Source organism: Trachypithecus francoisi, unplaced genomic scaffold (assembly GCF_009764315.1).
Source record: "Trachypithecus francoisi isolate TF-2019V2 unplaced genomic scaffold, Tfra_2.0 Lachesis_group3, whole genome shotgun sequence".
Taxonomy (NCBI): Eukaryota; Metazoa; Chordata; class Mammalia; order Primates; family Cercopithecidae; genus Trachypithecus; species Trachypithecus francoisi.
Window position 1 is genome coordinate 35093832 of NW_022681468.1, and position 71385 is coordinate 35165216.

The following is a 71385-nucleotide window of genomic DNA, read 5'->3' on the forward strand; positions in this document are numbered from 1 at the left end:
TTTCATATTGCATTCCATCAGGAGGCACACGAGTTTAGGCTGTCTTGATATCAGTAATTCCAAGTTTGATCACTTGGTTAAAGTGGGTAACTGCCAGCTTTCTCCAGTGTAAAGGTACATATCTTCCCTCTATAATTACTCCATGTGGTGATACTTTAGCACCATGAATATGCTATTCCCTAATTGCCTTTTACTCAAGCGTTTTCACATCTATTGATGATCCCTACCTAAACCAATTGCTATGTTAGGGATTGCAAAATGGTAATTTAAAAAAATCTGTAAATATATTTCTGTTTTGTGGTCTTTCTTCATAAAAGCAATTACTGCATTCACTTTTTAAAATTGAATTGCCTAATGTTTGAACAGTTTTCAGCTGCTCTATGTCAATGTTTTTCTGGTAAGTACTCTTCAGTTGTTGGAAATGTTTGCCACTCTTTTCCTCCTTCACCTTATAGTGGATTTAATTTGATGCCATGTGTCACTCATTATTGAGTGGACAAGTGATTTGCATGAAGCTCCATTGGGGGGCAGGGCAAGGTATCCTTTTAGGATAGCTGGCTTCCTTCCACCACCATCAGCCATAGACACAGACTGCTTCATACAACTACTGCTCATCCATTTGACTTTTTGTGTAGGCCCATGTGGACAGTTAATGATGGTCGTAAATTATTTGCTACTCTTCCCATTTAGAGGTGGAGTCTATTTCTCCCATCCCTCAAATCTGGGACGCTCCTAGTAAATTGCTTGACAAAATATAATGTGCTGAAAGTGACATTGTAGGGCTTCCATACTAGGTCATAAGATGCCTTGCAGCTTTGACTCAAGCCTCGTGGAACAATTGCTCTGGGGTCATCAGCTACCAGATAAGAAGTCTGACTACTCTGACATCACGATGCAGATGACTAATCCTCAGCAACCATATGAGGACCCCAAGCACAAGGCATCCGCTGAACCTGTCATATCCCAGAACTATGAAAGAGAATAACAAATAGATGTTTAAAATCACCAAGTTTGGAGGTGGTTTGTTATACAGCAATGGATAGCTAAAACATCCACTTCTACGGGCCGTGTGAACCTGAGCGGGGTATAAGATGGCTTCTGCTGTCAGCCTTACTCACCCAGTTCCCATAGCTGTTGTTTCAAAGGAAGGAGATCTCTTTTGCATTTGAGGTTGCATCCTCCACCTGCAGGAGGTGTACATATTCCTAGAGCTTCCTGACATCCACCCCCTCTGCATCCTCTCTTTCTCCCTAGTGAGTGCTGGTTAATGGTGACACCGGCAGCCTTCTCACATATTCTGGAGTCTACAAATGATATGCGTCCCCTAGTTTCTTTTTTTTTTTTTTTTTTTTGAGACGGAGTCTCGCTCTGTCACCTGGGCTGGAGTGCAGTGGCCGGATCTCAGCTCACTGCAAGCTCCACCTCCCGGGTTTACGCCATTCTCCTGCTTCAGCCTCCCGAGTAGCTGGGACTACAGGCGCCCGCCACCTCGCCCGGCTAGTTTTTTGTATTTTTTAGTAGAGACGGGGTTTCACCGTGTTAGCCAGGATGGTCTCGATCTCCTGACCTCGTGATCCGCCCGTCTCGGCCTCCCAAAGTGCTGGGATTACAGGCTTGAGCCACCGCGCCCGGCCGCTTCCCCTAGTTTCACCAAAAAATTATTGTCTGTGAAGTTTTCCCCATTTTCCTTGTTGCTTTTGAATGGTTTCCAGAAAAGGAAGGGAGAAATAGCCTCTTTCTTTCTTTCTGATTTGTTTGTTTTAGACAGGGTCTTGCTCCGTTACCCAGGCTGGATGCAGTGGTGCAATCACAGTTCACTGCAGCCTCCACCTCCTGGGCTCAAGCAATCCTCCCACCTCAGCCTGCCAAGTAGCTAGGACTACAAGCACGCACCACCACACACAGCTAATATTTAAAATTATTTTTTGTAGGGACAAGCCCTCATTATGTTGACCAGGCTGGTTTCAAACTCCTGAGCTTGTGTGATCCTCCCACCTCAGCCTCTCAAAGTGCTGGAATTATAGGCATGAGCGCCTGAGCCCAGCCATCCAGTCCTTTTTTTCTTTTTCTTTTTAGCATCAAGTTTCACTCTCACCCAGCCTAGAGTGCAGTGGCGCAATCATAGCTCAATGCAGCCTGACCTCTCAAATTCCTGGGCTCAAGCAATCCTCTTGCCTCAGCCTTTTAAGTAGCTGGGGATATAGGTGCATGACACCACTCCTGGCTAATTTTTTTATTCTGTGTAGAGACTAGGTCTTATTATGTTGCCCAGGCTGGTTTGGAACTCCTGGACTCAAGCAATTCTCCTGCCTCAGCCTCCCAAAGTGCTGGGATTACAGGCATGAGCCACCATGTCCAGCCTCTACAGCCGCATTTATACCGTAAGTCATGACCATATTTTTTTAATGGCTACATTCTTTTAAATGGGCCATAACCAATCACCTACTAACAGATACTTAGGTTATTTCCAATAGTTAACTATTACAAAGCAATGCTGCAGTGAAAATCTTTACATAGATCCTCAAGCAATTATTTCTATAGGATAATTTTCTACAAGTAGAATTCTGGTGTCAGAGCAATGGTTGATTGAAGGCTTTTTATGCCACTTCAGAATCTGGGACAATAGCTCACTTTTGCCAGAGGTGACATCAAAATGTCCCTTAAGTAAATTTACTCAGCCACCACTACCCCCATGATTGTTTGGATGTTATGTTTGTTGTGTTGCTTGGTACATCCAGCCTGTGAAAGAACGAGTCTAGGCCAGTTTGGAAAAAATATGCAATCACAGGAGCTTTTCCAGTCAAAGCTTTCAGGTCTCCAAAAGCAGGTGAACTCGGGAGACAGGATGAGGCAAAAGAAGGAGCAGGTCAGAAGAGCAGCTGGGGCTTGGAACCAGGCTGGGCGAGAATACCAATCGTACCCCTCACTAGCCACGTGAATTGGGCGGATTATTTAACCACTCTAAGCCTTTTCCTAACCTATAAAATAAAGATAGAAACAGCATCTTATCTCATAAGGCTATTATGAAGACTAAATAAGACACGTGGGCATCTAGTGCCGTAAACTTCCCTCTCAACACTGCCTTCGCCGTGTCCCACAGATTCTGGTACGTTGTATCTTTGTTCTCATTCGTTTCAAATAACTTCTTCATTTCTCCCTCAATTTAATTATTTGCCCAAAAGTCATTCAGGAGGATGTTGTTTAATTTCCATGTAAATGTATGGTTTTGAGCAATTTTCTTTGTATTCAATTCTATTTTTGTTGCATTGTTGTCCAAGAGTGTGATTGGTATAATTTTTTTTTTTTTTTTTTTTTTGCATTGGCTAAGAACTGCTTTATGTCCAATTCTTTGGTTGATTTTAGTGAATGTGCCATGTGGCGATGAGAAGAATGTATACTCTGTTGTTTTGGGGTGGAGAGTTCTATAGATGTCTACTAGGTCCGTTCAGTCAAGTGTTGAGTTCAGGTCCTGAGTATCTTTGCTTTTGATTCGTCTTGCCTTGGCGATCTGTCTAATACTGTCAGTGGGGTGTTGAAGTCTCCCTCTGTTATCGTGTGGGAGTCTAAGTCTCTTCATGGGCCTCTCAGAACTTGCTTTATGCATTCATCCCCTCTGGAGGATGCAGCAACAAGGCATTATTTGCAGAGAGCAGCCCTCATCAGTCACTGAATCTGCCAGCACCTTGATCTTACACTTTCCAGCCTCCAGAATTACAAAAAATAAATTTCTATGATTTAATTTTAAAAAAACTTGCTTTATGAATCTGGGTACTCCTGTGTTTGGTGCACCTATATTTAGGATAGTTAGGCCTTTTTGTTGATTTGAACTCTTTGCCATGATGTCATGCCCTTCTTTGTCTGTTTTCATCTTTGTTGGCTTACAGTCTGCTTTGTCTAAAATTAGGATTGCAACCCGTGCTTTTTTCTGATTTCCATTTGCTTGGTAGATTTTTCTCCATCACTTTATTTTAAGCCTGTGAGTGCCATTGCATGTTAAATGGGTCTCTTGAAGACAGCATGCTGTTCGGCCTTGCTTCTTTATCCAGCTTGCCACTCTGTGCCTTTTACTTGGGGCATTTAGCCCATTTACATTCAAGGTAAAGGGGACACTTATACACTGCTGCACTGCTGGTGGAAGTATAAATTAGTTAAACCATTGTGGAAAATAGTGTGGCAATTTCTCAAAGAACTAAAAACAGAACTACTGTTCAACTCAGCAATCTCATTACTGGGTATATATCCAAAGGAATATAAGTCATTCTACCATAAAGACACATGCACACGTGTGTTCACTGCAGCACTATTCACAATAGCAAAGACATAGATCAACCTAAATGCCCATCAACAGTATGCTGGATACAGAAAATGTGGTACCTATACAACATGGAATCTATGCAGCCATAAAAAAGAATGAGATCATGTTCTCTGCAGGAACCTAGATGGAGCTGGAGGCCAATATTCTTAGCAAGCTAATGCAGGAACAGAAAACCAAATACTGCATGTTCCCACTGATAAGTGGGAGCTAAATAATGAGAACTAATGGGCACAAAGAGGGAACAACAGACACTGGGGCCTACTTGAGGGAGGAGGGTGGAAAAAGGGAGAGAATCAGGAACAATATCTATCAGAACTATCAGGTACTATGCTTAGTACCTGGGTGACAAAGTGGTTCATGCACCAAACCCCCATAACACAAGTTGGCCTGTAACAACAAACCTGTACATGTACCCCTAAATCTAAAATAAAAGTTAAAAAGAAATGTGATTTAAATCACAGCATCCATCACACAGCATGGGCCCAACAACTCCCAGGTATCATTAACATAATACCAAAAGATCTTCCTGTCCCCAAAATTGTATGAAATTAGATTCAGAGGGGATATGGGGAAAAGAATGGAGGGTGTCAGGTTCCTAGAAGAGATTTTTCCATTCTCTGCAAAGGCACATTGCTAGGAACAGAGCGAATGGGGAGGAGTGGGAGGAGGGGTAGCCAGGGCAAGAAACTGTGTTTTCTCGAAGGGAAAAACTCACAGTAGGGTTTCTGAGAAGAGGTGAGGAGGGAGAGTTGATAGAGACTACATGATTTAGAATCCAGGTTGTGAATGTGTTCATGGGAACTCTTCTCTTTGGATGTGCACAATCGGATCAATAGACACATGCCCAGACCCTACTCTTTAACAGATATTGGTCAATTCCTCATTACCCTTTGGCATCAGGCAAATGTGTAAAAAGCTAACTTCTTCCTTTGACTTCAAGGCCTCATGTACAGTTGCACAACACATCTGTAGAGTGGCGTCCCTGGCATTGTGCAGTGCCCAACCTGAACAGGTGTACTTGGCAGCCCTGCATGGCCTCCACCCTCACGAGCTTCCATATTGCATTGTGTACCATCTGGCCACCTGTGGTCTTGTACAGACCATCAGGTCCCTGAGAACAGGAACATGAATTATATCATTTTTGGTTTTTGGTGTTTTTTTTTTTTTTTGCCTCCCATGGTGACTGGTACTCAGTGATCAATATTTCTCCCCTAGCAACTCTGTTCCCTTCTGATTAGCCCCAGAGAGAGGAAGCAGACTCCTTTGAGACTCAACCCTACCCTGTGGGAACACTCAGTCCAGACATCACATCCAGTGCCCAGTCCTCTGCCTGCCCTCCCTTTGATACCAGCCCAACTCAAGCACCTGAAAATCATTAGCAGAGACTCTCAAAGGAAAAGGGGCTTCAAGTTCATGTCACCCAGGGCCACAGTATACGGCCCTGCAAGTTGTCCACTGCACAAGCCCAGGGAGCAGCCTTTTCTTGGATACGATGCAATACGTATGGATCCTGCCATCCAACCCTTATCCAAGCAGGATTCCAGAGACCTCAAGGCCATCCTTGGAGAGCTCTCATTTTCAGGTAGTTCCTTGCACCAAGCCAAAATCTGTCCCCACATCCACCCAACAGTGGTTCACACCCTGGTCCCTATTCTGCCCTCTGGAGTCCTACATACAAAGCCTAATCACCTGTTTCAGACCCCACCCAGGCCTCCTGCGTTCCAACCAAGCCAAGAGGCAATTGTGTTTCTGAAGGAGACCCCTCCCTTGTCCCACCTCTGTAGTGGGGATAGATGGAAAGAGCAAGGCTTAGGATAACCTCACACACTAGGTGGCCCTGCCCCCGGCATGCCCACCTCTCTCTGCTGCTGCTGCACACCTCAAGCCTGTCTCCCAGCCTGAAACACACAGGCCCAGTGCATAAGTAAAGCAGTCAGGAAGTCAGGTAGAAAAGACTGCATTCCTCCTTCCTTCTCAGCAAGTTTCCCAAGCAGTGGGCCTCCTTGGGCACAAAGCAATCTCCACGGCCAGGGTTCCCTCAGGATGCTCTTTGGGGAAAGAGCCTCCAAGCTTCCTGAGAGCCCACCCACCATCCCAGCTGGTTATTCCCTCTGACGGTAAGCATTCCAGGGAGTGTGGAGCAGCCACCACTAGTATTCCTCCTTGGGACTCATACAGTCCCAGTTTGGGGATAAAAGTTTCCCCGGGAGGATGCCAGGGAGGACACTGACATCCTCTCAGCTCCCAGGAAAAGGGTCATGGACACATCCCCTCCTGGAGGCCAGTGACATTGCCTGTCCCACACCCCCTTGGGCTATGCTACCTATATCCAGGAACCAAAGGCAACACCCAGCTCCTTTCACTCTCATGGGTTCTGGGGACAAATGATAACCCACTGGACACGGGGAGGACGCCTTTCCCCAACCAAGAAATTAAGGAATCAAGGGCTGAGCTGGGAACAGGAGCTGCAGGGAAGGAGATGGACTGGACCTGGATTCAGGTGGGCCCTGGGCAGGTCCCCAGGAACCGAATGCCTATGAGGCACACTCAGTGGAGGGCAAAGGGGAGAAATAAGCCCAGAAGCAGCAAAGTGACAAGGGAGGACTACGAGTAGCATCCAGGAATTCAGCAGAGGTCAGCGAGCTTGGGAGAGCTAGGGCAGGCAGATAAGGTTCTGGGCTGTTCCTCTTTGGGGCAACAGCCAGAGAAATAGCTCAGCTAGTTGCATAACCCTTCTATTTGCCCAGAGCTTTTGTCCAGAAACTCTCTGTCCTGAGAGGTGATTAAAGAAGGCATCCAGCAAGAACTGCACAAGAAACGGAGTCAGCCGGAGAACAAAGAGTGGTCTTCCACTGCCTCACAGGAGGATGGAGGCCCACAACACATCTGTCCCTTTCAACTTCACCCTGCCACCCAACTTTGGCAAGCGCCCCACAGACCTGGCACTGAGCATCATCCTGGTGTTCATGTTGTTCTTCGTTATGCTCTCGCTGGGCTGCACCATGGAGTTCAGCAAGATCAAGGCTCACTTATGGAAGCCTAAAGGACTGGCCATCGCCCTGGTGGCACAGTATGGCATCATGCCCCTTACAGCCTTTGTGCTGGGCAAGGTCTTCCAGTTGAACAACATTGAGGCGCTGGCCATCCTGGTCTGTGGCTGCTCACCTGGAGGGAACCTGTCCAATGTCTTCAGTCTGGCCATGAAGGGGGACATGAACCTCAGGTAGGCCTGGTGGTGAGGTGGGAACAACCTGGGACAGGAGCTACATTAGAGATGTCACAAATTGAGGGGAAGAGCTGGGCTAAAGCCAGGAAGGAGTGAATGCAGCCTGGGTGGAGACTAGGGCAGGGGGAGGCTGGCATTTATTGCCAAGAGCTTATGCTGGGATGGGGACAGGAGTTGGGGTATGTCTGGTTTAAGCACCAAGCCAAAGGGACCATACTGGTCCAGGAAGCTCGTGGTGATCTCCTTGCTTCCAGAGGTGTCTCAAGGATTGTCTTAAAGAAGCATTGATTTAAGCCAAAGGAACCTCTGGAGAACTGCATCCACCTACAACAGTGGACAGGTTGCCTGCTTTGAGCCCAGAGATTTAAAAGGCAGTGTGAGGCCGGGCGCGGTGGCTCAAGCCTGTAATCCCAGCACTTTGGGAGGCCGAGACGGGCGGATCACGAGGTCGGGAGATCGAGACCATCCTGGCTAACACGGTGAAACCCCGTCTCTACTAAAAAAATACAAAAAAAACTAGCCGGGCGCGGTGGCGGGCGCCTGTAGTCCCAGGTACTGGGAGGCTGAGGCAGGAGAATGGCCTAAACCCGGGAGGCGGAGCTTGCAGTGAGCTGAGAACCGGCCACTGCACTCCAGCCCAGGCGACAGAGCGAGACTCCGTCTAAAAAAAAAAAAAAAAGAGGGAGTGTGATTCGTTCCAAACATCACCAGGAAGATCAAGGTGACTTGGAACTAAATGAGCACCTCAAATTCCTGCAAAGTAGGCAAGAATTTCCAAAAGGTCCTCCCAATTACCTAGTCATCTGAGATGTTTTCTCTTTAAAGTCCCTCATTCCCCATCAGATGCAGTGACATTTCCATGCAAAGGCACAACCAGGGAGATCGCAGCGTTTCCCAGCACCCACTCAGGATATGCCAGCCCCATCTCGGCCACCCTGGTAAGAGGAAGACAGCAGCACCCCCTAACGCCCTGCCCAAAGCATTATAAGCAGAAATCAGCAAGGGCTCGCTCCTGCAGACGCAGCACGCAGGGGCTGGTTGATGTTCATCCTTGCAAACAGGGGGGACTCTAGTCTAGAACATCTGCCAGAGGAGCTACTTCAGACCCGTTCCAGCTCCAGCTCCAGCAGCCTGTGCTGAAGCTAAAGACTCACTCGCAGAAGCTCTTGCTTTTAGCGAAACCTCAGTCTCAAGCCAGTCCCTCTAACTTTTTACCATTAAGTTTAGTGTTTAATATACTTTTCTAATAGATTTCCTTTCAAGTTAAGGAATTTTCATTCCGTTGCTAGGAATTTTCATTCCGTTCAGTCAAAATCATACTATTTATTATGTAAGAACATTAAATTTTGTTGAATGACTTTTCTGTATCTACAAAATTATACCATTTCTTTAATCTAATAATACAGTAGTATGTATTAATAGATTATCTAATGTTAAATCATTCTTACTCATCTTGTTCAATTGTATTACTTTTTTAAAGCACTGCTTGATTTATTTGCTAATATTTTATTATTTTTGCTTCTATGTTCATAAATAAGAGTGGCCCCGAATTTTCTTTTCTTATATCATTCTCCAGCGTTAGTTCCAAGATAATATCAACCTTATACAATAAATGGGGGCATGTTTCCACTTTTTATATTATCTGGATAGATTTGCATAATATTGCAGCAATCTGCACTTTGCATGTTTAGTAGAACACTACCGTAGGACAGTATAAATCATGTGGGGTACTAGAAGATAGGTTTTGAACTGCTTATTAAATGTCTTTTTTTTTTTTTTTTTTTTTTTTTGAGACGGAGTCTCGCTCTGTCACCCAGGCTGGAGTGCTGTGGCCGATCTCAGCTCACTGCAAGCTCCGCCTCCCGGGTTTACGCCATTCTCCTGCCTCAGCCTCACGAGTAGCTGGGACTACAGGCGCCGCCAACTCGCCCGGCTAGTTTTTTGTAGTTTTTTTAAGTAGAGACGGGGTTTCACCGTGTTAGCCAGGATGGTCTCGATCTCCTGACCTCGTGATCCGCCCGTCTCGGCCTCCCAAAGTGCTGGGATTACAGGCTTGAGCCACCGCACCCGGCTAAATGTCTTAAATAATTCTAAGTTGAATCAGGTTTTTGGCTTCATATTGACTTGGTTTTGTAGGTTATATTTCCCATGAAATTGTCCATTTAAGTTAAAAATGAACGTATGAAAATGTCTGTAGTTTATGACTTTTTAAAATCTTCATTGTCTCTGTAAGTACGTTCCCTTTTTCACACTAACATCATCAGTTAGTGCTCTCTCTCTTTTCCCTGGTCTGTCTTGCCAGAGGTGTCTATTTAACTGACCTTTAAGAAAAAAAAGAAAAACAAAAAAACCCTACTTTTGGTTTTACTGATCCTAACAATTTACAAAACTTAAAAAATTTCTTCCTTTTCTTTGTATTGGGTTTTTCTCTTTCTAACCTCTTGAGTAAGGTGCTTAACTCAATTAATTTTTAGTCTTTCTTCTTTTTCGATATAAATATGTAAGGCTATAAATTGCCCTTTAATAATTGCTTTATTTACTCCTGGCATGGTTTTTAAATTACTTTGCATTGAGATATAATTCACATACCATAAAATCCATTCTTTAAAAAGTACAATGCCTTGGTTTTTAGCATATTTCCAAGGCTGTGAAACTATCACCATTATCTAATTTCAGAACATTTTCAATACCCCAAAAAGGAACTCCATCCCATTTAGCAGGAGTCCCCATTTCTCTCTCCCTTTCTAACCCTTGACAACCACTAATCTACTTTCTGTCTCTATGGATTTCACATAAATGGAAGCATTCAATATGTGACCTTTTGTATCTATACTTCTTTCACTTAGCATAATATTTTCAAGGTTCATTCATGTGACAGCATGTCACAATACTTCATTTGTTTTTGTAATTGAGTAATAATATCCCATTGTATGGGCATAATACATTTTGCTCATCCATTCATTCAGCTGATGGACATATGGGTTGTTTCTACTTGTTGCCTAGTATGAATAATGTCTACGGAAGCTCATAGGCAAGTTTTTGTGTGAACATGCTTTCTGTTCCCTTGGAATATATACCTAAGAGTAGAATTACTGGGTTATACGGTGACTCCGTGTTTACATTTTTGAGAAACTGCCAAACTATTTTCCAAAGCACCATTTTACATTCCCACCAGCAGTGTATGAGAATTCCAAATTTTCCACATACCCTGCAACACTTGTTATTGTCCATCTTTTTAATTATAGCCATGCTAGTAGATATTAAGTGGTATCTCATAGTGGTTTTGATTTGCATTTTCCTAATAAGTAATGATGTTGAGCATCTTTTCATGTGCTCATTGGCCATTTGTATATCTTCTTTGGGAAAACATCTCATTCAAATCCTTCGCCCATTTTTTACTTTATTATTATTGCATTATAAGAGTTCTTCATATATTCTGAATACTAGACCCTTATCAGATATATGACTTGCAAATATTTTCTCCTATTCTCTGGTTGGCTTTTCACTTTCTTGATGGTGTCCTTTGAATCACAAGTTTTTAATATTAATAAAGTCTGATTCATCTGTTTTTTCTTTGGCTGTTTGTGCTTTAGATGTCATATATAAGAAACCATTGCCTAATCCAAAGTCCCCTCACTATGTTTTTTAAATATGTATTTTACTATTTTTATGTTCTAAATACTTTTTCCACCATGATTTCATATTTGATTGATGATATAATTAGAAAGTTCCCTTCCCCCCAACCCATGATCCTTTTATTATTGGTTGCTCAGTTTCAATGCTCCTCCCATCTCAGGTCTAAGACCTCAATTCTGGTCCCTCCCTCGGGCATGAAAGAGTGCCAAGACTAACACTCCACTCCCCTCCATAACCCCTTTATACAGTGAAGCTGTTTGTTCATTTGTTTGTATGTAGACACAGGGGTCTTACTTTGTTGCCCAGGCTGGTCTCAAACTCCTGGCTTCAAGCAATCCTCCCTCCTTGGCCCCCCAAAATGCTGGGATTATAAGCGTAAGCCACTATGCCACACTTAAAATAAATGTTAATTTCTTACAAGCTCAAGTGTGTATTTAAGTGTTCATGGGGGTTGGGGAGTTCCTATTATCTAGTTCACAATTTTCTTTGAGGGACTCTCCTCACCTCTAACAGCTTTTATCCTTATGACATGTCTACCTATTGTTCTTGATAGCTATGCTCTGGAACCTTTGATATAGGCTGCTCTTGATGCATATTTAAGTCATATTCAGTCTTTATGGAAATAATGAAAGAAGTGTAGATGGAGGGTGGGGCTGTGGGGAGGAGGAGGGACACACTGAGTGTGGTTTTCCTAGGGTCTTGCCAAGCCCTCACCTCCCAACCACCTTCCCACTGGAATAAAAATCAGAGCCATATTTTTTAATGTGAATGTCCATAAATCCAAGGAGATGCCCTATCAGCTTCCTTCTCAGTTGACCTTTCCAGAGGGCCTCTCCCTAGACAGGGTCCTGGGACTAACATATATAAGATTCCAAATGGAAAAGGGAATTGGACAAGTAGGATACATATTAGAGCTGGAAGGATATATTATTCAGGCTCTGAGTATCACACTCAATTTATTTTAAATAATATCAGGAGGAACCAGAAAGTAAAGAGCATGAGAACACCAGAGTTGGGGACTGGAATACTATCCAAGATGCAAAGCAAGTCTGACCAAGTTATCTTGTCACTTACTCAACATGGGTATCTATTACTGCCTTCTCTACTACCCCACCATTATGGCCCTTCCATTATTCTGTTTCTTACTGCTTCACTATTTCTTTTACAGTCCTTTTAATCATGATATCTGTTTACTGATTTTTCTTAGTAGGGTTTTTGGCTTCTGCCTGACCATCACTCCCATGCCACCTATCCCCAAAGACCAAGTGCCCTGTCACTGTGTCTCACACTCAGACTCCCCACAAGGTAAAATGTGCTGATATAGCTAATCGTTATTGTCTCCGTTGGACAAAGCCACTACAACCAGCCATTCCCTAGGCTCTAAACCAGACATTTAGTAACTGTGGGTCAGGTGCTATTCCCTGGTCCAGTGGGCTAATGACCAGAGTAATGGGATCACACATTTCTACAAAATGGGCTTGGCATGGGGAAGGTGCTCAATGCAAAAAGGGTTCTATTACAGAGAAGGAGATCAGAATGGCTCCTTCCACAATGAAGCACACAGGGATTGAAGCAGTTGAGCCAGCCTAAGTTCAAATCCTGCTTTGGCCACTTACTACCTTGTGTGATTTCGAGCAGGACACAACTCTTCTAGTCTCCAGCTTCCTTGTCAGCGAAAAGATAGTATGCTTACTGCCTAATGATATGGGGGAAAGGAACTGAAGTCATATATGTCAAGCACTTAGCACAGTGACTGCCACTTAGCAGGCGCTCAACAAAATAGTCTGTATTTATGGGCTCTCTCTCTCCCCTCTTCACATGTCTCCCACCAGCATTGTGATGACCACCTGCTCCACCTTCTGTGCCCTCGGCATGATGCCCCTCCTCCTGTACCTCTACTCCAGGGGGATCTATGATGGGGACCTGAAAGACAAGGTGCCCTATGGACGCATCATATTATCACTGGTCCCGGTTCTCATTCCTTGCACCATAGGGATCGTCCTCAAATCCAAACGGCCACAATACATGCGCTATGTCATCAAGGTAAGAACCTGGGGGCTTGACAAATTATGGCAAAAGAATAAAAACACCATATACAACTACACAGTATAATCACTATATTAATAATAAACAAATATATGCTCCTACTAGATGGTAAGTTTTATGCTATGCACTCTGAGGATTCAATGTCACCAGAGTCTGATCTTTGCACAAAGTGAAGTAACACATGAGGCCGGTGCAGTGGCTCATGCCTGTAATCCCAACACTTTAGGAAGCTGAGGCGGGTGGATCATCTGAGGTCAGAAGTTTGAGACCAGCCTGACCAACATGGGAAAACTCCATCTCTACTAAAAATACAAAAAAAAAAAATTTAAAAATTAGCCCGGCATAGTAGCAAGTGCCTGTAATCCCAGCTACTCAGGAGGCTGAGGCAGCAGAATCGCTTGAACCAGGGAGGCGGGGGTTGCAGTGAGCTGAGATCGCACCACTGCACTCCGGCCTGGGCCACAAAGCAAGACTCCATTTCTAAAAAGGAAAAAAAAAAGAGAGAGAGAGAGAAGATCCAATTCCAGTGTACACACAAGTATTTGCAGAAGGCAAGGAGATGGGAACAGTGAGGGCTGGAGTGGTAAAGGAGGCTTCTTAAAAAGGAAGGGCTTGAGGCATTTAGGTAAACCTGGGGAGAAGCCTGAATAGAGGAGTTGAGAGGGCACCAAGGGCAAATTTGGCTGATGTGGCAAGAAGCTAGAGGAGAGAGGTAGTATACCCATTCCCAGCATTTCAGGAGAGGGACAGGGTGGGAAGCAGAGTGAATTAAGGCCACAAAGGTTTTGAGGAGCACCGTGGTCATAGACAGGGCATCATGCCACTGCCTTGTGTGCAGAAAAATCCCAGACTCTTAGAGTGCAGCTATGGTCTCTCCACCAACATTTTCAACCTTGGAGTTCAGTCTCTGCTAGCCTCCCCCTTGGCTCACTGTTCATCCCACAGAGCCAGGGGGTCATCCTGGTCCTCAGGAAGGACTTGATCTTCTGACATCCTGTACTGTCTCTGCCCTTGCATCAATGCCTCTGGCCTGGTCTGTAAGGCGTGCTGCTGAGAACCCCAAAGTTTGGCAGCAGCTTTGAGCCTGGAACAAAGAAGTCAAGAGTCCAGTTTTCAGGGGGGTTTTATTTTCACACTACTATTGTCTCAAGAGTAGTTTTGCCCTTTCCCTGTCCCAGTGCCATGGCCACTTCCCGCCTGCTAGAGGGCATGGAGGAATCATCCCTCCTCCTTTCCCTGGCCGGTCACCCCACCTCAGCATCATTCTCTCCACCCTTGTACTCATAGACCTCCTTTTAGTGATTATGCCCCTGGTCCAGCAGCCTCCCCTCTCTCACTCTCATTTCTAAAACATCTCTGTATTGGTTCTTCACAGTCAGCTTGGACACAGACTCACGTATCTCTTATTTTCAAAAAACAGAACAAAAACTATCTCTCACTGGGATTTCTTGTGGAATCCACCTGCCATTCCACCTAATACCTCCCCCTTTGCTCCCCTTCCTAGGCAGGCTTCATGAAAAATCACCCTCACTCCTCTCTCTCTCTCTGTCCATCGCTGCCTCTCAGACACCCTCCATCTCCCCCATGCCACCGCCAGAGCTCTCTCACAGTGACCAGGCCCTCAGCAACTTGTTTCCATTATTTGAATCCCTCTCTTCTCTCCTCCTTGGTCTCCCATCCACCCAGCATCTTGATGACCACCTGCTCTACTTTCTCTGCTAAATCCAATGGACATTTCTCAATCCTTCCTTGACTTTCTAGCAGCATTGGACATAATTGACCACTGCCTCCTCCTCAAAAGCCTTCTCTGTCAGCTTTAGTGACTCTAGGCTCTGTTGCTTTCCTCCTGCCTCTCATGACCTCCTTCAGACTCCCTTATGAGTTCCTCTGGTCAAAGGCATTTCTCTGCATTCAGACCAAGCTTTCTGCCTTTCTCACCACACCTCTCCTAGCCCAGGATCTGATCCCTCTCAGGTCTGCAATTACCATCTGCAAGCTGAGACTTTCAGAACAGCATCATCCGACCTGAACTCTCTCCTGACTCCAGAATCCATTTATTATCTACTGATCTTTCTATCTGAATATACCTCGGGCATTTAAAACTCAATATATGTTAAATAAGTCATCTCCTCCTGCTGTGTGGTTATCTCAGTTAGTGGCACTCTGTGTGTGCCCAATTGCCTCAACCGGAAACTGGAAGTCATTCTCAATGTTCCCTTCTCCCTCACCACTCACACCTATCTAATTAATGACCGTCGATTCCACTTTCTGTTGCTGGAATCCATTCATTCCTCTCCATCCTTACCTCTCACTAGACAACTCAAATGGCCTTCTCATCCAACCTCCTCACCCAGTTTTAACCTGAGGGTGAAGATATAAAGTACAAACTCTATCATGTCTCTCCACTGCTTAAAGCCTCTCATTGGTTCCTTCCCCCAAGATAGAGTTTAAACTTCTTAATGTGGCACTTCTTGATTTGGTCTCAATTGACCTTACCAGTCTCAGCTCTTTTCTCTTTGCACATGCCCTTCCCTTCACCTGAAACACTCTTCCTCCCAATTCTCACCCCACTCACCATCTTTCACTGGGTCACTCTCACTCATCCTTTAAGTCACAACACAAATAGCGCCTCCTCCAGGAAACCTTCCTTAAACCTCTTAAGCCTGAGTAGGATGCTTGTCCTATTCATTCCCATAGCACCCAACACTCCAGCCAACCCCTGTAGAAATTATTATACTGCATTAAAAATACCTGTTCATGTTTATTCCCCACTTATTTCTCAAGAAGCAAGACCATAAGGCTATGTCTTAATTAACACTGAATCCATAGCACCTATCACAGTGCCCCCATAGCCAATGCCTGAGAATAAATAAAGGAATGAAGGGCAAGTCCTGTCTGCTGCCCTTCCACACACCAGTAGAAAAACAACATACACAGAGAAACATGTTTGTGTGCATCATTTCATTTCTTTAAGGTAGTTTGTGGGGTGCATCAGATTGCTTTAATTTTTAAAAAATCCTATAAACCCACAAACGATCTTAAAGAAATGCATATAAAATATAAAGAATATTAAAATGTGGCCGGGCGCGGTGGCTCAGCCTGTAATCCCAGCACTTTGGGAGGCCGAGACGGGCGGATCACGAGGTCAGGAGATCGAGATCATCCTGGCTAACACGGTGAAACCCCGTCTCTACTAAAAAATACAAAAAACTAGGCCGGGCGCGGTGGCTCAAGCCTGTAATCCCAGCACTTTGGGAGGCCGAGACGGGCGGATCACGAGGTCAGGAGATCGAGACCATCCTGGCTAATACGGTGAAACCCCGTCTCTACTTAAAAAAATACAAAAAACTAGCCGGGCGACGAGGCGGGCGCCTGTAGTCCCAGCTACTCGTGAGGCTGAGGCAGGAGAATGGCGTAAACCCGGGAGGCGGAGCTTGTAGTGAGCTGAGATCCGGCCACTGCACTACAGCCTGGGTGGCAGAGCAAGACTCCGTCTCAAAAAAAAAAAAAATACAAAAAACTAGCCGGGCGAGGTGGCGGGCGCCTGTAGTCCCAGCTACTCGGGAGGTTGAGGCAGGAGAATGGCGTAAACCCGGGAGGTGGAGCTTGCAGTGAGCTGAGAAACGGCCACTGCACTCCAGCCTGGGCGACAGAGCGAGACTCCATCTCAAAAAAAAAAAAAAAAAGAATATTAAAATGTGAAGTGACCACTGCTATCATTTAATGCTACTCTACCCTCCCCTGTTTTATAGGTGGGAAACTGGGGACCAGAATACCAAATCACAGTGCTAATGACAACTGATGCAACAGCATGTCTCCTTTCTACCTCAGAGTAGCTTTAGAAGCGTTTCTCTGAGGTTGCAAAAAGTAGAATCTCAAATTTTAAAGCTGGAGAAGCCTTTAAGATGAAGTTCAGTCTCCTGCCTTATTCTCAATTTGCAGATAGAGTAACTGAGGCCCGGAAAAGTTACTTGGCAGAGCCAGGATTGTCTCAACCAGTCTCTGTTCCTGTTGTGTTGCACATCCACTACTCAATGCCAAAGAGGAAATGAAGTCAAAATGAAGCCAGAGAACATTAAAAGGGCTAATACATACCTTGGCTAGAAAGACAGAGACTAGTAATAAGGGACTACATAAAAGGTGATCTAAAAAATCTTGGCATGCCCTGGACCCATTTTGTCCCTGATTAAACCTCCAGGGTTAAACAACCACAAAGTCAACAGCTACAGTGATTTTCCTATTTTCCAAAACTGGAATCACTCCTGTGAGGATGCAGAGACGAACATGTGGGTCAAGTTGCAAAGGCTGAGGTTCCCTTGTTTCTATGGCTATTTGAGGACTATGCTCATCCTTTGTCACCCTGTCCCATAAATAATACAGTGAGTGCCAAACTGGAAAATGAACAAATGATTGTCCTGGCCTCTTTGCACACTTAACCCTCCTAGGACCTTGCAAATCAAAATAACCCAACTTTCAATAACTAGCTCTGGCAGCAGGTATCTGCTCACACTGGGTTCAACCAGTTGCATTCGCTGGTAGAAGGTCACATTTAGATATACCAAGATACAATTTCAGGGATGCTCATTTTGAAAGGCAATTCAAGAAATTTTTAACTTACCCATGCAAGGGTTTATCCAAAGGCTATGTGGCTAGAAGGCTGATGAATCTGAGAATGACATGGTCCAGGAGCCACTTTCACCATAAGCCATCCACCATTCTTTAATAAGGATCCCACCATTTCATTGACTTAACACTCTACTCATGCATTTCCCACACCTGCTGCTACTGATGAACTGATCCCTAACTCTCCTTTGTCTTATAGCTTCTGCCAACTTGTGGCTTCTGTTGCTCCCAGGCCTCTGTGTGTTTTGACACTTGTCCCTTCTATTGCTTCCCTCTCTGTAATCCTGCAAACTTCCTAAGTGAGAGAAACTGATTATTTCTACCACTCACCAGCCTGTGCAGGCCACCTTTGTGGGTAGCATGTGGACATATCATCTCATGTGTCACTGGTAAGCCAATGGATTGGCTGCTCACTAATGGACACTCATCCCAGTTGTGAGCAGGGCAATGAAGTCAGGTGGTACCAAACATTGTGGCCTATGGAGAAGCAACTACCGAGGGCCACTTGTCTCAGCAGGGGTTGTAGACAGGATAAATTTCCAGAGATGGCAGCGGTGAGAGTGACGAAACTCTAGAATGTTACATTCCTCCCCTTTGAGTAATAATAGGAGTTACAGTTTAGTGAATGCTTCTTATATGCCAGGTCCTATGCTGTCAACCTCACTCAGGTTGAGTGACTCCCCAAAGCTTACACACCTGGAGACTAGCAAAGCCAGCTTTCCCACCCGGATCATATCCAAGTCTGTGCTCATAATCACAACTGTGCTGCCCCCAAGAGTCAGAGAACATGAGTGAAAGAATAAGAGTGAATGCCTATACAGAGGAATAGAGCTTTTGGATTCGTGGACAATTTCTGCAGCCCAGTGCCTCCTAAATTTTCCACTACACTCTTGATGGAGATAAAAACTATTTGACTGTTGGGTGGAGGACAAACTCGAAAGACAGAAATCCAAAAGGGGAAATCAACCAAAAATGCAAAGGTAAACTGAGAAGCTCATTAGCTAATAAGACTTTTAATAAAACTTGAAGCACATGGTTATTGAAGAGATGTGTGAAAGTCCTTCCTATGCTGGGACAGGACCACTAATTGGTATAGGTGATGTTTTATATGATCATATCAGTTGCAACAAGCATTAAAAACAGAAACATAAAGCTGTGCAGCTGAAATGTGAGCAACACAAATGTTAAAATGTCGTTAGGACATTATGAATGTACTTAATGCCACTGAACTGTGCACTCAAAAGTGATTAAAATGGCAAACTTCGCTATGCATATTTTACCACATTTTAAAAAATGTTACTAGGAAATATAAAATGCAACACATGTGAATGAACCAAAAAGTGAACCAACACATATAACTATTACAAAATAACATGGTAAGTTTGAGAAACATTTGCAAAGGAGGTAAAAGGGACAGTCTTAAATTTACACATACCTGTTTATCATTTTGGAGCATGCAATTCTCTAAAATGCACACTGGAAAGCACAAAGTTCACGGACGTGCACTTTGAAAGGTTGCATCCTATGTTGCACAATGAAAAATCCTATAATTTCATTCAGAGTAGACCCGCGTAGTTTCCAATGATGTTATCACCCAAGACATTTCTGAAAGTTATTTTGGGAACTTCCTTCATATTCAATTTGCAGGTCACTCAAGAAAGTAGGTTTGTCCCCTTATTATTAGACATCATTTTGGGTTTAAAACCGTATTTACGGGCTTGATCATCCACCTTGACCAGCTTTGTTTCAAATGACTCTTGGCAATTTCCAGAAGTCAAATTGATCCTAAAATGGATAAAATCCCTATCTGTAATAAAGGTATTTGAGACAAATATGTATGACAAGTTCTAATGAGTTTCAAAGTATGTGGAACAATGACAGTATTGTAGGAATGTGTATATAAGTTCCAAAAATACTGACTTTGAAACTTTTAATACATGCATTTTGCAGGAGGCCTGAACAGCCTCATATAACACTTCATTCAGTTTGCTATGCAGAGACGTGTCAAAAGCAGAAACTGTGCTTGGTTGAGTTTGTAATAATCAAAGTGTTAATCAGCTGTCCCCAGGCTTCCTAGCTACTGATAAGAAACCTAAAAAGATGGGCTCGGTGCAGTGGCTCACACCTCTAATCCCAGCACTTTGGGAGGCCAAGGCAGGAGGACCACCAGAGTCCGGGAGTTTAATACAAGCCTGGGCAACATAGTGAGACCCTGTCCCTAATATTAATAATTTAAAAAAAGAAAAGAAATCCAAAAAGAAAATAAAGATCTTTCATATTCCCTTCCACTTCGTGTTTTACTGCAATGTTTCCCACCTCCAATTTCTACCTGTGCTTCCCTCCTCTCTGTTCCTTTCTATCCCCAACTCTTCTAATTGCCTTTTCTTCTTGTCTTCATTTCCAGGGAGGGACGATCATCATTCTCTTGTGCAGTGTGGCTGTCACAGTTCTCTCTGCCATCAATGTGGGCAAGAGCATCATGTTTGCCATGACACCAGTCTTGATTGCCACCTCCTCCCTGATGCCTTTTATTGGCTTTCTGCTGGGTTATGTTCTCTCCGCTCTCTTCTGCCTCAACGCACGGTAGGTATTATTTTTTTTTTTAAGAAAGGGTCTGTTTCCCAGGCTGGAGGGCAGTAGCACATTCTCGGTTCGCCGTAGCCTCAACCTCCTGGACTTAAGTGATCCTCCTGCCTCAGTCCCCCAAGTAACTGGGACTACAGGCACAAGCCACCATGCCCAGCTGATTTATCTTTTCTAGCGATGGGGTTTTACCATGTTGCCCAGGCTAGTTTTGAACTAATGAGCTCAACTAATCCGACTGCCTCAGTCTTCCAAAGTGCTAGGATTACAGGCGTGAGCCACCACACACCTGGAGATAGTATTATTTTAGGTCCCACTGTCCCATGGGCTTCATTCTTGTCCTAGTCTTTCAGGAAAAGAGTAGCAAGCTAGGAACCTGAAATCTGGGCAAGGCGTTTTCCTGGCAATATGTTCAGATGCACTAACTGGACAAGAGACTTAACTGGACAAGAGACTTGAAAAAAATTGAGGAACGATATTTGAATGGATTAAAAAGCCAGACGCCAAAGGTATCCAAACACCTATAATAGCAACAGCAAAGTACCCCTGTCCAGGGTCTAGATTCCATCTGCTGACAAACTCCTTGGTAGCGGCACTGGGACAAAGTTGCTCCCTCCAGTTCCTTCTGAGTGTATGTGGAGTTTTCTTCACCGACACAGGTGCCGACGCACTGTCAGCATGGAGACCGGATGCCAAAATGTCCAACTCTGTTCCACCATCCTCAATGTGGCCTTTCCCCCTGAAGTCATCGGACCACTTTTCTTCTTTCCTCTCCTCTACATGATTTTCCAGCTTGGAGAAGGGCTTTTCCTCATTGCCATTTTTCGGTGCTATGAGAAATTCAAGACTCCCAAGGGTGAGTACTGAATGATGCCTACTTCAAGTTCTGCTCCAGTATTGGACCTGAGCCTGCCAACAAGCAAGTTTCTAGCAGGGACTTTTTGGATAGGGCTTTAGCTTTTATCAAACCACTAAGAACCAGGTAGCCCCAAGAAGCATTCGAGAAGCTTTAAAGATCCAAGGCTACTTCCATCAACTGCACTCCACTTCTTCCTTCTAGCTGGGAGAATGAAATTGTGGATGCAGTTTACCTCATAAAACTGAAGGAATTTGGGCTGCTTTGTCTCAGTAGGGAGACATCATAGGACAGAACTGCCTTGGACAACTGAGATTATTAGTTGTGTGAAAGACCTCTACTCACAAGAGTTGGGGAAGTTTCCATTTCTCAGGACTAGGTTCTCATTTCCTGGAAACAGATCAGAGCCACAGCACCACTGGCACCCCCATATGAGGAAAAACATACAAAAGCACTGCAGCCTAATATAACCCAGAATAAAGAAAAAAAAAGATTTCTCAACTCCAGTTACACAGTAAAGGAAACTTAAGCATAAGATTGTTAAAACAGTGACTACCTCCATAATAAACTTGATTAATTAATATGATTTATACTTTACTCTGATCACTATGGAGTTAACATAGCAGCTCTTCTCTAAAATGCTCAGAGCACTACCTTTCAAAATAAAATTGAACCTCAAGACAGACCAGAAACCAGAGTGTCTTCCTCAAAGTGTACTTTAACAATGAAAAAAAAAAAAAAAAAAACAGGACATTCAAACACCCAAACATACTTTATAACACATTTCATTATAACTCTAAACATTAGTATATTCTTCCTAAGTACTTTCCAAATCCTTCAACTGTCCCTTCAAATCCATGAATTGAAGTCCCCTTCAAAACCTTGTCTAGAACCTAGGGACTGTGATTTACACCCTAGGAGAAATACACAACTTTCCCTGTTGGAATTTGTTACATTATACTAGCAAATGCTGATTCTCTTTCCCTTTGCAATTAGCTAAGATGTAATTAGGCTGCCAAGCAGCCAACAGGAAACAAGTACAGGCTGACCATACTCTAGAACCATTTTTGAAGCTTTGGTTCAAAGCTACAGTGAGAATCTAGTCTGATGCTTACCTGAGAGGAACGCAAGAGATTTGCTGCCCTCTTACAAAAAGTGCACAGAAGTTTCTAGACCAAGTTCCCAGATTTGAGGTTTTAGTGCCACAAAGGCCTGGACTGACCGCAAAGGACAATACTCTATGGATCTTTTTTTTTTTTTTGAGACGGAGTCTCGCTCTGTCGCCCAGGCTGGAGTGTAGTGGCTGGATCCTGGCTCACTGCAAGCTCCGTCTCCTGGGTTCACGCCATTCTCCTGCCTCAGCCTCCCAAGTAGCTGGGACTACAGGCACCCGCCACCTCGCCCGGCTAGTTTTTTTTATGTTTTAGTAGAGACGGGGTTTCACCGTGTTAGCCAGGATGGTCTCGATCTCCTGACCTCGTGATCCGCCCGCCTCGGCCTCCCAAAGTGCTGGGATTACAGGCTTGAGCCACCGCGCCCGGCCGACTACTCTATGGATCTTTAGCTCTCAAGACTTATAAAGAACTTTCCTCACAATGTATCTCAGAAGACCCCAGTAGAAACATTAAATCAAAGCAACTTATTTCTTTGGACCTAATGGCCCCAAGAAGCTATTCTCAGGGGAAAGAATCTGTCAAGTTTTTATACTTTTGATTCCTGCACCTTTCTATACAGATGGAAGCACTCTGTATAGAGAACTCTCCCATATGTAGAGAAAGGTGCAGGAATCAAAGCTATCTTCAAATTTGCACCACCACCTACACGATGGGCATGAAAAGAGGCAGAACAATTGGGTGTTGGGGGGAAGAACTGGAAACTCTCTTGGTTAGACTTTCTCAGAAAGATCTTTCCTCCCTGCCTCCTCATTCCCTGAATGCGACACAGTCCTTGCATACATAAACTCATCTCCCCTGTTGTTTTACTGTATGTACAGAGAAGTTAGAGGTGAAGTGATGATGAAGACTCAACAGTCTAATTCATTAAGACTTTTATTACTAGTACTACCATTAGGGAGATTGAGGGGAAAGTCAGTTTAAAGAGTAAACCATGGGAGAGATAATAGAGATGGAAAATATATACAACACCCTAGGGCTGAGCTGGTATTCTTGTACTTTCCAGATTAAACAAGCTTCATTGTTCACTCCTCTTGTTCTCTCTCTACACCTATGACCCCTTAACTTTACAGATAAAACAAAAATGATCTACACAGCTGCCACAACTGAAGAAACAATTCCAGGAGCTCTGGGAAATGGCACCTACAAAGGGGAGGACTGCTCCCCTTGCACAGCCTAGCCCTTCCCCTGGTGGCCTGAATTCTGGTCCCAAAGCAATTCTGAAAGCCAGTCTGGTCAACTACAGAGAGCAGCAAAAACACCAGTCTTGTCTGAGTCTCTCTCCAGCATTTCCGGTACATCTATCAGAATCATCAAGCCTTGGCTGGGAACACAGACAGGGTGTCTGCCCAAGAAGCCTCACCCATCCCCAACTTAGAATTTGCTACTTATTTCAAAGACTTGTTCAGTGACTGGAAACTCGATGAAACCAGAAACTAAATCTGCCTCTTGCCAGGATCTCTAAAACAGTGCCTGATAAGCATCTTAAGTCACTCAATTCCTGAACTAATCAATATATATGTTTAACCCATTACTCAAATACCCAAATCCCATTCCAAGTTTTGTGACCCAAAAGAGAAATAAATGCTCAAGAATGCTGCAGAATTAGACTTCAGAAGTTCTAATCTAAAAAATTCAGATCCCATTCCTTCCCTTTTGACATGATTGGGATGATGCTCCTGAAAAGTCAAATTTGACATCAAGTATGCAAAAGTGAACACAGTAAGATGCAATTAGGCAAAACAAACTCAAAAATAGCTAATGAAATGAAACAACTGGGCAAATGCATCACGTTAGTAGAGAAAAACTTTTGACAAGGAAAAACCAGGAACACTGTAACACAATGTTACCTAAGAATCTCTTTTTTAAGTTCAAGGCCGGGCGCGGTGGCTCAAGCCTGTAATCCCAGCACTTTGGGAGGCCAAGACGGGCGGATCACGAGGTCAAGAGATCAAGACCATCCTGGCTAATACGGTGAAACCCTGTCTCTACTTAAAAATACAAAAAACTAGCCGGGCGACGAGGCGGGCGCCTGTAATCCCAGCTACTCGGGAGGCTGAGGCAGGAGAATGGCGTAAACCCGGGAGGCGGAGCTTGCAGTGAGCTGAGATCCGGCCACTGCACTCCAGCCTGGGTGGCAGAGCAAGACTCCGTCTCAAAAAAAAAAAAATAAATAAGTTCAGTAGATACCTGGTTTTAACACAAAGCACTCCCAAAACTGGGTACAACAAACTAAATGAGTGGTTTCCCAATTCAAAGAAAAATGTTCAAATACCTAGAATTCACAAATTTCAAATTGTCTCTAATAAAACTTAAACATTTTGCATATCACATGCAAATAAAGATCAAGTAAATGATTAACAACAAATATTAACACTTACAAAAAGTCAATCATGCTTAATTACTTGGGATTTTTATCATTTTGTATGGTCCGGTACAAATGAAACCAAGACAATATAGTTTTCGGCTATCAGTTTGGCAAATGTGCAGGACTAACAAATACTCCCAACACCAAAATGAGAATCACAGATTTGGGTCACTAACATCCTCTTAAAAAAGCAGATTTTTGAAAACGCTATCATTTTTACTAATTATATCCATACATACCTAACTGTTCAAATTGTTTTCTCTATTATCTAACCAACATCATCTGCTAGGAGACTTGGTTACATACAAGTTATATAAAAACATATTTGTTTAGCTTTGAAGAAGATAGGGTTGGCCTCAAACTGCCCTTAGAAATGAATAAACATGGCCGATTCAGTAGTTCACACCTGTAATCCCAGCATTTTGGGAGGCTGAGGTGGGCAGATCATGAGGTCAAGAGATGGAGACCATCCTGGCCAACATGGTGAAACCCCATCTCTACCAAAAACACAAAAATTAGCCAAGCATGGTGACACACGCCTATAGTCCCAGCTACTCAGGAGGCTGAGGCAGAAGAATCACTTGAACCCGAGACAGAGGTTGCAGTGAGCCAACATAGAGGCACTGCGCTCTATCCAGCCTAGCGACAGAGAAAGACCCCGTCTCAAAAAAAAAAAAAAGTTAAGGAATAAAGATGAAAGAAATATAAACATAGAAAACAAAGGTTAAACCATGCCCTAGAAAGGCAGGTCCTAAACCTTTCCTCAGGATTACATCCACTCTCCTCCTATCTCAAGCCTGGTTTTTTGAGAGTCCCTTTTTGAGACACAATCGATCTCCCTGCCATTTTTTCAAAAGAAGGAATTTATTATATTCCCTAACACAAGATTAAAAGTAGCTTAAGTCTTGGCTGGGCACAGTGGCTCACTCCTGTAATCCCAACACTTGGGAGGCCAAGGCAGGCAGATAGATCATTTGAAGTCAGGAGTTCGAGACCAGCTTGGCCAAAATGGTCAAACCTGCCTCTACTAAAAATACAAAAATTAGCCAGATGTGGTGGTGGGCGCCTGTAATTCCAGTTACTGGGAGGCTGAGACATGAGAATCACTTGAGACTGGGAAGTGCAGGTTGCAGTGAGTCAAGACGACACCACTGCACTGTAGCCTGCGTGACCAAGCAAGACTCTGTCTCAAGAAAAAAAAAAAAAATTAAAAAAGTAAGACTGACAGAGTGGCTCACGCCTGTAAACCTAGCACTTTGGGATGCTGAGATGGGTTTATCATTTGAGGTCAGTTTGAGACCAGCCCGGCCAACAGGGTAAAAACCCGTCTCTACTAAAAATACAAAAAAAAAAAAAAAAAAAGCTGGGCATGGGGGTGAGTGCCTGTAATCCCAGCTACCCAGGAGGCTGAGGCAAGAGAATCGCTTGAACCCAGGAGGCAGAGGCTGCAGTGAGCCAAGACCGCCCAAACTGGGCAACAGAGCAAGACTCCATCTCAAAAAAAAGTTTGTCTGATTATCTAGAGGTAGATGGGAAAAACATCAACATACCACACTGCCCTGAGAAGCATGTTTTAAAAGCCCAAGGGGGAAAAGTTGCTTTTGATAGCAACTTCAGGCTAACCAAGTACTGCCTTCAGAGACACTAAGAAAATCTAGAATTCACCATTAAAATAAACCTGGTTCCCACAACTAACTCAACAGGTATATACCAACTCCTAAACTCAGCCTCTTATTTGGATATCAAAAACCTTTCAATTCTCCCAAATGGAGATTCCCACTTCCCAATCCCCACACTTTCGGGAAGCTAAAAGCTACGTTTTTCTAGTGCTTCTAATTCTGCCATCTTCCAAATCCCTGGAAGGCTAGAGGCAAAAATCTTTGTCAACAGTGAGTGTGGTGTGGGGGTCTTGGAATCAGACTTCCTGCATTTTAATACCAATCCATCTCCATTCTTTGAATAATTCCTGAATTCCCACCAGTAAAATGGTATTAGATTCAGTCAACACAGATACGGCACTTGAAACAGTGCCTATTACCATCAGAAGCTACATAGATGTTATTCACTGTCTCCCAGTATTTATGTAGTCTAGCCCCCACAGAACTAAGAATATATCTAAGTGTCTTGAGACTCCTGTATCGATACAGCTCCTTTTCTACACATGTAAGGCAGGGCTTGAAAGCTCAAATATAGAAGTCTAAGATTAATGTGGATATAGGACCTTAGGCATTTTACACTATTGTTTTCCCTTAAACATGTACTATCCCATACATATCTCAAGACAGTAAGTAGCATGTCAAAGTCCCTTAAGCATTCATGTTACCTGACCACCAAATCTGCATCACAACTGGACACAGCAGTTCACACCTATGATCCCAACACTTTGGGAGGCCAAGTTAGAAGAATCACTTGAGTCCAGTTCAAGACCAGCAAGAGCAACATAGCAAGACCCTGTCTCTAGAAAAATATTAGCCACACGCAGTGGTGCACACCTGTAGCCCTTACTCAAGATACAAGGGCAGGACTATGCCTGAGCCCAGGAGGTCAAGGATGTAGTGACCAGTGATCACACCCCTACCTTTCTGCCTAGACAACAGAACAAGCTCCTGCCTCAAAAAAACAAAAACAAGGCTGGGCACAGTGGATCATGGCTGTAATTCCAGCACTTGGAGAGGCCAGGCAGGTGGATCACCTGAGGTAAGTAGTTCAAAACCAGCCTGGCCAACAGGGTGAAACCCCGTCTCTACTAAAAACACCAAATTAGCTGGGCATGGTGGCACATGTCTGTCATCTCTGCTACCTGGGAGCCTGAAGGAGAAGAATCACTTGAACCTGGGAGGCAGAGGTTGCAGTGAGCTGAGATTGCGCCACTGCACTCCAGCCTGGGTAGCAAGAGCAAAATTCCATCTCAAAAACAAAAAAACCTGTCATAACCTTTAAGGTAGTCAAGAAACACTGTTTCCCACACTATCCTCCTTTTTAAGTAACCTGATGCCAACAAAGTCAGGAGATAAAGGAAAAACATGGGAGGTTTGGGGGGGCCACGGACACAAAGAAAACTCAATTGTGATTTTAGCATTCGCTTACATCTTTATCTTTTTAATAGCCTGGAGACATCAAAAACACTATTTTTAAAAAGAGACCATAACGACTCCAGGATTCTGGATGTGTTCGGTGTTTTAAATGTACTGTATGTTGATAACGATGAGAAGTAAACAGCATAGGACTTCTTCAGACAAACCAACAAAAGGAGTTTTATAGTATTTTATTATGAATAACAAACAGCTGCTTTAATGTGTCTGTCCCGCAGCTGTTAAGGGTGAAGGACACCCTTGACCCTAACAAGGAAAACAAATTAAGCCTTTATGTACAAGCAAATTTAGAGCTCTTTTAAGTGTCCAAAGCTATTAATTAGTTTAATTGAGGCATTAAACTAATTCTGAATTAACGTATTTTAATAACCAGGAACTAAAATGTTCAAATTTTCTAGTACAAAAAAATTAAATTTGCTTTAGTTATAAAAGAGCTCTGTCAATATACACAAACTATATACTTCAGACATTCACAAAAATGTGAGCAGAAGGCTTATCAAAAGACATTTAATACAATTAGTTTTCAACAACCCCTTGGTGGTCCACATCTACAAAGATATCCAGCCCAACCCAACCCCCCTTCCAAATCCCACCCCCACAGAAAAGCACATACTTACCAGAATTTTTAGCAAGTATGGTTTGGGAATTTTTGTGGTTTTTGTTTTTTAAAAAAAGGCCCCCAGGGCAAGTTATTTACAGTTTAATTGCCACTGTCAACTGATCTGGACCTTGATCGGGACCGGGACCTCTGACGATCCACAGATGCTGGAGACTTAGATCTACTTGAAGAACCACGTTTCTGGCTCTTCTCAGGCACGGGAGACCTACTAACAGAACGGGACTTGCTCCGGCTCCGGCTCCTGCTCCTGCTCCTGCTTCTTGACCGGCTGTAAGATTTGCGACTACGGGAACGGGATCGGCTACGAGACCTAGAAGAACTTCTGGTCCGGGATCGAGACCTGCTTCTTGACCTACTATGAAAAATGAGAAGAAATCAGCCTAGGTAAGACTCTACAACAAACCCATTAAATACAACTTTTGACTTAAAAATTAGAAATACCTGTGCCTTTTGCTGCCTTCAATTAATTTTATTTTTCTCCCATTTATTTCCTTTCCAGAAAGTTTTTCAATAGCATTCTTTAAGTCACCATAAGAGGCAAATTCAACCACCCTAAAATGGAAAAAAGCCACTTTTAAAGTATACATATCTTGTAGTCGCACATATTGCACATAGCAGTCTAGGTTAACTCGTTTCTATGTTCATTTTTGCTATTGCTACTGAGTCTCATTTCTGGATAACGCAGTATTAAAAGAGCAAAGTTTTGGCACTGTTATACTTTGAGCCAATTAATTGTTGGGGAGGGTTCCCTATGCATTGTGGGATGCTTAGCGGGATGCCTAGCCCCTAGCGACTAGATGCCAACAGCATCCTACCTCAACCAGTTGTGACAACCAAACATGTCTCCAGACACTGCCAAAGGTGTAGGGGGGAAGGGAGGCGGCAAAATTGTCCCTGGAGAAATCTCTACATTATAACATATTCAAATTTTAAGTCCTCAACACCAAGTTCACAGTAAAATTTTCAGGGTATTTTTAAAGACTTTCACAATTTCCAGTACATACCCTTCATTTAATTTAGGTCGGTGTGCATCCGCAAACGTTACTTCCCCAGCTTGTCTCATGAAATCTTTGAGATCCTTAACACAAGATAATTGTGTTAAGCAAAGAAGAGGAAAGGGGACACACAAACAATCACATGATATAAAAAAAACAAGACTACTGAAAGAGAAGATGTTAGATAAAGTACAAACATGGCATTTACCACACTTGTATTCTATCAGAATTCAAAAATTATCTATGTCAGGGCACGGAATAAGGAAATAGCATATTGCTTTTAAGCAAAATGCTAAAGGAAATTCAGATTTTAACATTAAGGTAGTATTAGTCTATGCTGAGCTCAGTACAAAAGAAAAAAAACAAACAAAAAAACAAAAAAGGAAACAGTACATATTTTTAAAGTAAAGACTAAAGTAGAGAAGTTGTATTTAAAAAAAAAAAAAAAAGAACATTTACAAGACACCAGTTATTTTGTGCCCCATATGTCATTAAAAAAGTTTACTTTACCTTTATTATTATTTCCCTAGGCTAGTCAAGCAGCAAACCATTAATCGGTCGGAGAAACCTTCATGACATATGCCCGACTGGCTCTTCGCCACCCACTTGAAGGACACTACCCAATCGATGGAAGCCTTTAATCGCACAGCCCTCCCTATTAGCAGACTATTGGCGGATGCAGACATGTTCTACTCGAGCAGTTACCAAGGACCACTTTACTGCGATCAGGATTCCAACGACCACCTAATTTCGTATCTTTCAACTCTTTTCGACCGGACCTCTTATTCGGAAGCGTTACAGGAAGACAGGTCTCAACTTAGGGATCAGATCACGTTATCAACGCTCTGGGATCGCTGCAACCTGGCACTTCAAGGAAGTGCACCGATAACGTCTAGACCGGCAAACACAGATCTAGAGGTGGCCAACTGATCACTGTAGGAGCTGACTGGCAAAGTCAACCAGGCCCAACCAAGAGTGACCAAGACAACGATTAGGATAACCCACAGGCACTCCTCGTCATAAGGCCAACGACACAGACAGGCTGGCAAATAAAGGGTTTAATATTTGGTTAAAAATTGATTTTAAAAAACAAGAAAAATATCCTCAAAACATTTACATTTGATCACTAATATTAAAGTTCAAAATATCCCCCAAATTACATTTAATTAAATGTTTAAAGTTACAATTCCATTAAATCCATTAATTTAAGATAAAACTACTTTTAATAAAATAAAACATTAGCTACCCATTAACTTTTTTTAAAAAACCACATTAAAATAACTCAAAACTGTATTTCAACAAACCTGCCAGCTGACTCTTGAGGATAAATTCTCAACTATAAGCCGATTTTCTGTTCTTACAGGTGGAGCATTTCTGAGGAAGAAAATTCGTATTCACAATGGAAGAAATGCAATGACAGCACTTGTGTTCAACTGTGGGCAAGTTCAAGCCATCAGATATGACAAGCCATCCTAATGACTTCCGTCAACAAATTCTGTGTTCTACGACTCATATAGATTCATCAAGAACAATGGGCTAGGCTGGGCGCGGTGGCTCAAGCCTGTAATCCCAGCACTTTGGGAGGCCGAGACGGGCGGATCACGAGGTCAGGAGATCAAGACCATCCTGGCTAACACAGTGAAACCCCGTCTCTACTAAAAAAATACAAAAATCTAGCCGGGCGAGGTGGCGGGCGCCTGTAGTCCCAGCTACTCGGGAGGCTGAGACAGGAGAATGGCGTGAACCCGGGAGGCGGAGCTTGCAGTGAGCTGAGATCCGGCCACTGTACTCCAGCCTGGGCGACAGAGCAAGACTCTGTCTCAAAAAAAAAAAAAAAAAAAGAACAATGGGCTAACGTGGGAATAAAAAAACATTATATGGCAGGACCCCGAATCATCACTGCTAATGTCTCCTGAACCTTAAATGCTACCCCTACAATAATAGTTCAACGCAGCCGTCCCACCTTCACATACCGTCTATCATTTCGAGGTCTGCGACTACTAAAACGGTCAGAGTATCGTCCTCTACCTCTTCCACCTCGTGACCGAGCCCTAGCATGTTCAATAGTAACCCTACAAAAGAGCAATAAAAGTCTCCGTTACACACTTAAGTTATATAGATCTACTTAGAAAAATATGCCAGCAGCCGGGCGCGGTGGCTCAAGCCTGTAATCCCAGCACTTTGGGAGGCCGAGACGGCGGATCACGAGGTCAGGAGATCGAGACCATCCTGGCTAACACGGTGAAACCCCGTCTCTACTAAAAAAATACAAAAAATTAGCCGCGAGATGGCGGGCGCCTGTAGTCCAGCTACTCGGAGGCTGAGGCGAGAGAATGGCGTAACCCGGGAGGCGGAGCTTGCAGTGAGCTGAGATCCGGCCACTGCACTCCAGCCTGGGCGACAGAGCAAGACTCTGTCTCAAAAAAAAAAAAAAAAAAAAAAAAAAAAAAAAAAAAAAAAAAAAAAAAAAAAAAATATGCCAGCAGACCCAGTCTGCTCTATGTCCCAAGGCTAACTAGTTATACAGGAGTCTCACCTTTCACTACAGAGTTCTTTTCCATCAAGCTCATACACAGCATCATCTGCATCCCTTGGATCCTCAAATTCCTAAAATATAAGTATAAACATGGGCTTTAGAAGAGTATTCTACAACATAATAAGCATTGAAATCAGGCGACAGAATAGGAAAATAAGTATCTTAACAACATTGCCACATAGTCAAACCTAATCAAGGAGCCACTAGGAGTGGGTTCCAGTGAGCCAGCAAGTTAAAGTTGTTTTCAGCCTCAATAAAACTCACACACAAGCCTGGGTAACATTTTCTGAACGCAAATATTCTACCTGGACTCAAGATCGAAAACAACTGCTTATCAAAACTCTTACCTACTTAGCAGATAATTCACCCAGTTCTAAATACTTACCACAAAACCAAAGCCTCTTTTCAGATCAATATCTCTTATCCGTCCATATCCCTTGAAGAATCTTTCCACGTCCTTCTCCCTGGCCGCTGGATTTAGTCTCCCGATGAATACTCGACAGCCACTCATGATGTCCGGCTAGTACTTCCTATTAGAAAGTAATTCAATCGAGATAACAGCAATGACTGTCACAGAGAAACGCCTGATCAAAGAATCAAAAACATAAACAGCATAAAATGTTTACCCAGTGATGTTATGAATGGGATTTTCTAGAGTGCCTCTAATGGAGCCAGGTTAACTTGCAGACAAAATTAAAAACCAGCTCCCTCCCAACACGGTCGGTTACTGGGCCCAGACCGCAGCAACCGCAACGCCCACTGCCACCTCTCCAACTGCGCAGCCGCACACTCTCCAGGGCTCTCCAGCCCCCTCCCATCTGCCGCAGTTAGGAAAGGCCGAGAAGTGCGGGCGGAGCCGCCCTCGCCCTCCGCAAAGCCAGCCCAATGGCGGCCTCGCGGGCGCGTCACAGCGTGTGGAAGCCGGATCCTCGAGACGCCACGACCGCGCCTGCGCCAACAGGGGCGGGCGCTCTGCGGCCACAAAATGGCGGCGGTGAAATCAGCAGCAGCAGAGTCGCGCGTGCCAAATTCCCTTTTCCCTCTGCCTCCCAACTCCACTGTTCTTGGGGTCACTGCGGCCGCCCTCCAAAAGGCCCAGCCGCATCGCCAGCAAAGTCAAGGAGATCCCGGCCCACTACTCTACGGGCCTGGGAGATGAAGACGTTATGACCGGCAGGGAGGGGCGCACAACCGCTGTGTAAAAACGACGCTAACAGTGACCGCCCTTCCACCTCAGTACCCCCCAAAGAGTATGCCAAAAGGGAGACGTGCCCCAGCGCCCACCTCGAATCAACTGCGCTCATTAGACGCCGTCCTCCGCAAAGAGAGCAGCCCCAGCCGCTCACGAATTGAGCGGCCATGAAGAAGCCTCGATCCGAGAAGGCTTGCCCTCAAAGTGAGCCACTCACCTACCGGACGGGGTCTTTAGCTGCTGAGACCCAGACAGGTCCGTAGTCTGCGACGGAGTCGTCGGCCTCCACGCAGACCAGGACTTAACTCGTCTACGCCTCTCCACAACTGACGCACTTAGCAGCTCTGGCGCTCCACAAAATGGAGGCCGCGTCTCTGCGTCACTTCCGGGGACGCCCCTGGGCCTTGGGTCCACCCTGTTGGACCCAGGGAAGACGGAAGTTTTGGGAGGGCCGGAAATTTCGGGGAACGTGGGCCTCCTTACCTTGACACTGCGAGTGACCGACCCTCCGCCCGCGGTGGGTGGGACCGGGGGCGGGAACTCGCTTGGGCACTGCCGGCAGGTGCCGGAGTCTGGAGGGACATCGGTTGAAGTTGTTCGCCCCTTCTAAGTCCTTGGCGTTCGGTTCATCATCATCTCTCCCAGAAGAGTCTCCTGAGACAAGTATCAACCCTTCTTGTATCTAAAGTTTTTCTTAGACACCTACAAGATTACTAATTAGAAGAAACTTAGCTTTGCAGAAATACCTGGCCTTTCCTTATCTCTCGCCCTCAAAGCAGAGAGCTCCTAGATGTTCGAGTTCTTTTTTCAGCCATGCCACAGCTGTATGGTTTTGTTGTAGTGAGAAGACTAAGGAACTGAAGTATTTTTTTAAATGAAAGGGTTTTGACTGATGAAATGTTGAAAATGGTACTGCAACTAGAAGGCCGTCTTGAATTGAGGCTGGAATACAGATTTCTGCATTTCCATCACTCTGGGAGAGTGGCTGGAAGAGGCTTCAAGCTGCTGGGGTTTTTTGTTTTTTTGTTTTGTTTTTTTTTTTTGAGACGGAGTCTTGCTCAGTCACCCAGGCTGGAGTGTAGTGGCGCGATCTCGGCTCACTGCAAGCTCCGACTCCGGGTTCACACCATTCTCCGACCTCAGCCTCCCGAGTAGCTGGAACTACGCTGGCTAATTTTTTTGTATTTTTAGTAGAGATGGGGTTTCACCGTGTTAGCCAGGATGCTCTGGATCTCCTGACCTCGTGATCCGCCCGTCTGGGCCTCCCAAAGTGCTGGGATTACAGGCGTGAGCCACCGCGCCCGGCCTCAAGCTGCTTTTAAGTCGAAATGGTATTTGGTTAATCCTCCCCGTTCACATTTCTGTAATGTAACACATGAAAGTTTGCAATTCTTTAGAAACAGAGAATGCCGTGCTTTCAAAGTGGGTGTGAAACACAGTCCTCCATATTAACTCCCGCGAGGTCCTGATAAGGTTGGTAGACCTAGAAACTTAGGCATAAAGAGATTGGTTAACTTTGCTTCAATGCTTTTATGTAGAACCCAGTGCACCCCATTTTTGAGAAGTGCCTGGAATGTGGAGTTGCATGCTTGCAACTAGAGTTAAACAGAAAAAGTAGTTCAGGAAGAAGGAGACAACTGATACTTAACTCTGACCTCAGGGGCCCTTAGGCACTCAGAACTGAAACTTGGATAGTTTGTATCGGATAAGCTTGTCCATTCATAGTTATATGTGCAAATAAAAAGAGTCTCAGTGAGTACATGACAAAATTGTAAAGTTAGTTACCTATGATGTGGGAGTTAAGGATGGGTTTATAACACAATATATATTCAATGTATTTGTTCAATTAAAAGAAAAAAATGTTATCTAGTTGTTAGCCTGATGAACATTGGCATTTTATAATGCACAAATTGTCCCAAACCAGTTTGTGTTTAATTACATTTGTTTGGTTTCTGCATAATAAACAAGTCTTCTGATTACTTTCTACATTTTGTTTACTATGAAAGCAACTCTTTTTATTTCACTCACTACCACTTTTTTTGTTTTGTTTTTAAGGCTAGTAAAGTAAAGCAGTGGAACTGGAGAAGGAACTAACAACTACACTTTATTTTGGCTGCAATAAGAAAAAGTAATCTGGAAAAAGTTTTCTGGGGGTGAAAAGTAAAAAAGATAGTGCTGTACACCATGGAAGAAGTTGCTACCTTCAGCTCATGTTGATTTTCTTCAGGACCAATATTTTAATGAACACTTTTCTCTGATTTATTTATTATTTAAAAGTTTATGAGTTTCACAAAAGTAATTTTTCCTTAGTAGTGCCTAGAGACAATATTTTAAAACTTGTCTTCTGCAACGTTGGCTTTTGCCATGACAACCATCTACTCTCAAGTCTCCCTATTTGTATTAGTCCATTCCCACACTGCTATTAAAAAACTATCTGAAGGCCGGGCGCGGTGGCTCAAGCCTGTAATCCCAGCACTTTGGGAGGCCGAGACGGGCGGATCACGAGGTCAGGAGATCGAGACCATCCTGGCTAACACGGTGAAACCCCGTCTCTACTAAAAACTACAAAAAACTAGCCGGGCGAGGTGGCAGCGCCTGTAGTCCCAGCTACTCGGGAGGCTGAGGCAGGAGAATGGCATGAACCCGGGAGGTGGAGCTTGCAGTGAGCTGAGATCCGGCCACAGCACGCCAGCCTGGGCGACAGAGTGAGACTCCGTCTCAAAAAAAAAAAAAAAACTATCTGAAACTGGGTAATTTATGAAGAAAGGAGGTTTAATTGACTCACAGTTCCATAGGCTATACAGGAAGCATCACTGGGAGGCCTGAGGAAACTTAACAATCATGGCAGAAGGCAAATGGGAAGCAAGCACCCTCTTCCTGCAGGTGATGGCAGGAGAGAGAGAGAAAGCAAGGGGTTGGAGAGGGCCTCACACCTTTTTTTTTTTTTTTGAGACCAAGTCTTGCTCTGTTGTCCAGGCCAGAGTGCATGGCGTGATCTTGGCTCACTGCAAGCTGCACCTCCCGGGTTCACATCATTCTCCTGCCTCAGCCTCCCGAGTAGCTGGGACCACAGGCGCCCACCACCACGCCTGGCTAATTTTTTGTATTTCTAGTAGAGACGGGGTTTCACCGTGTTAGCCAAGATGGTCTCGATCTCCTGACCTCGTGATCCACCCACCTTGACCTCCCAAAGTGCTGGGATTACAGGCGTGAGCCACTGCACCCAGCCGTGCCTCACACTTTTAAAAACCATCAGATCTTGTGAGAACTCACTATCACAAGAACCGAATGGGGGAAATCTGCCCCATGAGCCAATCCCCTCCCACCAAGTTCCTCCCCGAACACTGGGTATTACAACTCAACATGAGATTTGGGTGGGGAGACAGAGCCAAACCATATCACTATTGGACTGTTTCTTACCAATTTCTCTAATAAATACAAAGTCATCTTCCATGATCAGAATTACTCTTCCTCCTATGTGATCTTACAATATTCTGAATTTTTTTGTTTTTTGTTTTTTGTTTTTGAGACAGAGTCTCGCTCTGTCACCCAGGCTAGAGTGTAGTCGCACGATCTCTGCTCACTGCAAGCTCCACCTCCCGGGTTCTCGCCATTCTCCTGCCTCAGCCTCCCCAGCAGCTGGGACTACAGGCGCATGCCGCCACACCCAGCTAATTTTTGTGTTTTTAGTAAAGATGGGGTTTCACCATGTTAGCCAGGATGGTCTCAATCTCCTGACCTTGTGATCCGCCTGCCTCAGCCTCCCAGAGTGCTGGGATTACAGACGTGAGCCACCACACCCAGCCTACAATACTCTGTTTATACCCCTGTAATACAGTCATCACTGATTCATGTATGTTATTCATGTTTTCTAGAAATGCATAGCACCAAAAAGACTCAATATTTATAGACCTGGATTTGCATGAGCATTTTTTTCAGGTCATCCTATTCCTATATTAATGTTTCAACAAAATGGCTTGGCATCCTTTTCCTTAGACATCCAAATTAGAAGCAATTTTTTTTTTTTTTTTTTGATGGAGTCTCTCTCTGTTGCCCAGGCTAGAGTGCAGTGGTGTGATCTTGGCTCTCTGCAACCTCCACCTCCCGTCTCAGCCCCCCGAGTAGCTGGGACTACAGGCACACGCCACCATGCCTGGCTAATTTTTTGTATGTTAGTGGAGACAGGGTTTCACCATGTTGTCCAGGCTGCTCTCTTGATCTCCTGACCTCATGATCCACCCGCCTCAGCCTCCCGAAGTGCTAGGATTACAGGCGTGAGCCACCGGGCCCAGCCTAGAAGCAAATCTTTAAAGGAAAAAAGATGCAAAGAAATCACAGATTGAAATAAACCAAATTTACTGGCATCTCTCTTGGAGACTTTCAGTGTAGCTGTGGTATGTTTCATTCATTGCCATCCTGATTTCATCTAATTCGGAAATGAACAAATTATGGCCTAAGGGCCTAATCCAGCCTCTCATCTGTTTTTATATAGCAAATGAGTAATTTTACATTTTTAAATGGTTGTGGGGGAACAGAAGAAGAAGAAGATCTGAGCACATGAAAATTATATGAAATTTAAAGGTCAGTATCCATAAATAAATAAATTTTTGGAACATAGCCACTCCTGTTCATTTACTTATTGCCTATATCTGTTGTGCTACAAAGACAGGGCTGAGTAGCTATGGTAGAGGCCATATGGCCTGAAAGCCTAAAATATTTACTGTCTGGTCCTTTACAGAAAACATTTGCTGATGGGGTGGGGGAGATAAGAGATTGATTAATAGGTACAAACATACAGTTAGATAGGAGGAGTAAGATCTAATGTTCAATCACAGAGTAGGGTGACTATATAGTTAACAACAATGTATTTTAGATTTTAGAACAGCTAGAAGAGAGGACTTAAAATGTTCCCAACACATAGAAGTGATAAATACACAAAGTAATGAATATCCTAAATACTCTGATTTGATCATTACACATCCTATGCACGTAATAAAATATTTCATATGCCCCCTATGTATAGATAATATGTTTCAACAGAAAAATTTTAAGTTATTTTTAAAAATCATTTTCTGACCCTTGAACTGATTCCTAGATTTTCAACTGCTCTATGAATGCTCCACCCAACCCCCTTTGTCAGGTAATAAAACTGTAAACAAAGAAAAACTGAAAACAAAGAAACATGATTTGATCTTTATTTTTAAAGTTTGATGAAAAAGAAGGCCGGGCGCGGTGGCTCAAGCCTGTAATCCCAGCACTTTGGGAGGCCGAGACGGGCGGATCACGAGGTCAGGAGATCGAGATCATCCTGGCTAACACGGTGAAACCCTGTCTCTACTAAAAATACAAAAAACTAGCCGGGCGAGGTGGCGGGCACCTGTAGTCCCAGCTACTCGGGAGGCTGAGGCAGGAGAATGGCGTAAACCCGGGAGGCGGAGCTTGCAGTGAGCTGAGATCCGGCCACTGCACTCCAGCCCAGGCGAAAGAGCAAGACTACGTCTCAAAAAAAAAAAAAAAAAAAAAAAAAAGAAATATATGGGGTTTTTTAATGTCCAGTTTTTTTACTCAGGTTCACCTTTATATACCTATCTGACTTCCTTAGGTTGTTACATTCTGATTTTTGCTGTTGTTTAACTTAGTGTACAATATTTAAAATACCTATGAACTTACTAATTTGAGTGCCTAGATCAGAAGGCATCCCATAGTAAGAGAGTGTGTAACAGAGCAGGAGAAGGCTGAACTCACTTTCATGAGAAACCCACTCTCTCGATAACAAACCCATTCCCTTTATAATGGCATTAATTCATTCATGAGGGCAGAGCCTTCATGACCTAATCCCCTGGTAAAGGTCCTACCTCTCAATACTGTTACATTGGGGATTAAGTTTCCAATACACAAACTTTAGGGAACACATTCAAACCATAGCATTCAAGGCATTTATGAAAAAGGGAAATAATCAGACAAGGGCCATATCTACCCAAGAACTACCCCCTAATGCCTACCCTCTAAACCCCCTCCACCCCCACAAACTCTCAGGAACTGGAAACTGACTAATTACTGGGCTATTTCCTTTTTTGATACCAAGAAGGAGGCCTCAAAAGCATGAACTCCCTAAAGCAATTCCTAACAGTGCCATTGTAGTGACCCTGCCAAATCAGCCCCAATCCTGGAAATTATTCCTTCCCTGATAAAATTATTAGGGGCAAGGTACACAGAATTAATCCAATGAATAACTTTTTTTTTTTTTTTTTTTTTTTGAGACAGAGTCTCGCTCTCCCCCAGGCTGGAATGCAAGTAGCGCGATCTCCGCTCACTGCAAGCTCTGCCTCCCGGGTTCACGCCATTCTCCTGCCTCAGCCTCCCGAATAGCTGGGACTACAAGCGACCGTCACCACGCTCGGCTAATTTTTTGTATTTTTAGTAGAGACGGGGTTTCACCGAGTTAGCCAGGATGGTCTCGATCTCCTGACCTTATGATCCGTCCGCCTCGGCCTCCCAAAGTGTTGGGATTACAGGCGTGAGCCACCGCGCCCGGCCAAGAACATTTGATATCTTATCTGTTCTATAAATCAGACCACCCACAAGTGGGCCATGTTTAGTCCAGAAAAAAGTGGCTTACTCTTGCACAAAAAGTGTGGAAGAGAATGAGAAGCTCTACCATATTTTTCTTCCTGGCTACTGTACCTAAAACAAACGGTCTCCTCTTTTAAGAGCTTGGATATTAGGGCTGGGCGCAGTGGCTCAAGCCTGTAATCCCAGCACTTTGGGAGGCCGAGACGGGCAGATCACGAGGTCAGGAGATCGAGACCATCCTGGCTAACACGGTGAAACCCTGTCTCTACTAAAAAATACAAAAAACTAGCCAGGCGAGGCGGCGGGCTCCTGTAGTCCCAGCTACTCGGGAGGCTGAGGCAGGAGAATGGTATCAACCTGGGAGGCGGAGCTTGCAGTGAAACAGTGAACTGAGATCCGGCCACTGCACTCCAGCCTGAGTGACAGAGCGAGACTCCGTCTCAAAAAAAAAAAAAGAGCTTGGATATTGAGTACTCATCCAAATGGGCCATGGCTTGGGTTAAGGAGAACTGAACTAAGATATCCCACTGCTGAAGCAATTAGACCATCCTATTGAGCTATGTAGAGAATTTGTTGAATTCACAGCAAAATACCCTTAGGAATACAAGGCTACAGAAACTTGGAGCCTGACTAAAAGCCAGTATCTTAGTCCTGCCATAACAGAATACCACAGACTGAGTAATTTATAAAGAGCAGAAATGTATTTCTCACAGTTCTGGAGGCAGGGAGTCCAAAACCAAGGTGCCAGCATCTGATGAGAGCTACTCTCTGTTTCCAAGATGGCACCTTGAATGCTGCACCTTCTAGAGGAGAGGAAAGCTGTGACCCCACATGGCAGAAGACAAAAAGGCAAGAGGAGTAAGTTCCCTCCAACAACCTCCTTTATAACATCATTAATTCATTCATGAGGGTGGAGCTCTTATGACCTAAACCCTCCCAAAAGGCCCCACCTCTCAACATTGTTGAACTGGGAATTGCATTTCTAACACATTAATTTTGGGAGATACTTCAGACCATAGGTGCCAGTGACCTGGAAAGGCCCAGCGTCTCCATCATTAGCACATAAAACTAAGACAGCTTCTGGGTCTAGGTCTGGGGCATATAGCTACCTTGATCAGGCTGGGTGTAGTCCACTCTCACGGCTTCTACTGTGCTAATTCCTGATTAAGCCTGAAGAGCTCCCAGCCAAACGCTCTATTTCTAATATCAGGGTATATGGTATAAATAGCTGAGTGTTGCTCAAAATAGAAGCAAGGAAAAAAGAGGCCGAAGGTGGACATTAAGGGGATGGTAGTAGATCTCGACTACCATATTAATGAGCTTGGACTCTACCCTGTGGGCACCAAGTAGATGCCACAAGATTTTTCATAAGAGATAACATGATCAGATTTACGTTTTAGGCAGGAAAGGCTGTGCCGGGGACAGTGGCCAAAACCAGTCAGGACTCTTTATATAACAAGGAACAGAATCCCAGTATAACCACCTTAAGAAAAGTGTTGGCTGGACATGGTGCCTCATGCCTGTAATCCCAGCACTTTGGGAGGCCAAGGCAGGCAGATCACCTGAGGTCAGGCGTTCAATACCAGCCTGGCCAATATGGTGAAACTCTGTCTCTACAAAAATATAAAAGCTAGCCGGGCATAATGGCGGGTGCCTGTAATCCCAGCTACTTGGGAGGCTGAAGCGGGGGAATCACTTGAACCCGGGAGGCAGAGGTTATAGTGAGCTGAGATTGCACCATTGCACTCCAGCCTGGGTGACAGAGTAAGACTCCGTCTCAAAAGAAAAAAAAAAAAGTTGTATTTATTGGTTAGTATAACTGACCAATTTATACACAGGCACACTGTGGGCTTGGCTTGATAGACAGCTCAAGTGGCATTGTGGGAGGGGTTGTTTCCCAAAGGAAAATCAGTCATTGTTTTACCAAAAAAGTGAATTGACATTGTGGTGGCCAAACCCCAAAGTGACCCTAAGGATCCTCACATGCTAGTCTTCACACACACCCTCCCACATGCACTAAGTTTACTCTATGTAGCCAATAGAATATGACTGAAGTGAAAACACTGGCAATTAGATTTTAAAGAACTATGGCTTTCCTGTCTCTCTCTCTCTCTCTCTCGCGCGCGCGCGCGTGCACACACACACACACACACAAATATATACATTACTCACTTGGGGAGAAGCCAACTGCCATGTCATAACACTCAGGCAACCTACACAGAGGCTGACTGAAGCCTCTAGCCAACAGCCAGCAAGGAGGAGGTCCTGCCCACACCATGTGAGTGAGCTTGGAAGCAGTCTCCAACCCCAGTTGAGCCTTGAGATGACGGTGGCCCCGGCTGACAGCTTGACTGTAACCTCACAAGCAACCCTGATGCAGAACCATCCCCCTAAGCTGCTCCCGGATTCCTAACCCTCAGAAACCATGTGAGATAATATGTTTGCTGGTTAAACTGGGGGGTAATTTGTCACATAGCAATAAGTAACTAACACAGACGGTGAGGCAAAAATAGCTGCGCATTAAGTCAATAATGGGATTGATGGGGCAGCAGCAAAGGGTGGAGACAAATTGGAGAAATATTGAGAAGACCAATTACAACAACTTGGTGATCAACTTGACATAATAGATAAAGAAGAGATAAGAATAAAATTTCAAGCTGGGTAGCTCATGCCTGTAATTCCAGCACTTTGGGAGGCCAAGGCCGGTAGATTGCTTGAGCCCAGGAGTTCAAGAGCAGCCTGGGCAACATGGCAAAACCCCATCCTTATAAAAACTACAGAAAAATTAGCCTGGCATGGTGGCACACTTGTAGTCCTAGCTACTGGGGAGGCTGAGGTGGGAGGATCGCTGACTGAGGTAGGAGGGAGCCCAGGATGCGGAGGTTGCAGTGAACCGAGATTGCACCACTGCACTCCATCCTGGGTGACAGAGTGAGACCCCATCTCAAAAAAAAATTTTTTTATTTAGCCGGGCGCGGTGGCTCAAGCCTGTAATCCCAGCACTTTGGGAGGCCGAGACGGGCGGATCACGAGGTCAGGAGATCGAGACCATCCTGGCTAATACGGTGAAACCCTGTCTCTACTTAAAAATACAAAAAACTAGCCGGGCGGCGAGGCGGGCGCCTGTAGTCCCAGCTACTCGGGAGGCTGAGGCAGGAGAATGGCGTAAACCCGGGAGGCGGAGCTTGCAGTGAGCTGAGATCCGGCCACTGCACTCCAGCCTGGGTGGCAGAGCAAGACTCCGTATCAAAAAAAAAAAAAAAAAATTTTTTTATTTAAAAAAAGAATAAAATTTCTGGCCAAGCGCGGTGGCTCAAGCCTGTAATCCCAGCACTTTGGGAGGCCAAGACGGGCGGATCACAAGGTCAGGAGATCGAGACCATCCTGGCTAACACGGTGAAACCCCATCTCTACTAAAAAATACAAAAAACTAGCCGGGCGAGGTGGCGGGCGCCTGTAGTCCCAGCTACTCGGGAGGCTGAGGCAGGAGAATGGCATAAACCCGGGAGGCAGAGCTTGCAGTGAGCTGAGATCCAGCCACTGCACTCCAGCCTGGGCGACAGAGCGAGACTCCGTCTCAAAAAAAATAAATAAATAAAATTTCACTTCCAGGCTGGAGTATCGGTATGTAGCATGGGTGCAATAGAGGGGTCAGAGAATAGAGAATGAATGGGTAATGGCCATGAGTTCCCTCAGGCTTACTGATTTGGAAGTTCCTGGGCCATACTAGGAGGAGATTCTATCAGGCAGTAGGATGCATACGTTTGAAGCATAGGAGATAAGTATGAGCCATTTTTTAAAAAAATTCAGAAAAATCCCCATATATGTGACAGTTGATACCATGCAAACAGATAGTCACCCAGGTTTTCGTTGAGGCAAAGATTTGAAGGGAGAGCTGGGCACAATGGCTCATACCTATAATCCTAGCTACTTGGGGGGCTGAGGCAGGAGGATCACTTGAGTCCAGGACTTCAAGACTAGCCTGGGCAACATGGCGAGACCCAGTCTCTAAACACATTTTAAAATTAAAAAAATTAAAAATACATTGTTTTTTAAAAATTCAAGATGTGGAGGGAGTATTCTGTGCACAGATTAAGAATGTGTTTGCCGGCCGGGCGCGGTGGCTCAAGCCTGTAATCCCAGCACTTTGGGAGGCCGAGATGGGCGGATCATGAGGTCAGGAGATCAAGACCATCCTGGCTAACACGGTGAAACCCCGTCTCTACTAAAAATACAAAAAATTAGCCGGGCGAGGTGGCAGGCGCCTGTAGTCCCAGCTATTCAGGAAGCTGAGGCAGGAGAATGGCGCGAACCCGGGAGGCGGAGCTTGCAGTGAGCTGAGATCTGGCCACTGCACTCCAGCCTGGGCGACAGAGCGAGACTCCGTCTCAGAAAAAAAAAAAAAAAAGAATGTGTTTCCCTTGGAAGGAGCTTTCCAATGAACAGTGCAAAAAGGGCCATGAGCCCAGAAGAGCACAAGCACAAATACTATGGGGGGTGAGAATTCAAGGAAGACAAGCTGACCAAAGGCTTATAATCAGGGCTGGGACTAAGGATCAAAGGAATATGATTAACTTGCCTTAGAATTCAGACAGAACCTTGGCACAATTGGTTTGTGTCCACTCTTGACCTGGTACATTCGTATATGTCAGTGTGGCTCACATGCTATGGATTAGTCCATCAAAAACACATTCCTGCTTTATTGCATTTTACATTTAATTTTAAATAAATGCTCCTTTTGGTTGTTATTACAAGGTATGGTAAGTGTATATTTAGTGTTTTATTCCGGAAGCCATTTGCCAACCATGACCTGGTCTGACATCTGGGCCATAGTCACCACTGCTCAAACGTCTCTCCCCTTTCTCTAAATTCCTGTAGCACTTTATGCTTGTACATTTCCTCTAGCAGTTATCACAGACTTCCTTGGAATGTGATTATTTGTGGACAGATTATAAATTCTTTGGTGTTAGAGACCCTGTTTTACAGATCTTTTCCCCCCTCTCAGTGAGAAGCACAGTTTCCTGCTCATAAGTTGTAAACAAGTGCACAAACAAGATTGTACAGGACATCACTTGGACTGGCTGACCAGTGCCACTCGCTGTCCTTGGGTAATGGCATGTCCTGTTCTCATGGTTAAACTCTCTTAAGCAGCTATATCTCTGCTGTCTGAAGCTACCCCTACCCATTACTAATTGTCTCATCATAGAACAATGAGATTCTCTCTACCCTAATAATTTGCAGTTGTGAACTGAGAGGCCCATCTTAATGACAACAGGTCAGAAGAAAGGTGACTTTCCCATCTGTGGCTGAAGTACCCAGGGCTGCCCTTGTATCAGCACCTCCTAAAACTGGGTTGTTTAAGCCTCCCAGATCTCATGAGATGCCCCCAGCACCTTTACTAATTTCCTCTCTCTGCATAAGATGGCTCAAGTTGGCTTCTGTAACTTGAGAGCAAAACAGCTTAACATACAACATGATCCAGCGTAAGCAATCAAAAATGGATTTATCATTAAGGATTCAGAAGTGTCTCATGAAATCCAAAGGTCAGAATGTGCTCAGGCTGGCCTGAGGAGGAGTCTGAAACAGGAAGTGGGAACTGTCAAGAACTCAGATATGTACAATTTCCATCTCCCTCTTCTGTTTTTTTATGTCATTTGCTCACCTCCTGCAGTTTGGCTTTCCTCGCCTCTCAATCTATATGGGAGAAGGTGACCACACCCTATCACCCAGTTTTCATATCCCTTCCATTCAAAAGTAGATCCCGGCTGGGTGCAGTGGCTCACGCCTATAATCCCAGCACTGTGGGAGGTCAAAGCAGGAGGATCACCTGAGGTCAGGAGTTCAAGACCAGCCTGGCCACCATGATGAAACCCCGTCTCTACTAAAAATACAAAAATTAGCCAGGCATGGTGGCGGGCACCTGTAATCCCAGCTACTCGAGAGGCTGAGGCGAGAGAATTACTTGAACCTCGGGGGCGAAGGTTGCAGTGAGCTGAGATCACACCACTGCACTCCAGCCTAGGTGAAAGAGCGAGACTCTGTCTTAAAAAAAAAAAAAAAAAAGTACATCCCAGAATGAGCATGGAACCTGTGAGTCTCAATTCCAAGTTCTCTAGAAAGGGAAATCTGATTGGCTACGTTTGGGTGAGGTGTCTATTCTGGTCCAATCAAAGATGAGGTCACATGGTACAAACATGGCTGCCAAAGAGCTCACCTCATAGATAAGGATGATGTTTCTGAGGATTATTGTCAACAAAGGTGAAATCCCAAATGTTGAATAAACAAGCAGCTCCACTTCAAAATGGTCCTGACTGCCCTAGATTAAATTCCCAAGCACCCACCGGCCTTTCCCCAAAGCAGGCCAAACCAGCTTATCTTCCAGCACTAGGCTCTGCTTTGGCAAAGACATGTGAAACCATCTTATCTGCCTGGGTCATGCTTATCTTCCTCGCATGACTAGGCACAAGAAGATATCCTAATGGTTACCTACTGTAATTGTAACATTCAGGAATAATCGGAGGCCTGCTATATGCCCAGGTACTGTTCAAGGAGTTCCATAGGCTTCTTTCATTTGACCCCCTCAACAGCCCTAAGAGAGGTACTGCTAATCCTATTTTATGGTAGAGGAAATATATTCTGAGAAGTTGGTTTCCCAAGCTCAATAACTATTAGTGACAGTGTAGGATTCAAGCCCAAGAGCTCTTCCAATGGGCCAAGGTCAACTCTGGGATGGAACAGAGGAGTGAATAGAGTGGAGTTGAGTGCCTTGGCCAGGGAAGCAGAGGCTAAAATGGATACCGAGTTTAGGCTGAAGGGCTCAGACACTGTGGATGCCCTGCTTAGTTTCTGAGGCTCTGACACTCCCCACAGCCCTAACTCAGCACATGCCTCTCTTACTCAGCCTTCCCCAGTAAGATAGGGCTAATAAGGAGCAGAGTAGCATGATGATACAGTGACTTATCTTTTGAGTCTCAAAGCATTTTATAAGCATTGCCTGTCCTGGGGAGATTTAAAAGATAGACCAAATTTAGACCACATACCAATAATAATAACTCACATTTATCACGTGCTTACTGTTCCTGACACATGCTCAGAACTTTGTGTGCATTAAACCACCTACTTCCCCAAAACACAACAAGCTTTCATAAGAGGAGACTGAGGCTTAGAAAATAACTTCCAGGCAGGGTGTGGTGGCTCACGCCTGTAATCCCAGCACTTCGGGAGGCTGAGACAGGCAGATTGCTTGAGCTCAGGAGTTTGAGACCAGCCTGGACAACATGGTGAAACCCCGTCTCTACAAAAAATTAGTTGGGCATGGTGGCACGTGCCTGTAGTCCCAGTTACAGGGGAGCTGGGATAGGAGGATTGCTTCTGTGGCCCGGACTGGAGTGCAGTGGCCGGATCTCAGCTCACTGCAAGCTCCGCCTCCCAGGTTTACGCCATTCTCCTGCCTCAGCTTCCCGTGTAGCTGGGACTTCAGGCGCCCGCCACCACGCCCAGCTAGTTTTTTTTTTTTTTTTTTTGAGGCGGAGTCTCGCTCTGTCGCCCAGGCTGGAGTGCAGTGGCCGGATCTCAGCTCACTGCAAGCTCCGCCTCCCGGTTCACGCCATTCTCCTGCCTCAGCCCCGAGTAGCTCGGACTACAGGCGCCCGCCACCTCGCCCGGCTAGTTTTTTGTATTTTTTAGTAGAGACGGGGTTTCACAGTGTTAGCCAGGATGGTCTCGATCTCCTGACCTCGTGATCCGCCCGTCTCGGCCTCCCAAAGTGCTGGGATTACAGGCTTGAGCCACCGTGCCCGGCCTTTTTTTGGTATTTTTTAGTAGAGACGGGGTTTCACCATGTTAGCCAGGATGGCCTCGATCTCCTGACCTCGTGATCCGCCCATCTCGGCCTCCCAAAGTGCTGGGATTACAGGCTTGAGCCACCGCGCCCGGCCTAGGAGGATTGCTTCGACCCAGGAGGTTGAGGCTGCAGTAAGCTGAGCCTGCACCACTGCACTCTAGCCTGGGTGACAAAGTGAGATTCTGTCAAAAAAAAGAGAAAGAAAGAAAGAGAGAGAGAGAGGGAGGGAGGGAGGGAGGAAGGAAGGAACTTTCCAAATTTCAACAGCAAGTATGCATTTGAACCCAAGCAGTTTATCCCAAAGAGCCTCAAGCTTTTACTGTATTTCAAACAAATAAATATTGGATGTAGGGCTGAGCACAGCAGCTCATGCCTGTAATCTCACCACTTTGGGAGACCAAGGTTGGAGGATCACTTGAGCCCAGGAGTTTAAGCAGCCCAGGCAACACAATGAGACCTCATCTCTACAAAAAATTCAAGAATTAGCCAGATGTGGTGGTCTGCACCTGTGGTCTCAGCTACTCAGGAGGCTGAGATGGGAGGATCGCTTGAGCTCACGAGGTCGAGGCTGCAATGAGCTGTGATCATGCCACTACATTCCAGCCTGGGTAACAGAGTGAGACCCTGTCTCAAAACAAACAACAACAACAACAACAAAAAACAAAAAACACTAGAGGTAGACTGAAGAAAAACTTAAGAACATATCCAGAGAAGTTTAAGAAAGGAATTTGTTACACAAGAGGAAATAAGGCCGAGGAGACATTCTCTCGAAAGGGAACCAGCAGAATGGCAAGGCAGCTCTGGGTTATGAAAAGCAGATTCCACCTCCTCCAGGAGGTCAAGGTTATCTTTACATCAAGCTTAACCATGGCACCTGCTCTGCTCAGCGTGCCTCTGTGTGAATGCCTGGGGTATGTGAACCCCTGGGGAACACAGCATGACTTTCCAAGGGGTACTTGGAATTCCATTTTAAGAGACCCACCTACCATTCTAGATCCTCCACTTGGAAAGAATGCTTTCCTAATTTGATTTGATGGTGAACTCTCCCGTGGTCCAGGTGTCTCTTTTTTTAAGACAGAGTCTCACTCTGTCACCCAGGCTGAAGTGCAGTGGTACAATCTCTGCCTCCCAGGTTCAAGTGATTCTCTTGCCTCAGCTTCCTGAGTAGCTGGGATTACAAAAGCACACTACCATGCCCAGCTAACTTTTGTATTTTTAGTAGAGATGGGGTTTCATCATATTCAAGGCCAGGGTGATCTCGAACTCCTAGTCCCAGGTGATCTGCCTGTCTTGGCCTCCCAAGGTGCTGGGATTACAGGCGTGAGCCACTGCGCCTGACCCAGGTATCTCCTTTTTAACAACCCTTTCACCTCTAGACAAAGATTCAAGATGACTGAGAGGTTACCTTTCATTTTGTCAGGTGAGAAAGAAGCACCTCAGAGGCCCCAAACAAAGGGACAAATTGGGTGGCATTGAGAAAGCCAACGAGTCTCATGATGAGATAACAAATCCTTTCAGAAATCAAATGGTTTTCAATCTTTTTTCTTTTTTTGGAGACAAGGTCTTGCTCTGTCAGCCAGGCTGGAGTGCAATGGCACAATCATAGCTCACTGCAGCCTCAACCTCCAGGGCTCAAGCGATCCTCCCCCTTCAGCCGCCTGAGTAGCTGGGACTACAGGTGCATGCCACTATGCGCTGTTCAAAAAAAAAAAAAAAAAGACAAACATACATAACCAAGTTGCTGGCTAATGTATCAAGTATAATTTTTTATCATTCAAGGAATTTTAAAAATCGAGTGACTTTGCTTTAACAAAACTCCATCCATCCCACATCCTTGTTTATATTAATATAAATGTTCCTTAGCACTTACATGTATAAATATCTTTCTCCCAATGAATATTATTTATCCACAGTTATATATATATATATATTTTTTTTTTTTTTTTTTTTTTTGAGACAGAGTCTCGCTGTCACCCAGGCTGGAGTACAGTGGCCAGATCTCAGCTCACTGCAAGCTCCGCCTCCCGGGTTCACGCCATTCTCCTGCCTCAGCCTCCCGAGTAGCTGGGACTACAGGCGCCGGCCACCACGCCCAGCTAGTTTTGTATTTTTAGTAGAGACGGGGTTTCACCGTGTAGCCAGGATGGTCTCGATCTCCTGACCTCGTGATCCGCCCGTCTCAGCCTCCCAAAGTGCTGGGATTACAGGCTTGAGCCACCGCGCCCGGCCACACAGTTATATTTTAAAAGCTCTATCTACCTCATTAAGATATGTATTTCTAGTAAAATTACTTTGGAAATGAAATAATTCTCAAAATTTTTATTATGTTTATGTTGTTTTGCTCATAGGCAATTAAAATTCACTATATACATTTACATATATAATTTTAATGCATAGAATATGAAAGGCTGTTTGGCCGGACGCGGTGGCTCAAGCCTGTAATCCCAGCACTTTGGGAGGCCGAGACGGGCGGATCACGAGGTCAGGAGATCGAGACCATCCCGGCTAACACAGTGAAACCCCGTCTCTACTAAAAATACAAAAACTAGCCGGGCGAGGTGGCCGGCGCCTGTAGTCCCAGCTACTCGGGAGGCTGAGGCAGGAGAATGGCGTAAACCCGGGAGGCGGAGCTTGCAGTGAGCTGAGATCTGGCCACTGCACTCCAGTCCGGGCGACAGAGCGAGACTCTGCCTCAAAAAAAAAAAAAAAAGAATATGAAAGGGTGTTTTAAAACACTTTCAGAGATAAAAACATTATATTGTGATAAAAGTCTGCGAGTGAAGTAGAATGACAGTGAGTTCAAATGGAAAAGGAATGATATAATTTCTGTCATATTAGAGAGGCTGGTTTCTATGTATTAAAATGAATCTGCCGGGCGCGGTGGCTACACCTGTAATCCCAGCACTTCGGGAGGCCGAGGCGGACGGATCACGAGGTCAAGAGTTCGAGACCAGCCTGGCCAACATAGTGAAAACCAGTCTCTACTAAAAATACAAAAAATTAGCAGGGCATGGTAGCAGGCACCTGTAATCCCAGCTACTCGGAAGGCTGAAGCAGGAGGATTACTTGAACCTGGGAGGCAGAGGTTGCAGTGAGCCAAGATCACACTATTGCCCTCTAGCCCAGGTGATAGTACAAGACTCGTCTCTGAAAAAATAATAAAATGGATCATCATCGGTATCAAATTGTGATAGAGACCAGGCATGGTGGCTTATGCCTATAATCCCAGCATTTGGGGAGGCTAAGGCAGGAGGATCATTTGAGGCCGGGAGTTGGAGCCTAGTCTGGGAAACATAGCAAGACCATCTCCTAAGAAAAAGGAAAAAATGGTGATGGTATGCAGGTCTCAAGGGATTTATCTAAAAGAGTGATATAATGGCTTTATTCTGAAATGTCAATACTGTTTTGTTTTGTTTTAGCCCTTTAGCAGCCTGAAGCCAGGGTTTTTAGTTTCTGTCTCTAGTGATAAGCAGAAAAGAGGGATGAGGAAGGGGCTTTACTGTCCCAACCAGAAACAGAAACTAAGAACCCATGACTATATTATCTCTTGGACACTTAAAGGGTAGGTGAACAGTAAGATTGGAAGAGCACAGGCCTGAGCCAAGGAGCTCAATACATTAACACAGGGAAGTGGGCTTAAAAGGGTGAGTGTTATGGGAGTTACCCTGGCCCAGGGAGAGTGTAGACACTTGGCCTCACATTAAATCCTGTCCCTGACTTCCCTCATCAGATGACATTCTGTGAAGCATATGGCTTTTCTTAAAGGGCCATTTCATGCCGTCTCTTGGGCACCTCTCTCCTTCTTTGCAGTGGGTCACTAAGCCTATAGAAGCACTTTCAAAGTCACTGATTCTCAAACTCAGAGACCCACCAGAGTTGGACCTGTCAGGCCTCTGAGTCCAAGCCAAGCCATCGCATCCCCTGTGACTTGCACGTATACGCCCAGGTGGCCTGAGGTAACTGAAGAATCACAAAAGAAGTGCAAATGCCCTGCCCCGCCTTAACTGATGACATTGCACCACAAAAGAAGTGAAAATGGCCGGTCCTTGCCTTAAGCGATGACATTAACTTGTGAAATTCCTTTTCCTGGCTCATCCTGGCTCAAAAAGCTCCCCCACTGAGCATCTTGTGACCCCCACTCCTGCCTGCCAGAGAACATCCCCCCTTTGACTGTAATTTTCCTTTACCTACCCAAATCCTATAAAACGGCCCCACCCTTATCTCCCTTCGCTGACTCTTTTTTCAGACTCAGCCCGCCTGCACCCAGGTGATTAAAAAGCTTTATTGCTCACGCAAAGCCTATTTGGTGGTCTCTTCGCACGGATGCACATGACAGGACCCATTGGAAGGTCTGCTTAACAATGCGATTTCCAGGTCTTCCTTAAACCCATGGAATCAGATTCTCTGAAGTCTTTGAAAGAAACTGTCCCAAACATAAGCTGGAGTAGAGCACTGTGGTTGGTGTAAATAGCTGTTGCTTCCTGGAAGAACTTTGCATTCCTAACAAAACAACTGAGCAAATTTCTAACAGACTTTAATGGGTTTAAGAACCCTTTCTAGGAGCCTCACCCAGCTCCCTGTGGCCTTGGGAGGGGCCTAAGGACCTTTCACCAATTCTAGAAGGTCTCTGATAATCTTTAACCAGATATTCTTTTTTTTTTTTTGTCCCTGGTCTCTAGTCTAGCAGTGATTATCTAAACTGTCCAATGGCAACATAATGCAAACCACAGATGCAAGCCACATATATAATTTTAAATTTTTTAATGGCCGTATCTTTTTTTTTTGAGACAAGGTCTCACTCTATTACCCAGGCTGGAGTGCAGTGGCACAATCTGGACTCACTGCAGCCTCTGCCTCCCAGGCTCAAGAGATGCTCCCCTCTCAGCCACCCAAGTAGCTGGGACTACAGGCATCTGCCACCATGCCCGGCTAATTTTTGTATTTTTTGTAGAGATGAGGTTTTGCTACATTGCCAAGGCTGATCTCAAACTCCTGGGCTCAAGCAATCTGCCTGCCTTGGCCTCCCATAGTGCTGGGATTACAGGTGTGAGCCACTGCACCCACCCAGCCATATCTTTTAAAAGGTAAAATAAAACTAGTGAAATTAATTTTGAATAATATATTTTACTGAATTTGATATATCTAAAATATTATTATTTCAACATACAATAAATATCGAAGTAACTAATGTGATACTTTACATTTTTGCCAATTAAGTATTTGAAATCTGGCATGTATTTTACACTTCTAGCACATCTCAATTCAGACTAGCCACACTTCAAGTGCTCAAGAGCCACATCTGGCTTGTGGTTCCATATTGGCCAGCAAATATTTAAACATTCTTATTTTTTCCTTTTAAAATGTCTCTGCCCACACCAGGCAAGGTGGCTTATACCTGTAATCCCAGCAGTTTGAGAGGTCAAGTGGGGAGAATTAGTTGAACCCGCGAGTTTGAGACCAGCCTGGGCAACATAGCGAGACCTCATCTCCTCAATAAATAAAAAATTAGCTGGGCCTGGTGGTACAGGACTATAGTTCCAGCTACTTGGGAGGCTGAGGTAGGAGGACCACTTGAACCCAGGAGGTCGAGGCTGCAGTGAGCCTTGATTGTATCCCTGTACTCCAGCCTGGGTGACAGAAATAGACTCTCTCTCTCAAAAAAAAAAAGTCTCTGCCAAGAGAAAAATCTTTGAGTTCATTTCTTCTCCTTTTAGAAAGCCTCCTGCCTTGCAGCAAGTTTGAAACAAAGCTTTGACATGTATTGGTAATCACTGTGTCTGAAAAGTTGCTTTAACTGCGGAGCTGGCTGGGAGAGGGGTAGGTTCCTAGAAATCTGACTTTTAACAGCTGCCCCAGGTGATTCTTGTGCACACTTCAATTTTTGGATCACTCTTCTAACTAGTCTATGTCACATTTACATCCAAGTTGGTGGCCAGCTGTGCATGGTGGCTCACACCTGTAATCCCAGTACTTTGGGAGGCCAAGGTCGGTGGATCATTTGAGCCTAGGAGTTCAAGACCAGCTGGGAAACATGGGGAGACTCCATTTCCACAAAAAAAAAAAAATCGATTAGGCAAGTGGGGTGGCGTATGCCTGTAGTCCCAGCTTCTTCGGAGGCTGTGATAATTGGATTGCCTGAACCTGGGAGATAGAGGTTGCAGTGGGTGAATGGTGGATGGCAGAGTGTTTTGAAGCAGGCGACAGACGGCTGTGCATCTCTCTGCCCAGACAAGAGACTGCCTCACCCTGTCCCTCTAAACAGGACACATTCTTTTAAAAAAAATAAGCTGCCAGAGGCTCACACCTGTAGTCCCAGCACTTTGGGAGGCCAAGGCGGGTGGATCACGAGGTCAGGAGATCAAGACCATCCTGGTTAACATGGTGAAACCCTGTCTCTACTAAAAATAAAAAAAACTTAGCCGGGCATTGTGGCAGGCTCCTGTAATCCCAGCTACTTGGGAGGCTGAGGCAGGAGAATGGCATGAACCCAGGAGGCAGAGCTTGCAGTGAGCCAAGATCATGCCACTGCACTCCAGCCTGGGTGACAGAGCAAGACTCCGTCTCAAAATAAATAAATAAATAAATAAATAAAATTAAGAAAAATTTTAAAAATAAACCACCAGAACAAGTCACAGATACTAAGTACTCAGCAGTAGTCCATCAAGCACATTTACCCTGTGGTAACCTGCTGTTCCAAATGTCTAAAAGTGCATTTTAACATGACTGAAATCACACTACAATAACTATTAATATTTTATAAGCTGTCTTTTTCCATAAACCAAGAAGATCTTTCCCTGGCAGTAAACATAACTTCAAAGGCTCATTTTTTTAAAATGGCACAAAATTGGCTGAGCACAGTGGCTCAAGCCTGTAATCCCAGCACTTTGGGAGGCAGGAGAATGGTGTAAACCTGGGAGGCGGAGCTTGCAGTGAGCTGAGATCTGGCCACTGCACTCCAGCCTGGGCGACAGAGTGAGACTCCACCTCAAAAAAGAAAAAAAAAAATGCACAAAATTAATAGAATATTGATAACCATTGAAGCAGAGCAATGGGTACATGAAGGTTCATTGAACTATTTTCTGTTGTACCTGTTTGAAATTTCCCACAATAATTTTTTTTCTTTTTTTCTTTTTTTCTTTTTTTGAGACGGAGTCTCGTGTTACTCTGTCACCTAGGCTGGAGTGCAGTGACACAATCTCAGCTCATTGCAAGCTCTGCCTTGCGGGTTCACATCATTCTCCTGCCTCAGCCTCCCGAGTAGCTGGGACTGCAGGTGCCTGCCACCACACCCGGCTAATTTTTTGTATTTTTTAGTAGACACAGGATTTCACCGTGTTAGCCAGGATGGTCTCGATCTCCTGACCTCGTGATCCGCCCGACTTGGCCTCCCAAAGTGCTGGGATTACAGGTGTTAGCCACTGTGCCCAGCCATAATTTTTTAATAGGATATAGTTTGCTTTTACATTGCATCTTTTGTTTTCTGAGACCACACCCCAGGGTCAGGGAGATTAAGGAATCCTCAAATTCAGTAGTTGAGTGGCAGTATTCTTCCCCAAGCTGTCACTTGGAGGAGAAAACCAATCACGAGGTATGGGAGCTGGCGTTTCTCACTCTAGAAAAACTATTGTACGATCAGCAGGGCAGGAAGAAGAGGAGGACACAGAGGTGGAGCTGGTTATACTGCGTAGCTGCCCAGGTCTCTTCCTGGGAGGAGCCACAGTTGCTTACTTTCTTCTGCCTCCTGAGTCAGCCCAGGCTTCAGATGCCATGATCTGTCATTAGCAGCTGGGCCCTCTGGGAGGAGCTGCCCTGTGCACCCACTGGAGGCCGGTCATGGGTGACCCAAGGATGCCTGGGGATGGGGATGAGATGGAAAAGATGTTCCCAGGGAACACTTTTCACCTTCTGCTACTTAAGGCACCCTTTGTCTCCAGTGACTCTGTGGTTACAAAGCTAACTCAGATATGCTGAGTGAGGGAAGGGTGCTTGCAAACAAGACTGGGCTGAGGAGTGGATCTGGAGGTGAATTAAGCAAACATGCACCCTCTTCTAGGCACAGGGGTCTTTCTGGCTGTGATTCTGCTGAACTGATTTGGTATAGGACAGGCCGGCAAAGGTGAAGAAAAAGAGGATTGATAATTTACACAGATAACTAAACCCCTGGCTATGTAGGTCTCTCTCTCTCTCTCCCTTCTGCTATCGCTTGCTTGCACAGTATTCAAAAATCAAAATGACAAACTTTTTATATTGGATTTAAAACCAGAGTCAATACCTGCTAACTATTACAAATGGGGAGTTATTTCACCTAAGACACTGTAATTTGGGCTTGTTTAAAAGCATCTGGAGATCTGCCTTCCAACCTGGTGGCTGTAGAGGCCGCCCAGGACATCACCCCTGCTTCCGCCCTGCCCACCCCTTCATCCCTCAGGCCTAGCCCTGGGGATCTGAGCTCAGGGCCATTGGTTATAGACCCACAGAATGTCAGTGGATCATTTAGCCCAAAGATTTCCGAACTGGGGGGTCTCAATCCATTGGTGGCTCTTGAAATCACTTTAGTGTGTTTCAACCCATACTTTATTTTTAATGAAATAAAATAGAAAGAGGAAAAGGGAAGAGGGGGATGGAGCAGAGAGAAGAGAAAAAGAAGGGAAGGGGGGATGGGAATGAAGGGGAGGGGGAGGAGGGGAAGAGAAAATAATCTAGGCTATTAGAACACATTCTTTAAAACCGTGTAAAATATATGTCTTACAGTGAATTACAGTTAAAAATAAAAAGGAAGGTTTGAGAATTGCTGAATGAGCCTAATTCTCTTGCTTCATAAATAAAGAAATTAAGGACCAGAGGTGAGTAACTGACCAAAGTCACACAGCTACCTAGTAAGAGAGTGAGGAGGAGAACCTGGGGGTCCCTGACCCCAGCCCACTCATCTTGCCTAAGGAACAAGACTACTTAAACCAACTCTAAAGTCAGTGAGGCTCGAGGTAATACCCTTGATGTCTAAGGCAAAATCAAAGTTCCCAGTGTATTGTAACACAGTATTAGGGTTAAAATACAATGTATTTTAACAAAGTATTTCTCCACAGAAGAGACCACCTGTATCTGAATCACTTAAGATGCTGTGAAAATGCAGATTGCAGTCTCAGCCACATTTATTATTTTTTTTTTTTTTGAGACGGAGTCTCGCTCTGTCGCCTGGGCTGGAGTGCGGTGGCCGGATCTCGGCTCACTGCAAGCTCCGCCTCCCGGGTTCATGCCATTCTCCTGCCTCAGCCTCCGGAGTAGCTGAGACTACAGATGCCCGCCACCTCGCCCGGCTAGTTTTTTTTTTTTTTGATTTTTTTAGTAGAGACGGGGTTTCACCGTGTTAGCCAGGATGGTCTCGATCTCCTGACCTCTTGATCCACCTGTCTCGGCCTCCCAAAGTGCTGGGATTCCAGGCTTGAGCCACCGCGCCCGGCCACAGCCACTTTTTAACCATAGCCAAGTTCCCCAACCTCTCTAAACCCATTTCCCACCAGTAAAATGGTGATAATGAGAACACCAGCTTCCCAGGAATGCATGGAAGGTGCTCCTGTGCAATTTCTGACATAATAGTGGTTACTATTACCTCTTCCCAACTACAAGCCAATCACTGTGCTGGACCCCGGGGAAGAGATGTACCAGGCAGTCTGCCTTCTTAGGGAGCTCACCGTCTAACCACTTACACACTGAGTCCTCTTTCTTCAATCCAAAACTCCAGCTCATGATTATCCAGAGGACTGTGCTGCTTATAGTTTCCCCAGAACAAGAAAGTATGTGCGTCAAAGAAATGAGCCTCTGCTAGGAGGGGATTCTGTGTCCTAAAGATAACAAAGTCCTCCTCAGAAATGGGCTTTCTCAGTCCCCAGGTGGGGAGGACAGGCATGACTGAGCTATGCAGAAACCTGGAGTGCTCTCCAGGAAGGTGGCACTGGCAGGAACGAGAAGTCACAGAACCACACTCTGGTTCCCCCAGGAAAAGCCCAGTGAACCCAGGACCTGGTCTTGGCCAACAAAGCCAACTAGGTGGGAAACTCCGGGGCACTGGAGAATAGTCCCAGCCCCAAGGCTCCGCCCAGCCTACCTGGCCAGTCAGGGCAGGAGACACCTGGCCATCCCCAGGTGTTGCTTCCCCCTGCCCAGGAGTTGCCTCCCCCAGACATGCCCCTGCCCCCTGCACCAGCAACAAAGTCATTCCTGTTCCCCACAGTCCTACACATGGTTTCAACTATGGGTGCTGTTCAGAAAAAAGCCTGGTTCATGCTTCCAAATGGAAGATGTGCTTTTCTCCTATGGCAGGCTTTCTTAATTTAAGACATTTAACTTTGAATGAATGTCAAGTGATCATTTTAACTAATATATGGCAAATCATTCAACTTAACCCTCACATAGTCCTGTTCGTATGTTCAGCTGACAGCAGAGATCCCCAGGCTGCCAACAAGAACACATCCAGTACATGTGACCTCCAGAGAGATCATTTTTCAACACTATCCTCCTCCATACAACAAAATTATTTGCAGCAATAATCATGGAATGTGAAATAATTTGGCTCTGTGATCCCACCCAAATCTTATCTTGAATTCTTCTCCCATAATTCCCCATGTTGTGGGAGGGACCCAATGGGAGATAATTGAATCATGGGGGGCAGTTTCCTCTATATTATTCTTGTGGTAGTGAATAAGTCTCACAAGATCTGATGGTTTTATTAGGGGTTTTGCTTTTCTTTTTTTTTTTTTTTTTTTGAGACGGAGTCTCGCTCTGTCGCCCGGGATGGAGTGCAGTGACCGGATCTCAGCTCACTGCAAGCTCCGCCTCCCAGGTTTACGCCATTCTCCTGCCTCAGCCTCCGGAGTAGCTGGGACTACAGGCGCCCGCCACCTCGCCCGGCTAGTTTTTTGTATTTTTTAGTAGAGACGGGGTTTCACCGTGTTAGCCAGGATGGTCTCGATCTCCTGACCTCGTGATCCGCCCGTCTTGGCCTCCCAAAGTGCTGGGATTACAGGCGTGAGCCACCGCGCCCGGCCGGGTTTTGCTTTTTTTTTTTTTTTTGTGAGACAGAATCTCACTCTGTCACCAGCCTGGAGTGCAGTGGCTCCATCTCAACTCACTGCAACCTCTGCCTCCTGGGTTCAAGCGATTCTCCTGCCTCAGCCTCCCAAGTAACCGGGACTAACAGTTGTGTGCCACCATACTTAGCTAATTTTTTTGTGTTTTAGTAGAGATGGGGTTTCACCGTGTTGGTCAGGATGGTCTCAATCTCCTGACCTCATGATCCCCCCGCCTCAGCCTTCCAAAGTGCTGGGATTACAGCTGTGAGCCACCACGCCCAGCTGGTTTCTGCTTTTGTCTTCTTCATTCTCTCTTTGCCTACTGCCGCCCTGTAAGATGTAACTTGCTCCTCCTTGCCTTCTGCTGTGATTGTGAGTCTTCCCCAGCCAAGTGGAACTGTAAGTCCAGTTAAATCTCTTTCTTTTGTAAATTGCCCAGTCTCGGATATGTCTTTATCAGCAGCATGAAAATGTACTAATATAGTAAATTGGTACCAGTAGAGTGGTGTGTTGCTGAAAAGATACCCGAAAATGTGGAAGCGACTTTGGAACTGGGTAACAGGAAGAAGTTGGAACAGTTTGGAGGACTCAGAAGAAAACAGGAAAATGTGGGAAAGTTTGGAACTTCCGAGAGACTTGTTGAATGGCTTTGACAAAAATGCTGATAGTGATATGAACAAAAAGGTCCAGGCTGAGGTGGTCTCAGATAGAGATGAGAAACTTGTTGGGAACTGGAGCAAAGGTGACTCTTGTTATGTTTTAGCAAAGAGGTGGCAGCATTTTGTCCCTGCCCTAGAGATTTGTGGAACTTTGAACTTGAGAGAGATGACTTAGGATATCTGGTGGAAGAAATTTCTAAGCAGCAAAGCATTCAAGAGGTGACTTGAGTGCTATTAAAAGCATTCAATTTTAAAAGGAAAACAGCATAAAAGTTTGAAAAATTTGAAGCCCAACAATGTGATAGAAAAGAAAATCCCTTTTTCTGAGGAGAAATCCAAGCCAAGTGCAGAATTTTGCATAGGTAACCAGGAGCCAAATGTTAATCCCTAAGACAATGAGGAAAATGTCTCCAGGGCATGTCAGAGATCTTCACGGCAGCCCCTCCCATCACAGGCCCAGACGCCTAGGCAAAAAACTGGTTTCCTGGGCTGGGACCAGGGTCCCCAAGCTGTATGCAGCCTAGGGACTTGGTGCCCTGTGTTCCAGCTGATTCAGCCATGGCTGAAAGGAGCCAATGTAGAGTTTGGATTGTGGCTTCAGAGGGTGAAGCTCCAAGCCTTGGAAGCTTCCACATGGTGTCAAGCCTGCAGGTGCACAGAAGTAAAGAATTGAGGTTTGGGAATCTCTGCCTAGATTTCAGAAGATGTATGGAAATGCCTGGATACCCAGGCAGAAGTTTGCTGCAGTGGTGGGGCCCTCATGGAGAACCTCTGCTAGGGCAGTGTGGAAGGGAAACATGGGGTCAGAGCCCCACACAGAGTCCCTACTGGGGCACCACCTAGTAAAGCTGTAAGGAGAGGGCCACCACCCTTCAGGCCCCAGAATGGTAGATTCACTGACAGCTTGCACCGTGTGCCTGGAAAAGCCACAGACACTCAACACCAACCCATAAAAGCAGCCAAGAAGGAGGCTATACCCTGCAAAGCCACAGGGGTGGAGCCTCCCAAGACCATGGGTACCCACATCTTGCATCAGCATGACCCAGATGTGAGACATGGAGTCAAAGGAGATCATTTTGGAGCTTTAGAATTTGACTGCCTAGCCGGGCGCGGTGGCTCAAGCCTGTAATCCCAGCACTTTGGGAGGCCGAGACGGGCGGATCACGAGGTCAGGAGATCGAGACCATCCTGGCTAACACGGTGAAACCCCGTCTCTACTAAAAATACAAAAACTAGCCGGGCGAGGTGGCGGGCGCCTGTAGTCCCAGCTACTCGGGAGGCTGAGGCAGGAGAATGGCGTAAACCCGGGAGGCGGAGCTTGCAGTGAGCTGAGATCCGGCCACTGCACTCCAGTCCGGGCGACAGAGCGAGACTCCACTTCAAAAAAAAAAAAAAAAAAAAAAAAAGAATTTGACTGCCTCACTGGATTTTGGACTTGTGTGGGCCCTTTATCCCCTTTGTTTTGACCAATTTCTCCAATTTGGAATGATTGTATTTACCCAATATCTGTACCCCCATTGTATCTAGGAAATAACTAGCTTGCTTGTGATTTTACAGGCTCGTAGGCAGAAGGGACTTGCCTTGTCTCAGATAAGACTTTGGACTGTGGACTTTTGAGTTAATGCTGAAATGAGTTATGACTTTGGGGGACTATTGGGAAGGCATGATTAGTTCTGAAATGTGAGGACATGAGATTTGGCAGTGGCTGGGGTGGAATGATATGGTTTGGCTCTGTGTCCCCACCCAAATCACATGTCGAATTGTACTCCCATAATTCCCAAGTGTTATGGGAGGAATGCAGTGGGAGATAATTGAATCATGGGGGAAGTTCCGCCATACTGTTCTCATGGTAATGAATAAGTCTCATGAGATCTGATGGTTGCACCAGGGGTTTCCACTTTTACATCTTCCTCATTCTCTCTTTGCCTGCTGCCATCCATGTAAGATGAGACTTGCTCCTTCTTGCCTTCCACCATGATTGTGAGGCTTCACCAGCCATGTGGAACTGTAAGTCCAATTAAACCTCTTTATTTTGTAAATTGCCTAGTCTCAGGTATGTCTTTATCAGCAGTGTGGAAACAGACTAATACAGAATAAAACAAATAATAAAATGGCCAGAAAAGGATGGGCACAATGACTCATGCCTGTAATCCCAGCACTTTGGGAGGCCAAGGTGGGGGGATCACTTGAGGCCAGTAGTTTGAGACCAGTCTGGGCAACATAATGAGACCCCTTGTCTCTATAAAAAATAGAAAAAAATTAGCCAGGTGTCGTGATGGCACCTGTAGTCCCACCTACTTAGGAGGCTGAGGTGGAAGGATCACTTGAGGCCAGGAGGTCGAAACTGAAGTGAGGTATAATTGTGCCTCTGCATCCTAGACTGGGCAAAAGAGCAAGACTCTGTCTCAAAACAAAAAAAAAGGCCAGAAAATAGACAGACAGTGAAGTTTTTCTTGTATTAAACTTTGTATAAACAATCATCCAAGGCTGGGTGCATTAATCCCAGCACTTTGGGAGGCCAAGGCTGGCAGATCACCTTAGGTCAGAAGTTTGAGACCAGCCTGGCCAACATGGTGAAACCCCGTCTTTATTAAAAATACAAAATTAGGTGTGGTGGCGCATGCCTGTAATCCCAGCTATTTGGGAGGCTGAGGCAGCAGAATTGCTTGAACCCAGGGAGTGGAGGTTGCAGTGAGCCAAGATCACACCATTGCACTACAGCCTGGGCGACAAGAGCAAAACTCCATCTAAAAAGAAAACACAGCTGGGCGTGGTGGCTCACGCCTGTAATCCCAGCACTTTGGGTGGCCGAGGTGGGCAGATCATGAGGTCAGAAGATAGAGACCACCCTGGCTAACACGGTGAAACCCCATCTCTACTAAAAATACAAAAAATTAGCCAGGCATGGTAGCGGGCGCCTGTAGTCCCAGCTATATGGGAGGCTGAGGCAGGAGAATGGCATGAACCCGGGAGGCGGAGCTTGCAGTGAGCCTAGATCGCACCACTGCACTCGAGCCTGGGCAACAGAGTGAGACTCCATCTCAAAAATAAATAAATAAATAAAATAAATGAATAAATAAATAATAAAAAGAAAAAACAACCATCCAAGCAAAATTCAAAATAAAACATAAATATATCAATACAGAAATAATGAGTTAAATATTTGTTAATTACATTATTCTTTTGTTTGTTTTTTGTCTTTTTTTTTTTTTTTTTTTTTTTTTTTACAAAAGAGGGGAAAACAGCCAGGCCTGGTGGTTCACGCCTGTAATCCCAGCACTTTGGGAGGCTGAGGCAGGAGGACTGCTTGAGCCCAAGAGTTAGAGACCAGCCTCGGCAACATGGTGAGACGCCCATTTCTACAAAAAAATACAAAAATTAGCTGGGCATGGTGGCATGCGCCTGTAGTCTCAGCTACTCAGGTGGCTGAGGCATGAGAATTGCTTGAACTCAAAAGGTGGAGCTTGCAGTGAGCCAAGGGCACGCCACTACACTCCAGCCTGGGAGACAGAGCAAGACTCCATCTCAAATAAATAAATAAGTAAGAGATAACTAATAAAAATGAGCTAGTCTGAAGCTTACCTATATTTTATTAAAATTCAACGGTAATGGTAGTAATTGCTTAGAACTTAGCCTGACATGGCCGGGCGCGGTTGCTCAAGCCTGTAATCCCAGCACTTTGGGAGGCCGAGACGGGCAGATCACGAGGTCAGGAGATCAAGACCATCCTGGCTAACACAGTGAAACCCTGTCTCTACTAAAAAATACAAAAAAAATAGCCGGGCGTGGTGGTGGGCGTCTGTGGTCCCAGCTACTCGGGAGGCTGAGGCAGGAGAATGGCGTAAACCCGGGAGGCAGAGCTTGCAGTGAGCTGAGATCCGGCCACTGCACTCCAGCCTGGGCGACAGAACGAGACTCCATCTCAAAAAAAAAAAAAAAAAAAGTAAAAGAACTTAGCCTGACAATGGAGTTCTTCCAGGGAGACGTCCTTTATCACTGCCATTGTTCAGAATTGCCGGCACATGGTGTTGCTAAAAGACAGGGTGACTTTTAGTTAGTTTTGTTATTGCTTGTGAATTCCCTACAGACAGTGCACTCTCTGATTGCCTACTGACACACAAGTCATGCGGCTATTAAGGCCTGTGGGGATCAGTCTAGGTCTTGCAACTTCAGGGCTAATGCCTGCTTTGTCCTAGGTCAGCCACGGGGTTTGACCTAAGTAGACCCCTCTCAGGTCAAACCCTCATGACTAGAAAGAGCTGGAGTTGACTTTACCCAGGCATCTACAACTTCTGCTTGTCCACCTTCGCACAAAGGTCATTGCTTCCCCTCCTCTTTGGCAGACTCAACACCTTTTCCTTCTTGTACGTTTCTGTTGCGAGGAAGGCTGGTTTTACTCGCTCCCCAAACTGCTGCCCCTTCCCCTGTGCCCTTTCCCTCTCTCTGCCTCTTTCCCTTTCTGCAGCTGCAGGAGGAACTTCCTACCATCCTTGTTCACACCATCCTTGTTCCTACCATCCTTGTTCCTACCATCCTTTCTCCTCACATGTTCGTAAAACCAGAATAATGAGGTTCATGAGGAGGACGCAAAGGACTACCATGCTTGGCACATAATAGGGACTCAGCAAATGATTGGTAACCTCGCAGGGGATAGCCACTGAGTGCCTACTGTATACCAAGCACTTCTTGGTCCTTCATGCTCCCCTGGCCACCTGCTTTGGCCATCCTCATCCCAGGATAGTGTGGGGTCAGTTGAGATGCACTGCCCCTTATGGAGGTTTTTCTAGGCAACTAAGGGAAAGAGGGGTTTCCAGGACAGCACTGACGGCCAGTCATTGCCTCTTCTCAGGAGACTGTCAGACCAACTCCTCAAAGGAATCCACCAGTGTAGTAGAAGAGACCAATAAACAGGCACTCATGTTTCCAGTTTTATGATCTAATGTCAATAAGATCCATAAGCATCTGTTGACACAGGCAGATTTATTGAGCATCTACTATGTGCAAGTCACACTCTAGAGACCACTTTTTCAGACTGGCCCCTTCAGTTACTTTCCTAAGAAAAACCTGTTGCCCTCCCCTCTTATCTACCCAGTGCCCACAGGGCATCATGGGCAGATCCAGACTATGGTGAGGTGCTCTGCCTCTCAGACCTGTGCGCAGGAAGGGGTTGGGGACCGCCTCTCTCTAACCTTCAGGGAGCATCTCACCCTGTAAAGACCCAGCACACGGTTCTCAACTGGACCTGTATTTATGGATCTCCTAAGAGCTGCATGCCCCCATCCAACTTTCAACTATGAACATTTCCCAACACCCTGAAGACTTGAAAGAACAGTGCAATAAACATGCTCCACTTAGATTCAGCAATTGTTACCAATTTGGCACATTAGCTTTAATGACTGTGTATATGTGTGTGCACGTGTGTGTTTGGCTAAACAGTTTAAAAGTCAGTTGCATAATCATGACACTTCACCCCTCAACACTTCAGCATGCATCTCCCAAATATGAAGACACTCTCCTACATAACCACAACACCATTATCACACGCAAGAAAATTAACAATTATTCTTTAACATCCCATCATATCATATGCATATTCAAATTTCCCCTATTGTCATATTTAAATTTCCCAAAAAATGCCTTCTAGAATAACTTTTCCCCCTAATGCAGGAGCCAACTGAGTTTCTCACACTACATTTGTTTGTTTGTGTCTCTTTAGGCGCTACCTGTTAGCTGCTTCCTTGGAGAATGAGTAGGATCCAAGGACTTCCATTCCTGCCCCCATCATGCCCCTTCCCTCTCCACACACCCCAGTATGTCTTTCTCATTTGTTTTGGCTGCTGTGAATTTCTAAAATATTAAACAGGGCTGGGCACTGTGGCTTACGCCTGTAATCCCAGCACTTTGGGAGCCTGAGGCAGGTGGATCACTTTAAGGTCAGGAGTTCAAGACCAGAGTGGCCAGCATGGTGAAACTCTGTCTCTACAAAAAATACAAAAATTAGTAGGGCATGGTGATGCATGCCTGTAATCTCAGCTACTCAGAAGGCTGAGTCAGGAGAATGACTTGAGGTGGAGATTGCAGTGAGCTAAGATCACACCACTGCACTCCAGCCTGGGCAACAAAGTGAGACTCCGTTTAAAAAAAAAAAAAAACAAAATAAGCCAGGCATGGCGGTTCATGCCTGTAATCTGAGCACTTTGGGAGGTTGAGGTGTGAGATCATCTAAAGTCAGGAGTTCGCGACCAGCCTGGCCAACATGGCGAAACCCCATCTCTACTAAAAATATAAAAATTAGCCAGGCGTGGTGGTGGGTACCTGTAATCCCAGCTACTCAGGAGGCTGAGGTAGGAGAATTGCTTGAACCCAGGAGACAAATGTTGCAGGGAGCCGAGATTGCACCATTGCACTCTGGCCTGGGTGACAGAGCGAGACTCTGTCTCGAAAAATAAACAAAAATAATTAAATAAATAAAAATAAAATAAAATATTAAATGCATTGATATTTAAATGAATGCCAAAATCTGTTTCCAAAAGTAAATAATAAAATCTGAACATATTCTAAGATTTTGCATTTTCTCTCTAGGTGATCTAGTTCTCAACTAATGTCTGCTACTAAACAGCAATGTGACCTTGGCAAGTCCTTGGTGACACTCAGTAAATACTGGATGGATGGATGGATGGATGCATGGACCAAAGCATTTGTCTGTTTCATCACTCTGGATTGATTATCTCTGTAAAAACGAGCAAGTAAGGCCAGGCACGGTGGCTTATGCCTATAATCCCAGCACTTTGGGAGGCCAAGGCGGCCAGATCATGAGGTCAGGAGTTCAAGACCAGCGTGGCCAACGTGGTGAAATCCTGTCTCTGCTAAAAAATACAAAAAATTAGCTGGGCCTGGTGGCGGGCACCTGTAATCCCAGGTACTTGGGAGGCTGAGGCAGGAGAATCACTTGAACCCAGGAGGCAGAGGTTGCAGTGAGCCGAGATTGCACCATGGCACTCCAGCCTGGGCAACAGAGCGAGACTCTGTCTAAAAAAAAAAAAAAAGCCGGGCGCGGTGGCTCAAGCCTGTAATCCCAGCACTTTGGGAGGCCGAGATGGGTGGATCACGAGGTCAGGAGATCGAGACCATCCTGGCTAACACGGTGAAACCCCATCTCTACTAAAAATACAAAAACGAGCCGGGCGAGGTGGCGGGTGCCTGTAGTCCCAGCTACTCGGGAGGCTGAGGCAGGAGAATGGCGTAAACCCGGGAGGCGGAGCTTGCAGTGAGCTGAGATCTGGCCACTGCACTCCAGTCCGGGCGACAGAGCGAGACTCTGCCTAAAAAAAAAAAAAAAAAAAAAAAAAAAGAAAAGAAAAAAGCAAGCAAGTCGGAAGACCCAGTTCAGATCTCACATTCTCTCACATTCTGCTGTTATAAGGCTCTGGTTCTGGTACACACACACACACACACACACACACACACACACACGGTATTTGCTATGGACCTCTCATCTTTCACTGAAAACCCCTCATTCCTTCTATTTCTTACTGGAATCTTGTGTTCTTGCCCAAGTGGTTAGGCAGACTGAACTCCGATCTGTGTGCTAACTGCACCACCTGGTGAAAGAGCTGCGCTATCTGCAGTTTTCATCTCCTTCAGGGAGTGGACGAGGCCACCGATGTCAGAAAGCTCTCCCCGTATTCTGAAACAAGTGCCGTCCTTCACTACCAGATCCCTTTTCAGTGCCTGACCACCATTTTATGAACCCAAACCTGTTTCTAACCTTCGCCAGCATTTTTATTTTAATTTGAAAGAGGACCATGTGCCTGAGCATCAGACCATTCAAATGAAGCAAATAAGAACAGAGCTTGGCGTGAAAATGCAAGAAAGACATGGAAAATCCATTTGGCACATGTTTATGATAGGAGCATAGGGCACGCAACAACTGACCAACTTCAGGGAGAAATAGGTAAGTCAACAACTGTGGTTTGAAATATTACCAGACTCCTCCATGGTCAAGCAGAGGTGTTAAAAATAGGGGTAATAGGCCGGGCGCGGTGGCTCAAGCCTGTAATCCCAGCACTTTGGGAGGCCGAGACGGGTGGATCACGAGGTCAGGAGATCGAGACCATCCTGGCTAACACGGTGAAACCCCGTCTCTACTAAAAATACAAAAAACTAGCCGGGCGAGGTGGCGGGCGCCTGTAGTCCCAGCTACTCCAGAGGCTGAGGTGGGAGAATGGCGTGAACCCGGGAGGCGGAGCTTGCAGTGAGCTGAGATCCGGCCACTGCACTCCAGCCTGGGTGACAGAGCAAGACTCCGTCTCAAAAAAAAAAAAAAAAAAAAAAAATAGGGGTAATATACTTAGTAAGATTGAGCTATTCACTCTACATAGCACTCTATGCCTGGGGATAAAGAATATGCATTCTTTTGAGATATTCAATGTTTAAAACAATTTAGTAAGCCATAATGGAAGCCTTTACAAATTCCAAAGGATTCTTATTATTCAGACTATATTATTTGATAATAATGCAATATAATTGGAAATTTATTTTAAAAAGTCAAAGTTTTAAAAAATTTCAGGACAGGCAGGCCAAGGTCTGTAAAATTTGGAGGAGGAGAGAAGTAATGAATAACTTCAATTTTTTTTAAGAAAAAGTTGGGTGATGTAGGGGTGGAAAGCGGATGATCTCTTTCCTCACCATTATAAAGAATCACAGGAGGCCGGGCGGGGTGGCTCATGCCTGTAATCCCAGCACTTTGGGAGGCCAAGGCGGGTGGATCACCTGAGGTCGGGAGTTCGAGACCAGCCTGATCAACATAGAGAAACCCCATCTCTACTAAAAATACAAAATTAGCTGGGTGTGGTGGCGGGTGCCTGTAATCCCAGCTACTTGGGAGGCTGAGGCAGGAGAATCGCTTAAACTCGGGAGGCGGAGGTTGTGGTGAGCCGAAATCATGCCATTGCACTCCAGCCTGGGCAATAAAAGTGAAACTCCGTCTCAAAACAACAACAACAACAACAACAAAAACAATCACAGGAGACACTCCTAATAATGAAAGACAGATTAACAACAGAAAGCACATGCATGGGAGTCTACAAAATATGAAAACTCAAGGATAGGGCCAAAGGGCTGACACTTAAATACCCTCTTCAATGGGGAGAGGGAGGTGAGGAATGTAAGAATAAATGATCTTCAGGGGAAATGAATGGACCTGGAAAACAGAAATTAACTTGTAAATAATTCTCTTTGGAATTTGGATGTGCACAAGAGGCAGACATCATCTTGTGAAAAAAGCCGGGCATAGTGGCTCAAGCCTGTAATCCCATCACTTTGGAAGGCTGAGGCGGGAGTATTGCGTGAGTCCAGGAGTTCAAGAATAGCCTGGACAACATGGGGAGACCCCGTCTCCAAAAAATATCAAAAAATTAGGCATGGTGGCACACGCTTATAGTCCCAGCTACTCAGGAGGCTGAGGCAGGAGGTTCACTTGAGCCTGGGAGGTTGCGGCTGCAGTGAGCCATGTTTGGCCACTTTACTGCAGCCTGGTTGACAGAGTAAGACCTTGTCTCAAAAAATAAATTAAATAAATAAATATCTTAGGAAAAAGTTGATCCAGGTGTGGTTGCATTCTTCGGTCTTACTTTTCTGAGATAATGAGATTTAGATAGATAATGAGATTTCAGAGAAAGGACGGAAGGCAATTGTGTTCCTATTTCTGGGTCTGGTTTCTAGGTAGATAAGAGCACAATTGTGGTCTGGTTTCTAGGTAGATAAGAGCACAATTGTGGTCTGGTTTCTAGGTAGATAAGAGCACTTCATTTAAAAAAATTTTTTTTGTCTGGGCGTGGTGGCTCACACCTATAATCCCAACACTTTGTGAGGCTGAGGCAGGCGGATCACAAGGTTGAGACCATCCTAGCTAACACGGTGAAACCCCATCTCTACTAAAAATACAAAAAAATTAGCTGGGCGTGGTGGTGGGCGCCTGTAGTCCCAGCTACTTGGGAGGCTGAGGCAGGAGAATGGCATAAGTAAACCCAGGAGGCGGAGCTTGCAGTGAGTCTAGATGGTGCCACTGCACTCCAGCCTGGACAACAGAGCAAGATTCCGTCTCAAAAAAAAAAAAAATTATTTTATTTTATTTTATCAACTCCCAAGCACCTGGAAACTTCAGAAAATAGCCTCATTCTATGCTTTGACAGAAACAAAGAATTCAGAAACAGGAGTTGGGGGAAGGTCAAAGAGATCATGAGCCTGCTTCTTTAGTCCAGCATGTCAAAGTGCCATTGGGATATCAGTTTCTGAGTCCCAACACTGACTTCCAAAAGAACAGAAATACAATCTTACGGATTTCGTCCAATGGAAAAATAGAAATTGTGGAAAATTGATAACATTTTAATACAAAAGAAGATAGGAAAAAGTAAAAAGAAGACAATAAAGAGCTTATACAAAATAAGATGGTAGATCCAAATGTATTCATAACTAGAAGAAAGATAAACATATTTGTCAGAGGCATTCAAACCTGAATGACTCCATCTTGAATAGGGGCTGGGTAAAATAAGGCTGAGACCTACAGGGCTGCATCCCCAGACGGTTAGGCATTTTAAGTCACAGGATGAGATAGAGGTCACAAGATACAGGTCACAAAGACCACATTGATAAAACAGGATGCAGTAAAGAAGCTGGCTAAATCAGCTACTCAGAAGACTGAGGCAGAAGAATCGCTTGAATCTGGGAGGCAGAGGTTGCACGAGCTGAGATCGCGCCATTGCACTCCAACCTGGGCAACAAGAGCGAAACTCCATCTCAAAAAAAAAAAAGAAGCCAGCTAAAACCCACCAAAACCAAGATGATGATGAAAGTGACCTCTGGTCATCCTCATTGCTCATTATACATTAATTATAATGCATTACCATATTAAAAGACACTCCCACCAATGCCACGATCATTTACAAATGCCATGGCAATGTCCAGAAGTTACCCTATATGGTCTAAAAGGAAGAGGAACCCTCAGTTCCAGGAATTCCCACCCCTTTCCTGGAAATCTCATGAATAATCCGCGCCTTGTTTAGCATATAATCAAGAAATAACTATAAATATACTCAGTCGAGCAGCCCATGCCACACTGCTCTGTCTATACAGTAGCCATTCTTTCATTCCTTTACTTTCTTCATAAACTTGCTTTCACTTTACTCTGTGGACTGGCCCTGAATTCTTTTTTGTGAAAGATACAAGAATCCTCTCCTGGGGTCTGGATTGGGAGCCAATAACATATTTAACTCAGATATTAATGGATAGAATGTATCAGATCAGATACATTTACAGTCCTACACTGTCTCAAAAAATAATAATAGTTTTTATTTATAAGGTAGGATATTCTATGGATCTCTGTTTCATGGGTCTCTGCCTGTTGCACCATCTCTACCCCTGGTAATTATGACACTTAGCACATGCTTTAAAACCTTCTAGGGTACCCACCTACAAGATACTTCAAGCCAAGGGAATGGCGCTAAAAGCCCTTCACCATAGAGCCACAGTCTCCAGATCTGAGCCATTTGACAGCACCTTGCCCCCACACCCTCCCTTCCAACCACACCCAGCTCCCAAACTCCCCAACCTCACGGCCCCACTCACAACTGGGCATTGCCCACGTGTTAGCTCTGCCTAGAAGGCCTCTCCCCTTGGCCCATCTCTTCTGCCTGGCAACTAAACTGCTATTGGTTCAAGACCCAGCTCCAAAAGCACTTGCTCTGTAAAGCCCTAGCCAACTGCTCTGCACCCACTTCCCCGCTGCGTGGTCTCCTTGCATCATTCCTGCAGCCCTTCTTCCCTCTCTCCTGCCCTCCTCCATCCTTCCTTCCTAATTCAACGAAATACAGGGCCTCTGGGCCGGCCCTGCTAGGCACTGAGGAGTCAAGGTTGAAGAGGGACATAGATCAGTGATAACACTACTAGTGCCAGTTGTGAGAACCTCAAGGACAGAGCAGCTCCGTG

At 45.1% G+C, this 71385-nt stretch overlaps 2 protein-coding genes across 7 annotated transcripts; one reads left to right on the forward strand and one right to left on the reverse strand.

Annotated features, from left to right (window-relative positions):
* The first annotated feature begins 7017 nt into the window (after positions 1–7017).
* SLC10A1 (solute carrier family 10 member 1) lies at positions 7018–24067 on the forward strand. The gene is made up of 5 exons (XM_033187589.1): positions 7018–7538; positions 13010–13220; positions 20251–20429; positions 21089–21285; positions 23531–24067. Exons 1-5 carry the CDS (start codon positions 7183–7185, stop codon positions 23635–23637), a joined length of 1050 nt encoding a protein of 349 aa, XP_033043480.1. The 5' UTR covers positions 7018–7182; the 3' UTR covers positions 23638–24067.
* Positions 24068–28074: 4007 nt separating this feature from the next.
* On the reverse strand, positions 28075–35005 carry SRSF5 (serine and arginine rich splicing factor 5). Of its 6 annotated transcripts, none has more exons than XM_033187591.1 (8): positions 33477–35005; positions 32453–32597; positions 32068–32138; positions 31505–31603; positions 30836–30905; positions 29541–29614; positions 28978–29088; positions 28075–28891 (listed from the first exon to the last, which is right to left on the reverse strand). In XM_033187591.1, exons 2-8 carry the CDS (start codon positions 32576–32578, stop codon positions 28618–28620), a joined length of 825 nt encoding a protein of 274 aa, XP_033043482.1. In that variant the 5' UTR covers positions 32579–32597; positions 33477–35005; the 3' UTR covers positions 28075–28617. The 6 variants fall into 6 exon arrangements, with proteins under 6 accessions (XP_033043482.1, XP_033043487.1, XP_033043484.1 ...); XM_033187596.1 differs by having other exon boundaries at positions 28075–28888; positions 33481–33642; XM_033187593.1 differs by having other exon boundaries at positions 33481–33642.
* Between the last annotated feature and the right edge of the window lie 36380 nt (positions 35006–71385).

What these genes read in the sequence shown, in the direction of transcription:
- SLC10A1 (XM_033187589.1), top strand. Translation starts at nt 7,183, where the DNA reads ATGGAGGCCCACAACACATCTGTCCCTTTCAACTTCACCCTGCCACCC. An exon ending in AAGGGGGACATGAACCTCAG is followed by an intron (nt 7,539 to 13,009) that starts GTAGGCCTGGTG and finishes GTCTCCCACCAG; the next exon opens with CATTGTGATGACCACCTGCT. An exon ending in GAAATTCAAGACTCCCAAGG is followed by an intron (nt 21,286 to 23,530) that starts GTGAGTACTGAA and finishes TTAACTTTACAG; the next exon opens with ATAAAACAAAAATGATCTAC.
- SRSF5 (XM_033187591.1), bottom strand. Translation starts at nt 32,578, where the DNA reads ATGAGTGGCTGTCGAGTATTCATCGGGAGACTAAATCCAGCGGCCAGG. An exon ending in AAAGAACTCTGTAGTGAAAG is followed by an intron (nt 31,604 to 32,067) that starts GTGAGACTCCTG and finishes GCTCTTTTGTAG; the next exon opens with GGTTACTATTGAACATGCTA. An exon ending in CGACCTAAATTAAATGAAGG is followed by an intron (nt 29,089 to 29,540) that starts GTATGTACTGGA and finishes TTTCCATTTTAG; the next exon opens with GGTGGTTGAATTTGCCTCTT.